The following is a 67,849-nucleotide window of genomic DNA, read 5'->3' as shown; positions in this document are numbered from 1 at the left end:
CTGTGGCTGCTGCATCCAAGCCAGCAGTGGAGATCAAACAGGAGGGAGACACTTTCTACATCAAAACCTCTACCACTGTGCGCACCACAGAGATTAACTTCAAGATCGGAGAAGAGTTCGAGGAGCAGACTGTGGACGGGAGACCCTGTAAGGTGAGTGCTGGGAAGGAGGCCCTCAGAGTCACAGCTCCTATTCCCCCGCCTCTCACATGCCGTTTCCTGGTCTCCTGGACTCCTTTCCCCTCTTCTAATGGGGAAGGTCCCTAGGTAGTGGCGGCGGGTAGAAAGGTGTGTGTGCCCTATTCCTCTCACTGCATGGTCCCTGCTGTGGGCCCAGCTCACTTGGCCACCTCTGTCTTGCAGAGCCTGGTGAAATGGGAAAGTGAGAATAAAATGGTTTGTGAGCAGAGGCTTTTGAAGGGAGAGGGCCCTAAGACCTCCTGGGCCAGAGAACTGACCAACGATGGGGAGCTGATTCTGGTAAGTCCTGCCTCCTCCCAGCCAAGAACAAGCCCACTGCTACCTTGGGGGATTTTCTGGAACACTCCAAAGTGCAGGGGGTTTAAGGACAATCTTGGTTGGTCTCCCTGCCTCCTGATGCAGCTGCTGGGGTGTGACTAGCCTGTCCCTGTCCCATACAGTGTCCTTCTGTGTGGAGCAACAGACATGCACCGAGAGGTCCCACAGTTCTCCGGGGATCTCCCTGGCCTGGGGATGAGAACATAGCATGGACCCCTTGGGTTCTGTTGTCCTCCTTCCTCCCAGGATGCCCAGGCATTTTGGGCATCCTGACTGTTGGTCCTGAGCCAAGAAGTAGGTCTGGGCCTAGAAGCAGAGTTCCTTCGTTCAATCCCCCTTCTCCTCCAGAGCCACAGGGCCCAGGGGCCTCCCAGGCTAACGACGACTTCTATCCTCCTTCCAGACCATGACAGCCGATGACGTTGTGTGCACCAGGGTCTACGTCCGAGAGTGAGTGGCTGTGGGTCTGAGACGCTCAAGCCCATCCCCAGCCCAGCCCATGCTCCCGCTTCACTGCCTGTGGACCGTTCCTCCCCCATTCCTGCCTGGCTAGCTCTCCTCTCCACTCGTGTCATTTCCCCAGGGTGCTGGGATGCTGCCTGCAGGGGTTCTGCTTTTTTTGGCCCCTCCTCCCCATACCAACAAAGAGGGACGGATTGCAAAAGCCCAGATTACCCATTCTAGAGTCAGTCCTCCCACCCCCAAATTGTCAGTCCCAGCCCCAAACCAGCCCAGAACAGTCTCTCTTTCTGTGAGGGGACCCGAGGGCCTGAGAGGGAAAGACTGGCCCTCTGACTCCTGCTTTGTCCCTGTAGCCTATACAATGTCGAGTATTTATTGGTTAATGTTATTAAAATGTTTTCAAAAATATAACCTGTCCCTGGCTTATTCGAAAAGAGATAGATTAGTGTAAGTGTGGGAGCTGAGATTTCAGCAGCAGGGATGTAAGTTGCAAAACTTCCCTTCACTCTTATCACCACCACCCCTTCATTTGCTGCTGAATCCATGAGTATCACCTCCACTGCCCCTCCTCCAGCCTCCTTGGTTCCCCCTTCTGGCTTCCAAGGTCACCAGAGCCTCATCCTCCTGACCTCGGAGCTGCACCTGACACTGACAAGCTGATACCTATCTTCTCCCACATTCTCCACAAAGGTGACAACTTCCTCCTCCTCCTTCAATTGTTCCTTCTCTCTCCTCCAGCCTCATTCTGTGGGCAACCCAGGCCTGGCACTGGCCTCCCACATGTTCCTGATGAGCTCACTGATGTTCCCAGGCTGGCTGGCCTTGCACCTGCCCAGGTCCCTGAGTCTGAGACAAGCCCATCTCTGCCTTGAGATCTCTCACATACCCCTTCTTTCCTGGCTCCTAGATCTTCCAGGCCCCTTGGATCCTCCTCCCCTGCATCTTCCTGAACCTCCATGCTCAGGTCTATACTGCATTTTTCCTAATTCCATCCTGATCTCTCTCTCAAATGCTTGCCCTCCTTCCCCAGGCCGCTGCCCTATGCCACACTTTGTCATCACTGACCAGGTTTTTCTTTTGCATTCATTGGTTGATTCTTGTATGTGCCCTGACCGAGGATTGAACCCCCAACCTTGGCATATAGGGATGGCACTCTAACCAATGAGATACCCAGGCAGGGTCTCTCACCAAGTTTTACATAGCAGCAGCTTCTAACTAGTTTTCCCCTCCTTCTCTTTCCTTTATCATAGCAAGGTAGAGTGAAATGAGCACGAGTGCTGGAATAAGAATTTGGAATCCTGATTCTGCCACTTGCTATTTGTGTGACCTCAGACAAGTTACTTAGTTTTTCTGAGCCTTAGCTTCTAACACAGCCTGAAGGGACCTCTCCCTGCATCAGTGCTGAGTCAGTGGGCATGCTTCACAGCCTCTGTGTTGGCGGGTGAGCTTCCTCTTCCTGCAAGACCAGGCTGCCTGGGGCCAAGGCCTCCTGTTTCTGCCCCATGAGAAGCCACATGCTGCAGCTGAGGGTAGAGGGTTAGAGCCAGAGCCCAGAGTCTCCTCTGAGTGTGGGATGGGGGACGTGAGGGGTCCTTTCACTTATTCATCCAACTCTCATTTCCTAAGCACCTCCTAGGAGCTGGGTGCCCTGCGAGGTGCTGGGAATGCAGAAATGAAAAAAATGAACAAGGATCTCTGCCCTCCTGGGGCCTGTAGGGGGAAACAGAGAATTAAAGAATAAAAGCACCAATAAACAATTGCATACTGTGTAGGCGCTATGAAGGAGAAGGAGCAGAGGGAGAGCACGTGATGGGGGAGACTTCCCCTAGACTGGGGTGGGCAGAGGTGACCAGAGAGCAGGTGATCTGGAGGACAAAGCACTTGGGAGGTCCTGAAGCACCTAGTGGGGATGAGCAGAGGGAAAGATGCTTGGAGCAGAGGGAACCACAGGGTAAAGGCCCCGAGGACCATTTGCGGATGTCCAAGAAGTGTAAGGATGTGAGGAGTACAGGGTGGACAGGGGCTGTCAGAGGCCAGGTTGACCAGAGGGCTGTAGTGTTTCATGTCTTATTCTAAGGGCAATGAGAAGCCTTCAAAAGGCATTTTTTTAGAGGGGGATGGCATCCCATTCGAGTTTTTAGGAGGTCCCTCAGGCTGCCAGTGGAGATGGGTAGGAGAGAAAGGGGAGTGAGGGGAACCTAGCAGGAGGCTAATGAGATGCTCAGCAGAGGGTAGGATGTAGAGGTGGGGGGTGCAGCCTCACTGGTACCTGAGATGGGACTTGAGGGCAGTGAGGGAAAAGGAGATGTCAAGTGGCTCTCAGGCTTCTGGCTTAGGTCACTGGGGGGCTGGGACTGTTCTCAGAAATGGGAAATATGGATGGGGCTGGGCTTTCTGGATGCCGGCTTTCCTGTGGTTTTAGTCCAGAAGAGCCCTAACCACTTGGCCTGAGCCCCTGCCTCCTCTCCGTCCAGCCCCACCTCTCTTCCCGCCCACCTTGGGTTCCCGCTCTGTCTGACCTCCCTCCAGGCTGCCAGGCTCCCAGGCCTGCCCTTTCCAACCTTAACACGACTCTGCTCTTCCATCCTGGACAGACCTTTTTTTTCAGGTCCCCTGGCCCCCTTCCCAGGTCCTGGTGGCTAGAACTGTCTGCCATTTTGCTCCAAGCACCTGCTCTTGCTTCTCTGCCTAGTTTGTATCTTTCTGAAACAAAGGCATTGGGAAAAGTAGAGAGAAGAGGCAGGCTTCTCTTTCTCGGGAGATCCCAGGGGGCAGGGGCTGGGTCTCCCCAACGAGACTGGGCGTTCTCTGAAGGGAGTGGCTCCTTATGGGCAGGGCCTTTCCCCTGGCTCTGCTTCTCCAGTACTTCCTGGCGCACCAGCCTGAGATGACAAGGAAGCCACTGTCTTAAACCAGGAGATTGGATCAGGGAGAGGCCCCTTACCTGGTCCAGCCCTTGAAAAAATCCTTCAGGTTCCCTTCCCACCACCAAGGCCCCTGGGCCTTCATTACTCAACAGTGCATTTGGGAGAAAATGCATGGGAAACCCCATGCTCTGCCTACATTCCAAAAATTCTGTGAGATCTCCATGGGCAATGTTCTCTAAAGTCCAAGCTTCTCAGAACCCAACCCCAACCACAGGAGGTTTCGTGAAAGGGCTCAGGCAGCAGAGAAGCCTGGCCACTCAGCTCCAGGACAGGAAGACAACAAGGGAGCGGGCACATGGGATTCTCCCCCAGGGTTGGGGACTGACATATGCGTCAGGGGCACCAGGCACTGGGAAAGTCTGCTCCAGCATCTCAGAGAAACTGAGATGCGTGCAAGCGCACACACCTAGGACACAGGAGCATGATCAGACAAAGGCCTAGTAATGTCAAAACCAAGAGATTCAGGGCATAGCTGAGGCCAGAGAAGATAAAGCCCTGAGTCCAGAGTAGTTGTGAGGCCCCCAGAACCCAAGGGCAATTCCATGTCCATATGTGGCAGGAATAAGCCAAGTTACAAGAATCCACAGGGAGGGATTGGCAGATGTCTGGCCAGAGACAGAGAGAGAGGGAAAGAGAGAGAGAGATTGATTTGGAGGGAGAGAATGGGGCTGGGAAGAGGCTGGGGGAGGAGGACCCTGGAGAAAGTAGCAGCGGGAGAGAGAAGGGGAGGAGGGGAAGAGGAGAGGGGACCTGCTGGCCAGGCTCTCTGACCCCAGGTTCCCACAGAAGGCTGCTTCGGGACCACCACAGGCACTAGATGGATGGGACTGGGATGGTCAGGCCCTTTGTGGTGAGGGAGGGGGAATTGAAGGGGATGAAAGGGAGCTGTTTCTGAGGAGAGTCCTCCAGGGTCCTCCACCTCTTCTTGGCTCCTTTGTCCCTCCCCAAGTGACCTCAGAAGCCTTCCAGAGTTAGTGGGGGATGGGGAAGGGACTGAAGGGGGGAGGGGAGGAGCAGAGTCCAACCAAGTATTTCTCCTGGCTGGGCCAGTCATACCTGAGAAAGATAAGAAAAAGACTATAGGAACAAGGGGGAACCTGGGGATGGGGAGTCCCTCAGTCTGTAAGAAGGTGAATCAGCCCTGGCCGCAGAGCTCAGTTGGTTAGAGCATCGCCTGGATCCACCAAGGTTGCTGTTCGATCCCAGTCAGGACCCTTACAAGAAGCCAACCAATAGATGCATAAATAAGTGGGACAACAAATCAGTATTTCTCTCTCCCTCCCTCACTCTTTCAAATCAATTAAAAATTTTTTTAAAGAAAGAAAGTGAACCGGTCACATGCAAATAAGACAGGAACGCAGTGCCTACAGAGGCCCTAGCGGTGATGGTGAGACTGCTGTCCAAGCATCAGGGCCCCTTCAGACCCTCCCGTCTCCGCTGCGGGCCTGCCGCTGCCCTCCTGACCTCTTGGCTTCTTCCTGCCTCTGGCCCCTTGGCACTGCCAGCTGCCAGTCGAGAAACCAGTTCTGTTCCTGCCCTGGATAAGGATCTCTGGGCTGGGCTTTTCCCAGGCAGCAGCGAAAACCTGGCAGGCCGACAGCACCCCACCCCCACCCGGGGCTGCCAAGATTCCCCATTCCAGCCCCACTGAGGGGCCTTGCTCCTTTCTCACCATCTCTCCCAGGCGCCAGCGCCACCTTCCTCCGCCCCGGGGCACACACCCCTTCCGTCTCCCCTGCTTCAGGGAGAGCTCTGTAGCTCTTACCAAGGAGGAACTCCACAGGAGCCCCTCCTCTGGCTCTACCCCAGGCGCCCAGGAAATGTCTAAGCCCCTTCTCTTCCAATGACACTGGGACCCCCAGAGTTCCTTGTCCAGCCCTATTCCTACTCGAAGACAAGTACTCCTTAGAAGAGCCTTATAGGAGGCAGGGTCTGTTTCTTAGCTTTCCCTCCGCCCCATCCCCCCTTGTTCCTACCCACTCCCATTCTTGTCCCATTGGTCTGGGTCGCCTGAACCGCTTCTGCCCTCTTCCTACCCTTCCCCCTGGGTCCCCACAGTGCTCTGACAGTTGCTCCCACAGCAGGGTCAGCCCCCTGCCCAGTCACTGGCACTGAAGCGGATGGAGCGAGACAGGGGTGACCCCACTTAACCCCAGCCTATGGACTGCCCTGGAGCCATCATTCATTTCCCAGAACATTCCAGTCCTTTCCTCATCCCTTGGAGCTGCAGCATTCTTCCAACTAGAAGGGAGTTTAAAAGGTCATCTCCACCATTCTTCTGCTACCTTGTGTCTGCCTGACCTCTGCCCCTGCCCAGCGCCCCAGAAACCTCAGACGATCCTTGTTCCTGTCCCAGCCCGAGGTAGGGTTGGCCAGCCTCTCCCAACTTCCCCCAGGGATCCAGTCACTTGCAGGGGGCAGGGAAGGTCCAAAAGCAGAGAGGAGGGCACTTCTGGCAGCCGTGCAGGAAGATCTAGGGGCTTCCGGAGGAGACTGGACGCAGGCCTCAGCTCCCACCTCCGCCACTTGAGCAGGTGTGACAGGCCAGGCTGGGATTTTAGCTGGTGACTCAAGCTGGAGCAGCCTGACAGCTTCCCAATCCTAGGCAACGAGCCCTCCCTTCTGGCCACCTCCCCCCACTCCCTTGTGGAATTTTAGAAGCTGGGAATTCTAGAACCAGAGAACAGAATCCCAGAAGGAAGGGCCCTGGGGGATCATGCCTCCCCTTTGTTCCAGAGGAAACTGAGGCCCAGAAAAGGGTGTGGCTCACCTGGGGGGGTCACTCAGGCTGCAGAGGCAGGGAACTCACTGGTAGCAGGAGGGGGCTGCTTGGGTTCAGTACAACCGGTGTCAGCTGGACCCCTCCCCATCCTTTCTCTCAAGCAAGGGAAGCAGGTCCTTCAGCCCAGAGTAAAACGTTTGTCCTCCCAGTCTATCTTCCATCTCTCAGTCTGGAGTGGGCCAAGCCTGTGCCACTCACTGGGCCTCTCTCCTCTTTCTGGACTGCAGATTATGAGGCTAGAACAGGTGGAGGCACCTGATTCAGGCTCAAATGGGGATTAGGGGCTAAGGTTTCAGCAGGAGCCCTAAGGCAGGGGGATCCTGCACCCAGGCCAGGAGAGGGACACTGGAGGAGATTCTTCAGTGGCTTAACCCAGCCCCCCACCCACCTCAGCCTGCACAGGTATGTGCCTGAGTATGAGGAGAGTCAAGGCCAGCCCATTACCCACTTGACCACACTGAGCACGGGTGACATTACTGTTTAAGGGGTGCCCATAAGGGTAGGATCTGGACCTGGGGCTGCTCATGGCCAGCATTTACTCTCTTGAGCAGCATTTACAAAGCATCGATTATGTGCCAACATGGCAGTGGGTGGGGCCAGTGTAGTCAGGGACACAAGAGTTTCTGTCTGTCCTTCCATTGAGTGAGAAAATGTCACCAGTCACTGAGTTCCTACTCTGTGCCAACCATGTCCTTCCCATACCTCTCCTCAGATCCAGAGCCATGATGGCACCTCTCCAGCGAGCTCTGTGGGACAAGGTGTCTAGGAGGGCCCTCTCTTGCCATCACCAGTTTCTGCCATCCTCAGGCTGCTCAGCCTGAGCTCCAGCCCCTTTCCTCACAGCTGGTATAGAGGCTTAATCTTTCAGTGAAACTTTCCTGTAATTGTCCTGTTACCACAGCTGGACTCAGGAGTCAGCCAAGGAGCTGTAGAAACACAGAGGCAGAAAGGTGAGGTCATCCCGTCTGGCAGCCTGTCTGGGGCAAGAACATATGCTGCAACCCAGTGAGTCCCAGGACTCAGCAGAGGAGAGAATCCACCCTCCCACAACCTCCCCACCGTCCCCATTCCTCCAGGGAAGTCCTTCCTGAAGGCTGACTTAAGTGCCTCCTGCTATAGCTTCAGCTCTTCAAGAGGATGGAGCCCAGAAGACAGGCTCCTTTTCTCAAGGGGCTTCAGAGACTAGAGGGGGAGGAAGAGTGTGGGCGCACCCAGGTAGGGCACTTCCTCCACCTCTCTCACCTTTTCTTATTCTCTTCTCCACCACACATTCTCTCCTCTTCCCTCCTCTCTCCGCTGGGAGCCAGCAGTGTTCCTGCCTGGCTCCTGCTCCCTCCTCCATCCCTCCTTGCCCCTACACCAGGAGGCCCTGGCCCAGGCACGGGAGCCCCAGGCTGGGGAAAGGCATTCATAGTCCTAGCCTCTGCTTCCTCACCACTCTGCTCTTCTAGTCCCCACTGATGGCCTCCACCCTGACACAGGAGGCTGCAGAGCTTAGGTTACCCAGGGCCTCCAGTTATTTTTAATGCCGTCAGTTCAGAAGATAAATATACTTCCCCTTCCCCCCAGCTGTCCTGGACAAACCACCCCCCACACCCACACACAGATTCCCTCCTTCTCCCACCATTCACCCAATTATCGTCTCAGACCTGACTTGCCGCTAATCCTTCTTCTCACATTCCCTCCTAGAGGGACCCCTCACACTGGACTCCCAGCAGCAAGACAGCTTGACCCCCAAATCTCACAGATGAGGCGGGAGGTGCCCTGGTGTCCTGGCTCCACCTAGTGCCTTCTTGAGACATCACATTCAGCAAAGGACTGGCAGGAGTTTCCCCTCTGGTGGCACTGGCTGGAGCAGGACTCAGGAAGCCCTGGGAAGCAGGTGCGGACCAGAGCTGCTCCTGCAGGTCGGTCTGCCTTCTTGGCCCCAGCTTTGGCCCTGGGGTCTCACTCTTACTTGGCCAAGGGTGGGGCTGGTGGTCGAGAGCCCACTATCTCTTCTCTCCCTGATCCCACTCCACTTCTCTTTGACCCAATAAGGCAGGCAAGTTCTCCCTGAAATTAATTTCCAGGCCTCTTGCTTTGACCCAAAGAACCCTCTGGCAATTGCCCAGGGCAGGAAGTGCAGCTCTCCAGGGAGGTCAGAAGAGGGACCCTGGGGTCAGATGGTTTGTTGTCCACTTCCAAATTGTTGGAGTCCCCGGGACCGAATAAGCCACCAGGACCCACTCGGACAGCTCCTGAAACAGATCACCCTAAAGTGGTTAGCTTGTCTGTGCTCCAGTGACGGCATCCGCCCCTTCTGGTGGCAGCCTGCTCAGTACAGAAGCAAGTCTTGCAACCATCTCCTTTGGGCTGGCATCTGGGTGGGCCTCATCCCTTCCGACCATCAGGACTGTTTCTGTTTCCTGATCCATGTAACAAAAGCCTGGGCCCTTTTACCCAAGAACCCTTGAGACACTTAAGGTGACTACCCTCTGTGTTTATTTTCTAATATTACGTGTCCTTCTCTCAAGAAAGAGCGTGTTACACACTGCGGTGTATCTCTCCGAGCCATTTGCATCCCCTTCCTCCTCCCCAGACAGAGCCAGTGCACTCACCTTTATTTTTATCATCCTTTTGCCTTTCAAAAATATTTTTACTGCATATGTACGTATCTCCAAATAACATGTTGTTTTGCACGGTGTTGAGTGTTTGAGAATCAGTGCCTGCTGTGCATATTTGTGGCAGCTGCTTTCCTTTCAAATGCTACATCTTTGAGCCTCATTTGATGCAGTTATACTGAATGAGTGCACCTCAAATTGTGAAAAATTAAAAAAAACTGATAGTACCATGGTGATGCGGAGCTCTTTATTCACTCTGTGCACATGCACCTTAACAACCACATGGTGTTGTGTCCAGAGGAGTGAAGGTCTCATTCTCTCCCAGGTGGTGCAGGGAAGGGCCTGCGCATGTGCCCCTGGAGCCCAGCAAGGGTGGCCCTGGCGTGGGGAGTAACACTAAAGCGCCCCCCTCCCCACATTCACTCATTTCACAAGCATACACTGTGTTCCTGTTGAGGGCCAGGTGCCAGAAATTTGGACAGAAGAGACCCAGTCCTGCCTTGCTCTTACAGAGGTAAGTGCTTTGTGCTCTGGTAGGGAGGGTACTACTTTTTGTAAAGATTCTATTTATTTATTTTTAGAGAGAGTGTAAGGCAGGGAGAAAGAGAGGGAAAGAAACATCAATGTGTGGTTGCCTCTCATGTGCTCCCCATTGGGGGGCCCGAAACCCAGGCGTGTGCCCTGACTGGGAATCAAACCAGCTACCCTCGGTTTGCAGGCTGGTGCTCAATCCACTGGGCCACCCCAGTTGGGGTGGGTACTGTTGTCCCCATTTTACACCTAAGGAAGCTGAGACTCAGAGAGGTGAAGCGCTCTCTGGGACTCAAACACAGGTCTGCTCCCAGTGCCAGTGCTCTTCACTTGGCCACACTGCTTCCAGGGGCCTGGGCCATCAACAGGCACATGCGGTGCACCAGAGTCCTCCCTTGGTGGGGTGCTCAGAGCCAAGCCCAGCATGCAACAGGACAGTCAGCAAACACCTGCCTGGTGGGAGCTCAGTGTGGTCAGGGCAGCAAGGTCCTGTGGGAAACAGGCTTCACCGTCAGCTTCCCCCCTGGGGGCCCAGCCCAGCCTCTGCCAGCCTGCAGTTCTTCTCCACCTACTTCTCCCAAAAACTGGGTTGGGGTGGGGGTAGGATAGAAAGATTTGATTTTAACCAGCAAGAACTGGCGCATCCTGGAACTGATCCAACCTAAATATTCTCACATCTCTTCCCTCCTCTCAACCCCTAGGTTCAGGTCTCATCACCGTGAGTCTTGATGGTGGCAACTGCCTGGCTGTCCTGCCTGGCTCCCCCACCTCACCCCAGTCCTCCACAGTGATCTTCCTAGGCTCGGCCCAGGTCCAAAGACAGGCAGTGGGGGGAAGTGCTCTGCTCTTCACCCCTCCCCACCTCTCTGGCCCCTTGTGAGTCTCTCCCGCTGCAGGAGGGAGAAAGAAGCATGGGTGGGTGTCATTTACCCAGTACTATGGTCAGACTCCCTCAGAGGCAGCCTCCCTTGTGGGCAGTGATGCTTAAAGCTTGCTGCCATGCGGATGCTCTTTTCGTGGAGTTGTCTTGGCCCGCAGAACCTCACCTCTCTCCACGTGGCCCTCTCTATTCCTGGCCATCTCTCTTCAGGGTCTGTTTCCTCTACTCTGTGAGGCCCAGAGGGCAGATGAGCAGGTCCGCTGCCTTAAAAGATGGCTGCCTAGGAGCAGGGCACCAGTGAGTCTTTCAGGCAGACCCCCAACCTTGAGGAGTGAGTTCCTATGGAAGTCCTCACCCACTCGCTGTGGTGGGCCTCAGCCTTTCCCTCTGAGCAGAGGAGGGGGAAGCACAGCCTCTGTCGGGGCTGGCCACTCCGCACCCCGAGATGCACTGCACAGCCTCTTCTCGCCGAACCTGCCTTCTCTCCTGCAGCCTGGGTAGGCTGGGGCAGGGGGGAGGCCTTCAGGGTGGTTCTGGCAACTTTCTTTAGGCTGTATGGTATCACAGGCTATCATTTTTAGCTTCAGAGCTTAGCTGCAATCCTGAGACAAGTAGATTCAGAAAGTCTTCATCACACATCATTCTAAATTCCCTTACCATCTGGTTATGTTCCTCTGGGATCAATTCCAACCCATAAAGGTCCCTTTTAAAATACAGTATCCAGAACAATCCTCCAGGTGCAAAGGGCAAAGAGACTGTCACCACCTCTGATGGGACATCTTCCACCTGTGAGTCACATATTCTTTTTACTTTTTTAGGCAGCCACTTCAGTGTCAGTTCATAAAATGCTTGTGGTCTGTTAAACACACTAGGTTTTCTTAACTAAAAATGCTCTGTTCTTTATTTTTCTTTTTATGTTGTTATTATATATTTTTAGGTGTTATTTATTTATTTTATTTTTTAAAAGATTTTATTTATTTTATTTTTAGAGAGGGAAGGGAGGGAGAAAGAGACAGGGAGAGAAACATCAATGTGCGGTTGCTGGGGGCCATGGCCTACAACCCAGGCACGTGCCCTGGACTGGGAATCGAACCTGCGATGCTTGGGTTCACAGCCCGCACTCAATCCACTGAGCTATGCCAGCCAGTGCTTATTTATTTATTTTTAGAGAGAGGGGAAGAGAAGGAGAAAGAGAGAGAGAGAGAAACATCAATGTGCAAGAGATATATTGATTGGTTGCCTCTTGCACAGTCCCAACTGGGTACCTGGCCCACAACCCAGGCATGTGTCCTGACTGGGGATTGAACCAGCAACCTTTCAGTTCACAGGCTGGCACTCAATTCACTGAGCCACACTATCCTGGGCTATATTGTTATTTTTTAATATTATTTTTTAATTTATTGATTTTTACTTAAAAAGATTTTATTTATTTATATTTAGAGAGAGGGAAGGGAGGGAGCTTGGGAGGGGGAGAAATATCAATGTGTGAGAGATACACCAACTGGTTGCCTCTTGCATGCCCCCAACTGGGGACCTGGACCACAACCCAGACATGCGCCCTGACTGGGAATCAAACTAGTAACTTTTCGGTTTGTAGGCCAATGTTCAGTCCACCAAGTCACACCAGCCAGGACTTCTTTATTGATTTTTAGAGAGAGGGAGGGAGAGAGAGACAGAGTAGAGGAGGAGTGGGAAACATCAATTTGTTGCTCCACTTATATATGCATTCATTGGTTGATTCTTGCATGTACCCTGACCTGGGATTGAACCTGCAGCCTTGGCATATGGGACAACACTCGAACCAACAGAGCTCCCCAGCCAGGCCCTGTCCTATGCTGTTAACTTTTTAAAAACCTAAAGCAGAATTTTACATTGGTCCCTATTAAATGTCATCTCGTTTAATTTTTTCTATTCTGACAAAATCTAACTCTTAGTTGTTGCATAGCCTGTCAATTTGGTAAATACAGCCTCTGTATTTTCATTCAAGTCTTTAATAAAAACTCGAAAGAGTCAGGACCAAGGACAGAACCTGGTGAGGCAGCCCAGAGCCCTCCTGAGCTGGTTCATGGACAATCTCTAGGGACAGCTACTGAGCTTTGTATCCACCGCTGTAGTATCACATGGCCCATGTGTCCTGGGCCCAGAAACACCAGAACTGCAGCCAAAGACCTCACAAAAATCCCACTAATCCAATGCAAGCCCTGGGGGAGGAGAGGTGGACACTTGGCCCACTGTGTGCCTGGTGAGTGCCTGCCAGCCCCCAAGGAGGGCCTCTTGTTTGTCTGTTTCTCATTGCTGCAAATACTGGTATCTGCTTAGAATCTGCTGAGCACTGATGTAGCTCTACCAGGCTGTGTTTGCTAAGACCCACCTTCTCCTGCCTTAGGGAAATCAACACCATACTCTTCTCCAGAGTTCTACATCATCTCTGCTCCCCGGGATCCCCGACACTCAGTGAGAGTGGTCCATGGGAGGAGAGTTTGCTCCAGCTTAATGGCATTGTCCAAAGACTTCCCCAAACCTGGCCTTGACTGATACTCAAATCAAACATATGGGAGTGGATAAGTGTTAACCTCCTTTACCAAATGTCTCCCCTCTGTGTAAGAGCGAGGGGCCCAGGAGAGGAATTCACCTTCCAATGCCACCCCACCTCTCCAGGGGACTTCCTCAAGAATTCCAGGGGATCCCAAGTATTCAGCTTCTCTCTCCCCATAGGGAGGAAGTGAAAGAGGAGGGAGAGGACTCAGTCAGCTCTCCCAGACACAATTCTCAATTCTCGAGGAGCCCCCAGCCCACACTGAACAGCAGGGTTTCTGTGGTAAAATGAGGATGAGAAGCCTCAGCCTCCCAGTCTACACTAACCCTCAGTCACTCCCTCCGATTCATACCCATGGGCCCTCCGGCCTCCATTCCACATATTGGCAGTGAATTCCCAATCCTGGCTGGCCTGGGGATGAGGGCATATGGGTGCGAATGGCCTCCCAGCATTGACTTTGCTGTAGCCCCCACCCAGAAAACGCTCTCCTTTCTCTGAGCACCGCCGGCTCTCTGCAAGCACCTTGGGAGCTAAGTGGGGCAATAATCTTATTATGTCTACTTCCATCACCAAACTGTGAGCTCCTCCAGGGCTGGGAATTCATACTGACACATAGTAATTGTTCATTAACACACGTAGAGCTGAATTGGATTTATGTGAGCAGAAATTCATTCCCTAGACCCCCTTGGTTGCACCATCCCTGACTCTCCCCCTCTGACCCTGCTTCTCCTTTGCTCTTCACGGCCCGAATCCGGCTCTCGCACTGCCCAGCTCACAGACCCACTCTCCATCCTGGAAGGCCTTCCCAACCACTCCCACCCTCAGTGGGCTCTCTGCTTCCTGAAATGTAGGACCATCGAAGGGATGCTTTGAGGATTCAGTCAGATAATGTAAGTAAAATCATGTTAGAACACGATTTGGCACATCACAGAGGCTCGATAAATTCGGGCTAGTTGTGATAAAGGAAATAGCTGCTTCTTTCTGCTTCCTCCTCTTGGCACAGTTTGTAAGCCACCAGGGGGCAGCTGCCGGCCAACAATCCCTGACACCTAGGCCGGGATGTGGTGCCCTGGTCTGAGAACTGGGAGAGGTCTTAGACTAAGAAAGGTGGGAGTGTGACCCTCAGGAAACATGGAAGAGCGGTAGGAAAGACGGAGGTGAGAAATAGGCGGAGCCCTATTTTTCACCCTTTCTCCTGATTTTTCCATTTCCTGACGGGCCCTGAAGCAACAGGGTGTGTGTGAGTGTGCAGTCCCCCAATAGGGCACATCTGTTCTTTTTTCCCAGGCAGTGTCTTTCTCTTACCTCTCTCTGCAATGCTTCCTTCTTCCAGTATTTCAGGCAGTATTTTCTATTTACAAAAAAACGTGGCCACATCTATCTACCCTTTCAGCAGTCCCCTGAGATTTCCATCATTGCTCTCATTTTATGAAGAAATTGAGTCTTAGGGGAATTCTGTAAGTAATACCTTTCTCGGGTGAGCTGAGTAACAGACTCGAATCCTCTTCAGGCCTGAATCAATTGGCACGTCCTCCACAGGCTCAGCTCTGTGAATAATCTGCTTTTATCGGGGGTCATGACCCTTCCTCGCCGCTTTCTCCCTCAGAAAGTCACCACAGCCGGATCAGATTCTCCAGGCATAGCTTTTCCTTTAGTTCCACACTCTATCCAGTTCACTGGGTCGCAGGGAGAGAGGATGCAGCTGTTCCTCTAAACTCTAAGGGGTTAAGGCCTAGGTCCCGCCTCCCCGCCCGCTCCCCCCTCCCGACCCCCGCCCCCCCATACTGGCGGGAGTATGAATAGGCTCGCTCCCACTCTCGACTCAGTCGCTCTGGCTGCTCTCCCTTCCGTCCAGTCGTTCTCCCCGTCGGCCTCTGGTTTCCTTTTCCCTTTCATCCTAAAAGCTTTGAGAGCCGCTGGCTTCTCCTGGTTCTCCGCGTCTCACCATCTTCGGTGGGTCAGACAAGCAGGATGGAGGGCTGCCTGGGGGAGGAATCTTTTCAGATGTGGGAGCTCAACCGACGCCTGGAGGCCTATCTGGCCCGGGTCAAAGCGCTAGAGGAGCGTTATGAGCTGCTCAGCACGGAGCTTGATGGTCTCCGGGCACAGTCCCGCGATACCTCCTGGAGGGCCCGTGCAGACGACGAGCTGGCAGCTCTGAGGGCTCTCGTCGACCAGCGCTGGCGGGAGAAGCACGCAGCGGAGGTGGCGCGCGATAGCCTGCAGGAAGAGGTGGAAAGCGTGGCGGGCCGGTGCCAGCAGCAGCGGCTGGCCCGTGATCGGATGGCGGAGGAGGTGGCCCACAGTCGGCGTGCGGTCGAGGCGGAGAAGTGCGCCCAGGCTTGGCTGAGCAGCCGGGTGGCGGAGTTGGAGCGAGAGCTAGAAGCACTGCGCGCGGCGCACGAGGAGGAGCGTGCAAGCCTGATCCTGCCGGCAGCTGGGCCCCCGTGCCGCCCCAGCCCAACCCTCGGTCCCCCGGAGCCGGGCCCCGAGGTTGGGGAGCTTGCACGACGGCTGGGCGAGGCGTGGCGCGGGGCAGTGAGCGGCTACCAGGAGCGCGTGGCGCACATGGAAACCGCGCTGGGCCAGGCCCGCCAGCGGTTGGGTAGTGTGGTGCAGGCCGCCCGCAAGGGGCGCCTGGAATTGCAGCAGCTCCAGACTGAGCGCAGCGGCCTCCAAGATCGCAGGGCAGCCCTGGTGCAGAGGTTGGAGGGCTGCTGGCAGGAACGACTGCGGGCCACTGAGAAGTTCCAGGTGAGGAGGTGGAGGGCCTAGGCCAGACGAGGCTTTGAGGAGGCCCTACGGGGCTCAGAGACCTTCTGGGGAAGGAAGTGGAAGTGGGGGCAAGATGGCTGTTCATTCAGGGACCACTTCTTAGAAAACTCTGAGTTGGTGCCAGAGGCCCTAGACTTTCACAACTTGCTCGTTCAGAGCTCTCTTAAATCACGCTATCTGGAAGGGCAGACAAGCCCAAGACATGTATACACCTTCCCACTTTGATGGACACTGGGCCTCTCCCCAGGCTCCACTGTCACTGGCAAGATGCCCAGGACTTTCCTTCTCATCACTGCTGAACTCATGGTCCTGCTACCCAGAATCTCCAGAGCTCCCACCGCCCTCATCTCCCTGGCAGGTGGGGGTGAGGGGCCCTTCTCCCATGTCATGGCTTCTCAACTTGCTGAGCACATTCCACGAGCCTGGGACAGCTGCTCCCCTTCACACTGCACAGATGTGACCAGCAACTGAGAAAACAGCCCCCTGCCTGGGCCAGACAGAGCTCTCACTATGGCCAGCGCCCCCACCCTCCTCTCAGAAGAGACAGATTCCAGAACGTGTAGGAAGTGGAGGGGGTGGGAGCCTGGTGTGAGGAGCAAAAGACAGTGATTGAGACTAGGGCAGTTTGGCTTCCAGTCCTGCAGGCTTCAGGCATCTTGATTAATCGTTTTTCCTTCTGCTTCCACTTTTTTCCCTTTCCTCTGCTCTGTAACCCATCTCCTCCCCTCCCTCACGTCCCCCTTCCTGTGGAATCTGAATTCTGAGCAGCATGTGCAACCATTTAATCAGCATCCTCAGAGGAGGAGCCCCATGGGAGAGGGCTGAGAGGGGCCCCCGTTCTCCTGGAGGCTCTAGAGGGGGTTCTCTGGGCAGAGAGTGGGGCAAGGAGGCAGGAATCTGCTCCCCAGAGAAGTCAGGAGCAGAAGGTGCTGCTACAGCAGCCAGGGGACACAGGTTAGTTAGCAGGCAGGACCCTGCCCTTTACTGACGTCATGCCTCTGGCTTGCTCTGCAGCTGGCTGTGGAGGCCCTGGAGCAAGAGAAACAGGACCTACAGACTCAGATTGCCCAGGTTCTGGAAGGTCGGCAGCAGCTGTCGCGACTCAAGATGTCCCTCAGCCTGGAGGTAGCCACATACAGGTACAAGTTGACCCTGACCCATCCGGGCACATAGATGTACACATATAGGCTAGGGCAGAGGCTCCTCAGCTGGAGGGGTCCACAGCCATGGGTGTGGTGGCAGAGCTGCCTAGGTTCTGTGACTCTAGGCTGATTCCTTTCACACCAGGATGTTTCCCACCTGAGCCCACTTAATCTCCTGTGGATTCAGGACCAGAGAAGTGTCCTGTGCCCAGGAAATACCCCGAGGAGAGGCGATATTGCTGAGTGGGACAGCCTGAGGAGAGAGGCTGGCCGCGTGTGGGGCACCTGCATCCAGACCCTTATTCCAAGGGTTGAAAAGCCCTTTCTCTGTGTGTATGTGCTCACACCAAAGGAGTAACATCCTTGGGCAGCCTCAGAAAGGAGGAACTGCAGGTGTGGGTAGCTGACACTGGCTCGCAATGACAAGTCTCCTTGTCTGGAAGATGGAGACGTCCCAGGCCCCTTCCATCCTGAATGTCATGGGGCCTGACCACGCTCAAGCCCTAATCCCTTGGCCTTACCCATCCCTCCCGCAAACCACATTTCCTGTTAGCTCAGGAAAGGCTGAGACTGAGGAGGTGCTGCTTCTCTGGCTGTGTAGATTTGGGCAAACTCACAGCCTTTTCCGTGAAACTGGCCTGCTTAGTTGAGGGTCCAGTGATTTTGCCTGAGGGAGGGGCTTTGCTACCATGAAGAGCTTCGTATACCAAGCCCACTGTGTGGGCCAAGGCAAGACAAGCTATGAGGACAGTGCCCCCAAATCCACAGACAAACAAAGGCAGGGGCCCTAGGACAGGTTCTTGAGGGGAGGGAAAACAGGGCCCAGAAAGGAACATCAGCGAGGACCCAGGGATGAGGAAAGGAGCAGCTGCATGAGCTCAGAGGGCAGAACACTACGTGGGGAGGACAGAGATGAGACTGCAGACAGTACTGACCAGACTCAGAGATCATAAGGAAGAGTTGACAGCTGATGCTCAGCATAACCTATTGAATTGATTGGTCTCCCTTCCCCCTGCTGGTCCCCTCCTCCTCCATCCTCCTGGGGCATCAAGGCAGGGGCATAAACACAAAGACCTCTATTGCCCTTGAAAGGCTTGGGGTCCAGAGTACTTGGAGATCCCAAGATGAAGACCTTGACCATAATCAAACCACCAAGGGGAAGGATCTGAGTAGGCTTAACCTTTGGGTTTTTGATGCATGAAAAGGATTTGGAGAGAGGGAGCTGAATTCTTTTGATTTTTCTTTCTGTGACTAGCTCCTGGGGCCCTGGGGGAGGAGGAGGGAGCCTATCCCCTGGGAACAGCCTGAGAATTCCCACTTCCCCTGGGAAGCCCCCTCCTCAGACCCTCCGGATTGTGGTGTGGACAAAGGCAGAAATTAGCATGAGAATGAGCCCCACACACAGAGGATGAGGTCATTGGCCTGGGGTGGGAGGAGGAGACTAGTCTAAGCAATATGTGAGTGTGTGTACACTGTGTTCGCTGTGTGGGAATCTGCTTGTATGTCTATGAGCTCATCCGTGTGTCTCAAATATGTGTGTGATGCTGTGTGACCACATGTGTGATATCTGGGTATGTGATTATGTGATTTCATGTGCACAGCCTAGTATAACCCCACCTGTGGCATTTGTATGATAGTGGTAAAAATGAAGAAGATTCCAACAATGCCAGGGTTTTTTCTGGCTGGCTTGCCTACAGGCCTATGGACAGAGGGCTGACCCAGTTTTTCCTCCCTCATCCCCAGGACCCTCCTAGAGGCTGAGAACTCCCGGCTACAGGTACCTGGCTGTGGTTCTAAGTCTTCCTTCAGCATCCAGGGTAAGAGTTGGGACCATGTTTCCCCTCCCCAAAACTCCATCCTTCTTTGCTTTTCATACCCCAGAGTAACTCCTTTCCTGAGAGGCATTAGTCTATGTCTTGATTCCTTGGCCCCGAAGAGCCCGACAAGGTCCATGGACACTTTTGCCAGGAATGGTAACTGCTGTGGCCCCACCTCCCCTGCCAATACATACTGACACCGTTTCTTCTCTTCCACCTTTCCAGACCCCAAGCTGGAGCTGCATTTTCCTGGGACTCCAGAGGGCCGGTGTCTGGGACCTTTGCTCTCTGTCCTGAGCCCTACTCCCCTCTCCTCACCCTTACCTGATACCCTTGAAACACCTGTTCCAGCCATTCTGAAGAGCCAGGAATTCCTCCAAGCCCATACCCCCACCTTAGCCAGCACCCCCATTCTACCCACACCTCAGGCTCCCTGCCCTGCTACAGATGGAGAGATCAGAACCCAGGATGCCCCTCTCTCTGTGCTCCAGCAACAGGTTGGGAGGCAAGTTCTACAGGCTACAGAGCCTGAAGCTAATATAGCTATCACTGCCAGCATCCTCCCAGGACTAGAGGAATCTGTGGAAAAGCAGCAAGGGGCCAGTACAGGCCAGTCTCCCAAGGATGATGCCTCCTTGGCTCCACCCTTTACCCCCGACCACCCCAGGTTAGAGGCCATAGATGGAGAACCCAGTGAGACTAGAGTATCCAGCAGATCCCAGGAGGAAGGTGAAGGGCAAATGTGGGAGTTAGCAGAGAAAGAAATAGCCATAGAAGTGAAAGTGTTAAGCAGGTTGCAGCAGCAAACACAGCAAGAAGAAGGGGATCTGGACATGAGGGAAATCCAGGACTCCCAGGGTCCTTTGGAAAAAGAAACTCTAAAGTCTCTGGAAGAGGAGATTCAAGAGCCACTGATGTTTCTGGAAGAACACAGCCATGAGACACTGAGATCTCTAGAGAAGGAGAATCAAGAGCTATTGAAGTCTTTAGAAGAAAAGGACATGGAGGTAGTGAGAACTCTAGAAAAAGAGACTGTAGAACTACTTAAGCCTATAGGAAAAGAGGACCCACAGCCACTGCAGTCTTTAGAAAAGGAGAATCAAGAACTAATGAGATCTTCTGAAGGTAATCTAGAGACATTTTTATATTCAGGGGAGGAAAATCAAGAACTAGTGAGGTCTCTAGAAAGGGAGAACCTTGAGTCCTTGAGAGCTCTAGAAAAACAGATTCAAGAGCCATTGAGGTCTCTGGAAGAAGAGGACCCTAAAATACTGAGAACCCTTGAAAAAGAAAATCCTTCCCCTCTGAAGTCTCTAGAAGAAGAAAATCAAGAGACCTGGACGCCTCTGGAAAAAGAGAACCAGGAACCACTAGAGTCTCTAGAACAAGAGGACCAAGAGACAATGAGGCCTGTAGAAAAAGAGACTCAACAGCTACTGAAGTCTCCAGGAGAAGAAGACCAAATGACATTGAGACCTCTGGAAAAAGTGAAACTAGAGCCACTGAAGTCTCTTGGAAAAGACCAGGAGATATTTAGACCTTTTGAAAAAGAGAATCAAGAATTACTAATATCCCTACAAGGAGAGAGTGTAGAAGCAGTAAGATGTTTAGAAACAGAGAATCTAGAACCACTAAAGTCTGCAGGAGAAGACCTGGAAATATTAAAGTCTACAGAAACTCAAGAGCCATTGTGTTCTCTGGAAGAAAAGAATCAGGAGATAATAAAACCCCTAGAAAAGGAAATTCAAAAACCACTGGGGTCTGTGGAAGAGAATCAAGAGTCATCAAAGCCCCTAGAAAAGGAGAATCAAGAATCACTGAGATCTCTGGGAAATCTGAGAACTCCAGAAGAGGTAGACAAGGAAAGTCAAAGGTTCCTGCAAGAGGAAGAGAGCCTGGAGAAGGGAGAGAGTCAAGAGTCGCTGAGGTCTTTGGAAGAGGAGGGACAGGAGCTGCTACTGTCTGCAAATCAGCAGAGGTGGGAAGATACGGTGGTGGGAGACCAAAAACTAGACCAGGAAATGCCTTCTGGGAGGGGTAGAATGGGCAATGAGGATGAGGCAGAGCTGGCCCCAAGGGAACGGGATGGCTTCTCTGGAAAGGAGGAATTAGCAGAGGAGGGAGAACTGCAGCTCCCAAGCCCTGTGACAGCGGGGGGCTGGAGCACAGGGGAGGGGCACTCAGGGAGCCCTGAGCTCAAAGAGCAGAGGGTTTTAGCTGAGGGCACCAGTGGGGAAGGAGGTGCTGAGGGCCTTCTGGACCCTGAAGGGCAGCTAGAGCCCAGGGGGGCCCCGGGCCTCCAAGCTCCCTGCGGAATGTCAGAGGTGATAGAGCCAGTGTTGGAAAGTGATGATAAGGCCCCAGGGGGTGGCCGAGCCCCCCCAGAGGTCACCTTGAATTTGGAGACAGCTAGGGGTGAGTTCGCTTCAGGAGCTGAGCAAGGACTGGAACAGAAGGTAGTAGAGTTGGAGGACCCAGGCCACTTGGCCAGAGAGGAGGTGATGGAGCCGCTCCTGGGGGAAGAAGGCTTAGAGGCAAAGAGGGAGCAGGACTTGGAAGGGTCTGGAAACGACCTACAGGAGGCAGCTGCTCTGGAGCCAGAGCTTCCCATGCTGCTCAGGAAGAATAGAGACCCTTTGGAGTCTCATGGGGCCGGAAAGGAATTGGAGCCTGAGGCCCCCTGGGAAGCAAAGGAGGTGTTCCCTGCTGAGACCTTGCTCTGTGATGAAAGTGACACTCCTCAGTCCAGGCCCCTGGGGTCAGAGGAAGCTGAGAAAGATGTGGAACCAGTGCTGGGGCCCTCCAGTTCAAGGCCCACTGAGTCCTGCTTACTCACCCCAGTCCCTGAAGATGCCCCTGGGCCCCAGCCCCTAGCTGAGGGGAGCCCGGAGGCTAGCTGGAGGCTAGAGGGCAGCGCCCTGGAAAAAGTAGAGGGTGAGAAGGAGGAGTTGAGGCCTGGGGAGCTCCCTGAGGGCCTCCAGGATGATGGGGAGGAGAGCAGAGATGAGAGCGAGGATGATGAGCTGGGGGAGACTCTTCCTGACTCCACTCCCCTGGGCGTCTACCTCAGGTCCCCTGCCTCACCCAAGTGGGACCTAGCTGAAGAGCAGAGGCCCTCTTCTCAAGGGGAGACCAGAAAAGAAGGCTGGGATTCTGCTGTTCTGACCCCTGAGGGCCATGGTGCTCACCCAGAAGAGGGAGAGGAGGAGGAGGGGGGAGAAGAAGAGGAAGAATGTGTCCAGGACTCTGACCTGTCAGAAGAATTTGAGGACGTGGGAACTGAGGGTTCTATCCCTCCTGGGGTCTCCAGGGAATTGATGGAACCTCTGGGCCAGGTGTCCCAGCTGCTACCTGAGCCTGCAGCCTGGGGTCAGGATGGGGAGTCTGATGGGTTTGCAGATGAGGAAGAGAGTGGGGAAGAGGGAGAAGAGGAAGAGGAGGGGAAAGGGCCAGGGGTGGAACAGTGGGGGCCAGGGCCCTCTGTTGGTAGCCTCCCTGCCAGGAGTGGCCTTCAGAGTGGGAACCTCCTGGGGTCTGGGACTGTGAGTGTCAGCATCCCCTGGGATGATGGCTTGAGGGGTGCAGCGGCTGACCTCCCCATGACCGTCCTGGAGACGGAGTCCCAGGACAGCACCGAGCCCTCTGGCTCAGAGGAAGAGTCTGCTCCCTTGGAGAGGGAGGACCAAGTTTCTGGCCCTCTGGGGACCCTCAGTGGGACAGAGTACACCCCTGGTGTCAATGGCCAGGGCCCCAGCTTGAAGAAGGAGTTGGAGCATGTGAATGGGGGGTTGGTGAACCAGTTAGAGCAGTCTGACAGAGCAGGGCAGGGGAAACTGGAGGCCCCTGAGGGGGACGGAGGGAGTCCTTTGGAGGAGGAGGAGGAGAGGGGTGCCCTGAAGACCCCTTGGGCCGGGGCTCCTCTTCACCTGGGCCCTGGCCAGCTCCTGAAGTTCACTCAGAGGGAAGAAGATGGAGATTCTTGGTCCTCAGGGGAGGATTAGAGACAGTGTTCCTCCTGCACGTCAGACGTGGGGACATGTCCCCAAGTCCCCACCCTGCTCAGGACCAGCTCCTTAATGTAAGTGGTTTCTGTCTGAGGGGCCTGGCTGGGTGAGGTAAAACGGGGTGTGGAAAAGGGACCTATTCCTAAAACGGAGGCTCCAGGAATAAAAACCATCCCCTCAGACCCTGCAAAAGAGCCAGGACATCTGCACTATCCTGTGAGGTTTAAGCCACCCAAAGCCCTGTAGGACTAGGCGCCTTGTCCCTGCACCTCCCCCCCTTCTGCAGCTGGAAAAAGCCGGGTCTGCTGGCTCCTCCAAGGAAAGGGGTGGCTGTGGTGGTCTTTGTGCTGGGGTTCACCACCCTGCCCCTCCTCACTCCACCCTCATGGGCAGTCTGGCCAGTGAGAGGGTGTTTCTGTGTCCTGACTCCATATACTCCTGCCCTGTGGGGCTCTGACTCATTTTTGCCTAAATAAAATAAAGCAATGCCTCCACCTACAAAGTCTGGACTCTTTCCTAAGTCAGGGGGTCCTCAGGGGAGGACTGGGAGATGCTGGTGTCAGGGAGGGGCTGCCCCTGAGGAGCAGATGCCCTGGCAGGCCTCTTGGGAGAGCCGAAGCAGACAGACCTGGGCTGCAGGCAGCAGTTCTGGGGCCCCCGGCGGGGCTCGGGGTGCCAACCCAGGTGACCTCAGTGCCTGAGCACGCAAGCCATCATCATCTCTGCCACAGAGCTGATTAAAGGGAGTGGGACTTGTGCCACCCCCACCCTGGCCTGTCCTCCGCTGGGCCCTCTGTGCCGCCAGCATAATAAGTCCCTTTGCCCCCAAACCCAAACAGTTGTCTGGCCTGTGATGTCTGCAGGGACTGGCTGGGTCAGAGTGGGGCGAGGCTAGAGGGAGGCCTGCTCTGCCTTAGTCCGGTTGTGTGGCCTCAGGTCAGCATTTAACCTCTCTGAATCTCAGACTCAGCCAAACAATGGGGAGTACTGGGATACTGGGTGACTCGGGGGGCCTCCCAGGGTAGAGAAAGCAGGAGGGAGGGCTAGGAGAAGCTGGAGGACTACAGCTTTGACCTTCAGTAGTTCTTTCCTCGCAGCAAAGGGGAAGTGGGGAGGAAGAGAGACTGAAGTGGCGGGGTGAGACAAGAGCTAGGGGCTACATCAGTAATTGGGGTAGACGTAGGGTGGGGGACACACGGCCACGGCTTCTGTCCACCCAAACCCCTTTCCTGGAGTTCTCTGGGTCCCTGTGTAGGGCAGGGAGGGACCAGAGGTTCCTGGATTAGGTGGGAATCCCCACCTAATCAGGATACCCCAATAGAAGCCACTCCCCAGTTCAGCTCAGTAGGGAAGGGAGATCTGGCGACACCACTAAATATCCCTGTTGGGGGTGGGAGAGGGGCTGCCAAACAAATGTTCCGCATTTGGAGACAAGCTCAAGTCTGGGAGCAGGCTGAGGTCCCGGGAAAGATGAGAGGAAGTCTCAGCCGATCTGGCTACCACCCATGTCCCCTGGCCACAGGAGGGGTAGACAGGAGGTCCCTGACAGAATCTCAATGTCTGCCTCTTGCCCATGCCTTTCTCGTACTCCGCCCAGTAGTCTTTGTCTGGGGCACTCAGGCCTTCATCTTACACACACCCCTGCCCTCAGGGTCCAGGAGCTATCTCTCCCCACCCTGCTGGCGTCCAAGCCTCCACTGTGCTTCCTGTACCCACCACTAACAAGGCCCTGTGTGATCCTGCCAGGCTGCCCAGCTGGAGTCAGCACATCCAGGCAAGTAAGGCCCACTCCCTGACCCTCTAAATGGACACGGGAGCCCTGTGTGTGATCTCCCCAGGCGCTCAGGTTCCCCTTCCTGGGCAAGGGACAGAGGCCAAGCCAAGCTGTCCTTCCTTGTGCCTGGGTGACCATCCTGCCCCGCACACCAGGGTTCCTGGTCCCCCACAGAGCCAGTGGATTCTGCTAACAATCCCCAGTGGGGAGGGATGTAAGTTAACAAAAGTGAGGAGTTTCCCAAAGGGGGTGTGTTGTAGGAGGTTTGTTTTCTCTGGAAATGGTCATCTGTTTATACGGCAAGAGAAATAGAGGCTTGAAAATAACAGGGACATTCTTGGTGGTGAGAACAGGGGTGACTGTCATTTTTAAATATTTACTAAGCATCTACTATGTGCCATGCACTATGCACTCACTGGGAGTCCAGGGTTCCTTGCTCACGAAGCTTTATCTTTTATTTGAACAAGGGCTTTGAGTAGAGTCCTATTTGAAAACAGAGAAGTGCAGGAAGTAAGGGGAGCAAAGAGCAGAGGAGCTGGCCTGATGTGGGCAGGAGCAGGGTGGAAGGAGGTGGCCAGGGAAGGCTACCCTGAGACCCAGGAGGATGAGCAGGAGCCGGACAGCGGAGGAGGGAGACAGGGGGAGGACAAGGACTCTGGTGGAGGAAATGTCATGAGCACAATCCTGGGGCAAGAGGAGGAAATTTTGGGCATTTGAGGAAAGTAACATGGCTTGTGTGGCCAGGGGGTGGAGAGGAAGAGGAAGAAGGTTGACGGTGAGACTGGAGAAAGAGTCAAGGTCAATGGCCAAGGCCTTGCCAGGCAGCCAGAAAATCCGGACTTCTTTCTAAGGGATATGAGGAGCCTCTGAGGTGATATGACCAAGTTTGCATTTAAAATAAAACCTTCCAACTACTGTGAGCATGGCCCGGAGTGAGCAGGAGTGTTTCAGGGAGGCAACTGCAATGGTGCGGGCAGGGGCGGTGGTAGCAGGGGATGGAGAGGAGGCACGAAGGGCAGCAGGGTCTCAGGACTTGGGATCCACTGTGGGAGATGGAGGAATATGGCAGCAGAGGCTCCCACGGTTTCAGTTGGGAGACAGTGGTCCCATCCCTGAGCCTGAGAATCCAGCAGGAAATTGTGAGCTCCAAGAGGGGCTGCCCTGGAGGAGGGTGAGACTGTGAAGCTCAGGAGGGAGGACCAGGTTGGAGACGAGAATTGGAGGGCTACTGGCCTGGAGGTCACCCAGACAGAGCCCCCAGGGAACTCCTGGCAGAGAGGAGACACTTGGGCAGGGGCCAGAGGAGAGGCCAGAGAATAGAAGGACCAGGGGGCTGTGGCACCTGAGAAGACCCTGCCATTGTGGAAAGTTCCAGAAAGCAAGGCCTTTGTCCAGCCCAGTGCCTGGGGGCCAAGGGTACTCAGTGAACTTGGACTGGATAAATGAACGAATGAAGGAATGAATGACTATGATAAAGTCTGACAACAGGAAGCACTTTAGAGGGTGGAGTCCCCTCGGGAGGAGGGAGTGAGGAGGCAGCACTCTCCCCCCACCGGCAGGACAAGTGGGAGGTTATTCTGAGGTCTCTCTGGGTAAAATATAGCCTCTGAGTGGAGTGGGGGTAGGGTGCCCCCCCCCAGGTGGCTTCCTCCAGTGTTTGGGGCACTTCCTTATAAGGCTGTGCAGGCTGAGGGCCGTGGAGGGTGAGGTCAGGGCTGAGCTCTCCATTCAGCCCAGCCCGATGCTGTCCCTGTCGCCCCAAGGCTGCCGGAGTCTCAGAGGAAATCAAAGGCTGAGGCTTTGGGCTCCAGCCAAGGGAGTTCGGAGTAGGGCCTCTTAAAGGGCCCGTGGGCCTTCATGTCTGCTCTGGGAGCCCGGCTGGGGGTGGAGGGGAGAGGGTGTCCTTCCAGGGTCCTCTGGGAATGTAGTGCTGGAACCCTGGTTTTCCCCTCAGTATGACGGGCTCATCCTCTGAAGCCCCACACAGCTCTGTGGGCTCACCTTGACCCCTTCTGCTCCAGGGTCTGCCCCTCTTGCTCTGGCCTCTTGAGAGCATTTATTTATTGCTTCCAAGGGCCCTGGCCCCTCAGCTCCCCTCAGCTCCCCCTTCTCAGCCCCTCTTTGGGGAACCAGCTGCTGCCACTTGACCCTGCGGTGTCACAGCTGCTGTCAGCATTGCTGTCCTTGCCAGGCAGGGAAGGAGGAATGTGATTTAATTTCAACTGGAATGTGCCTCTGAGGCTGCCCGCAGAGAGGGGAGGGATGCAGACCAAGCCACCCAAGCTCAGGAAACCTAAGAGGGCTCCAGGCTGGGGGCAGGCTCCTGGGTCTTTACTGGGCCCTGCCCCCACCCCGCAGGGTAGGCTGCCTAGGAGAGCTCCTGCGGCAGCACATGTCTGCATGCAGGTAGGAAATGGAAAGTCTTGTGAGTGAAGAAAGGATCTGTTCCTGAGTCCACAGGCCCACCTTAAAAAGCGAGGAGGAGACTCTCACGTCCCCCAGTTGGGGAAGGGACAACTTGGCTCAGGGCAGGAAGAGAGGGCCCTCAGTCTGCAATGGGGAGTAGAGGAAAATAGGGTCCTCCGTGTCTTCTCAGCGTTCTGAGATCCCACATTCACCTCTCTGGTTCCGTCCACCCTCTTTCCAATCCAGTACCCCGACACCCAGCTCAGCCTTGCCTTTTTGCTAATATTTCATAAGCAGTAGACTGTCTCCTGCTCCCCACTCTTTCCCCAAGCCCATTATTCCAGGCTCTGCAATGTGGGTGTCCCTCCTGCCACCTAACACCCCACCTTCATGCAGTAGCACCAGCCCCTCTTGCCCCAAAGGGATGAACCCCAGGTCCCAGAGTCCCAGCTCCTAGAACCCTCTTTCCCCCTGTAGTCTTCTCCTCTCCCAGCTTCAAACTCCCTTCCTCTCAGACCCATTCATTCTCCCCACCCCCGACTCAGCTGTGACTCCAGAAATAAACAGAGGCAGAAGCCAGGGGCCACTGTCTAGGAACCACTTCCCAGCAGCTGTGGACTCAGCTGCTGATAAGCTGGAGCCTCAGGGTCCCAGGAAGGGTGGCTGGGAGACTGCAGTGGCAGTGGGGAGCTGCCCCGCTGGCTCTGGCCCCTCCTGCGTCCTCGGAGGCTCCATCCTACCCGTTAAGGAGAACACCCCTCCCGGTTGGCCTCACTCCTCACCCACACTCCTTCCCCATCTCCTCGTTTCACCTCTCCTCTGTCTTCTGCCTGCTTTTCTCCCTCCTGAATCACTTGGTGTCTCCTGGACTCCTTTCTTTTATATTCATTTTATGTCAGAGGGAACTTCAACTCACCTTGATGGGGAAACTGAGGCACAGAGAGACATCCCTTGTCAATGATACTCAAAGTCCCTAGATGCCACTTGGAGTCCACAGAACACGGGCCAGGTGGCTGTGGGCTGCTCCCCTCAAGTGGTCCAGCCCAAAGTGGTCAATACCCTTCCCTCCATGAACCAGATATCTAAAGACCAAGGAAAACCGCCGGGGAATAAATGCAGGGCCCACAGACCCACCCACCAGACGAGTGAGTAGAGCTGAGTCCCTCAGAGGGGCATTTTCTCACATCCTTCTTCTTTCTCCCTCTTTTCTTTTTCTCCTCTCCTTCCCAGCCCCTTCCTTGTGCTCTGCCCTGAATCTTTCAGTTCTTTCTTCCCAGGAGGAAGGAGGTCGCTTTGTAGCAGGCAAGGTGGGAGTCAGATCACAGGAAGGACATCTAGTCTGGGGAAAGGGGGACAGGGATCTGAATATAGCCCCCATGGAAAGCCCTCCCACACACAGGTGTCTGATAGGCTGAGCATTTTTGGAAGTCTTTGGGAACTGCTGTGTCACAGCAGGCAGGCAGGACAATGGGGTCCTTTTTCTCCCTGCACAGGAGCAGGCCCACAGACAGGGCCTCGGGGCTGGGACAAAAGGCCCCAGTGAAGTCAGGGCAGTGTACAGGATTGGGGGTGGGGAGGCAGGGTGTGGAGGAGGAATAAGGAAGTGGGGTGTGGGTCAGAGCAGCCTGGGGGGAAGCTGGGGACCCTGGCAGTTGAGGACCTTGGAAGGCCCACCTTACCAGGCTCTCAGGCCCTTCTGCAATGCCCAAGCCCCTGACCTTCACCCAGGCTGGACCTCCCTCTTCCATTTATACCCATACACTCTCTGACCTCCCTTTCGTCCCTCATTCCCAGAGAACAGGAGACCCTGGGGGGACTCCGTTTTAGGCATGTGAGAAAGTCTGGGGGTTTAACCACATATCCAGGGGCTAGGCAGGCCTGTGCTCTGTACCAGAGACAGAGGCAGATACAAGTGCTCCCCTACTCCAGCTTCCCAAAGACACAGACTAACACTCCAGGAGGGGCCAACTCCCCCTGCCCAGACCAAGACAGGCCTCATTCATTCTCTCTCTCTCCCCAGGCCAGGGTTGGACTCTGTGCAGGTTGTTGAGTCAACCCCTGGTCCCGCTCCCCCTTCCCCAGGAAGCCCAACAAAGCCAGAAGGCTTCCGTTTTAAGAAGCTGTGCCCAAGCAGCCCAGTAAGTATTGGGAGGGGGGAAAGGATTCCAGTTCCAGCTCTGTATCAACCTCTGGACTGCTCCTCATGCGCAGATCAGAGAAGACGGTGGAGCCCTGCCTAGTGCCGTGGGGGAGACTCAGTGAGAAAACACTGACTAAGGGGGCTGGGAAGCCAAAGCCCCTTCCAGCTCACCATCAGGGTCTCACTGGGAAATCCAATGTGCTACCTAAATTCCATTTCTGTGAGGATATATTCTCAGAGAACCTCCCTTAAGAAGCCAAGTACAGACACCGCCCCTCCTGAGCCTTCTCTTCTCCAGGTGCACATTGGAAGGCCCACCTCAGTTTGAATCCATTCACGAATCCAGCTAAATTCCCTGACATGCCTAAAAATGCAATGAGTGAGCAACTGAAAGGTAGTACAGGACAAAGTGGGGTCTCCTCTGGTCCCCAAATCATCTTATTCCCTGTAGCTCCTTAAGAAACAGCGCTACTCCCTAGTTGTGCTAGGCTGGTCTGTATGGAGAGGGCAGAAGGTGGAGCAGGTGAGCCCTGGGGTGAGAGGAATGCGGTGGTGGGCGGTCAGAACTGGTGTCTCAGAGACAGCTGGTCTGGGGTCTGTATCTGGGGTGGGGAATGTCCAGGAGCTGGGTGAAGATGGCCTGGGAGAGCCCTTGTCTCTCTTTGTCTTGCCTAGCTGTGTCTGGGTCTTTCCCCATCACTGGCAGCCTTTTGTTTCTCTGGAATAAGAATTGCCCATGTGAGTGAATGTGGTGCCACAGTGGCTACAAGCAGGAGTGTGTGCACATGACAGTTTGCACACGTGTAGTTAAGTGTGAGGATCTGCAGCGTGAAAAATCTGCAAGATTTACCCCCATCATGGAGACAGATGGCATTCTGACACACTTTACCATAAAGCATAATTGTGTGCACTGCAATGAGGCGTGCACACACACAGCTGGTCATTCGGTCTCCAGTTCTCAGAGTGACCTCAACCTCCGCTGACTCACTGTCCCCAGGACAGCTCTGCCTGGCCGGAAGCCTTACCCGACCCCTGCCCGCCCCACCCCAGCCAGCTGCCCCACTTCCAGGCCCTGGACAACTCAGAAAAAAAGATCTCAGCGCCCTCTGGTGGTATCCTAGGACTCCTCCCTCCCAGCTCCACTCACGCACGCGCATAGGGCGCGTTGGAGTCGACATGCTGGCCGCTGCAGCGCGTTCTGCCGGCTACAACCTTTGAGACCTACAAATCATTTCCCAGAGCCCGGCCCACAGAAGGGCTGAGGCTTCCTCCTTGGCCATTATCATGTGTCCTTATTCTTGCATTTCTTTCTTGTCTGCCGAAAGTAAGCCCTCCTGCAGTCTAACCTCCAGACCTGCATTCCCTTCATCTTCACCATCCCCCCCGCCCGGCACCCCACAGTGAACCCCCCTCAGGAACTGGGACACCTTTCTGCTTTCCTCTCTGGGCCCATAACCCCTTCCCAGACTGAACTCCTCTAGGTCTGTATGAGCACTCTGGACACTCCAGCTCCTTCCAAACACCCTGATGCTGCTCCCTAACCCCTGATCCCATCAACACTTGCTGGCAGCTGCTCTGTGCCAGGCACTATTCTATCCCCTGATATTTTGGGGATTTCTCTGACCTTCAGAAACCAATAAATCCAGAAGTTCTATTTATCCTGTGAGGCTCATCCCAACACCACTTTTCTCTCTCTCTCAAAAGCATCGAACTTGCTTGGGCTCAAATGCAGCTTTATTTCCTGCTGGTTTTACAGGTCTGCTATCCTGCAAACTCATTCCTTTGGAAAACTGAGAATGAGTGGACATAGAGCCCCCCAAAGGAATGGAGGGGACAGGATGGCTGGTAAGGAGAGGGCAGTTGAGGCACTTAGGGGCAATGCCCTGAGGGAGGAACCTGATGCTCAGTGTAGGGGTCAAAGGGCCTAGGCTGGGCTGGAGCTGCCCAGGTATTTCCCAGAAACCCCTTCAGGTGCTGTCACTTGGACTCCAGTTCCACTGGTCTTACGTTGTCACTTCCCATGGTGGGGCATGAGGGCCGTGCTGGGGGCAGCAATATTCAAGGCCTTTCCCTTTGGGGACCTGGAACAGGCCTAGAAGGAGGGGTCAACAGTGCCTTCCAGTGCCCCAGTAGCCTCTCCTGACGTCCTTCTGGGGCCTTCAGTGGGCGCAGAGCTCGAGACTGGAGAAGACACACACACTCACCCTCCACCCTGGGCTCCTCCTCCTCTCTCTTCTCAGAGCCTGCTCTGTGGTGTTCTTGCTCCTTGATGCCCGACCTCATCAAACACTTGCCCTGGCTCAGCTCTTGAGGGCCCAGAGCTTGGCTGAGTGTTCCGACATCAGCACTGAGTGGAACCCCAGAGCATCCAGCCCACCTCCTTCCCTTGGCCCCAGAGAGAGTCAGTGATTACTCCAAGGTCACACAGCCAGTGACTGACAGAACTAGGATTGGAGCCCAGTGCTACTGTTGGCCAGTTCCCCACACCCGCCTTTGCCTGGCACTCACAGGCCTGGGGGACACACAGGAGATTTGAGGGTGTTCCCAGCGACCATTCTCCTGGCAGCGGATCAGTGGCATGTTGCGCTGGGCCAGCCCTTCCCGACACCGGTAACGAAGCACTGTGTCCACCTCATAGCGCAGCCGTGGGCGGCCAAACACTTGAGCCAGGGGCAGCTCCGGTGGTGACCCACAGGACACTGTAGGGGAGATACAGTCAGAAACGGGGAGCCTGGCTTTATGAGTGATGGTTCCCAGAATAAGGATGAGGAGAAGAGCAGTGAGCCACAAGCTGATACAAAAAAGAGCAGTGATTCTGAGTGGACCCATCTACTTTTATCCCTCCCATGCTCTTGGCCTGGGACACCTTTCTAACTCTTCTCTGCAGCTCTGCACCCTCCTTCCATACACACATCAGTTGCTGGGTCCCGAGCCCCCACCCCTTTTCTCCCCTGTCCACCCTCACCTAGCCCCATCTTGCAGGTGTAGGAAAGATGGTAGTTGCAGGGCACATCGCTCCATTGTCCCTGATCATGCCACACCATGACCACGCAGTTCTCTCCTGACAGGAAGTAGCTGTCAGGCTGCCCAGGGTTCCAGTTCTCATAGAGCTAGGGAGTGTGGATGGAGGAAGTGGTGAGGAGCTCCGGCACAGGAGCCCTGTAAGGATGGACTTGGAGGGCCTAGGAGAAGGAGAGATGGGAGGGGCACAAGAGAGGGCAGGCTAGGGGGTTGTGGAACAGGGGACCCTGGGAAGGGGAAAAGAGAGGTCAGGGGCTTTGGGAGTAGGGATAATGGAACCAGAAGAGAAACCAGAGGGACACAAAGAAGGGAGGGGGGACCAGGGAGAGAGAAAGGGCATGGGGAAAGGAAGGAGCCAGACAAAGGAGAGGAAGGGTTGGGGTTCTGGGGGGTGGATGCGGAAATGCTTCGAAGAAGCGACCTAGACAGCTTGAGAGGCGGCGGGAGCCTCTCACCAAGGGGACGCCATCTGACCACAGGAAATCGCCTTCGATGGTCCTGTCATTGAGCCCAATCCACTGGTACTCCCGGTATCGATCTGGGAAAGAACCGCAGGGGAGACGGTGTGCAGTGAGCTCTGCTGCCAACAGAGGGCGGGCGTTCCCAGGGATCAAGCTGTCGGTGTGACAGCCGGAGTCCTTCCCGCCACCCAAGCTCCGCGCTTCCCTCACTCCACCCTATACACATGGGCCTGATGGGAGGCAGGGACATGGTGGATTAGGGAAAAAAAATATATCACCCGGGTTAGAAAAGGGAAACTCTAGAAAAAGAGTAAAGTTCAATGAGGTCAGAGTGGTGGGAAGCAGATGGAGATAGGAGAGCTGGGAGGTGGGAGCGACTGAAGGTGGCCCCTGAGCCACCGCCAGCGGATGCGGGTGTTATATTCCCCTCGAACCTCAGCCTCCCTGCTTGAAGTCCCACCGCCCACGTGTGGAGTGGAAAGAAGAGAGAGAAAGAAAAGTGAACTAATAGAATGAGGTAAACAAGTAATAAGTACCTGAATTAATGAATAAGGATGTTAATTAACACACTCACTCATTAATTAGGTGATTAATGAGTGAGTGTGAGAGAGCAGGTGACAGGGTCCCCTCCCGCCCATCCCCAGCCCACTGTTGATGAAGTTCTGTTCCTCTGGGGTGCTGATGCTGGCCAGGTGCGCGCCGTACATCCGGCACTGGGTCTCTGCCTCCTCCCAGCTTCTCCGTGTAGAAAAGTGCTTGTAGCAGGCGCCCTGGAAGGCGTCCCAGCCGGGGCTGCAGAGGCGGAGGCCTGGGGCGCAGAAGGTCGGACAACTTAGGCTGCAGGACCCGCGCACTCACAGGGGCCAGGTCACCAGAAAGGGCCTTGGCCCCTCCCACCACCGCAGCCTGAGGGGGCGTGGCCTAGACAGGAGGGCGGTGCCAAAGAGCTAGTGGGGAAGGAGAGAGAGGAGGAGCCTAAAGGAGTCTCAGTGCCGGGGACCTTGATGCCTTTCTTCTCCGGGCGACTGGGGACCAGGGTGAAGGCTGGGAGTCCCGGCCTGGGTCTCTGCCGGCCTGGATCCTAAAAGAGAGCTGCACCTTCCTCTCTTCCCAGGAGAATGGAAGCTGACATGTATTGACTCCAAAATGCCAGGAGTATGCTGAGCACTCCTCTCACACGGAGCCTCTGAGAGAGGCATTTTTAGTTCCACTTAACAGATGAGGAAATTGTGGGTAGGGCTCAGACAGGTTATATGATTTGCCTAAAATGGGATTCATCAATGACAAAGCCAAAACCAATGCCCTCCCTCCTTCCTCTGGAGCCAGCATGTTGTGGCAGGGTCCAGGCCTCAGATCTACCCCTACCCCACACCAACCCCTAAACACACTCACCAACATCGCATAGGTCCCCCCCATAGCCAGGCAAACATAGGCAGCGGACCCCCTCCTCCTCCTCCAAACAAGTCCCACCATTGAGGCAGGGGCTGGGGACACAGTCACCTGAGGGGGGAGAGAAGTGAGGTGGGGGGACGCAGGGGGCACAACTGTGCTGCTTGAGTCCTGGAAAGGATTCAGAGAGCCTCCACCCTAACACTCTTGTCCTGGGAGCTATCACAGCACCCTAAAGTTTCTCCCTGGAACCTTCCCATGGTTAGAACCCAGCCCTGAATTCTGGATTTCTCCCTACCCCTTGGGTCCCCTTGACACACGCCCCCCTTCAGCATTGGCTCAGCTCTGTGCTGGCCATTGTCCTGTCTACCAGCATGGGCCCAGTCTAACAGGGCTTGTGGGGGAGTGGCCAGGAATGCCCTCAGGATCTAGTCCCAGTAAGGAGAAAGATACTGGGCTGTCAGTCATGATGTCTGGATACTTGTCTGGTTCCTAGCTCTGCTGGGTGACATTGGGCAGGTCACTCTACCTCCCTGGAAGTTTAGTCCCCCACTCTGCTGTTTTTGTGCAAGTCTCAGAATAGTTCTTTCTGTACAGTCAAGGTGGGCTGCGTTGAAGTGGAGGACAGGAGAGTCCCCACAGCCATCAGTGAGTGTGGCCTGCCCTTTACTGCTCTTGGGACCCGATATTGAGTGGAGAGGAGGTATCCAGATGGGAGCTAACCATTCCTCCTGCTGTCTACTGGGCAGAGTCAGCCCCAGAAGCTGTGAGAAAAGATCCAGTACACTTCCCTCACCTTACACTCCATCCCTCTCCAGACTGAGCGACGAAGCCTCAGTGGCTCTCACTGTCCTGCAATGCTGGCCCCACACACTCTCTCAACACCATCCTTTGCCTCCCCTTCTTATCCCCACAGATTCTCCCTCCTTACCATACTTCCCTTCCACCCTCTAGTTCAGGCTTTCTTCAAGGTCATCAGTCTAGAAACTTCTCTGATGCATCTCATTCCCTCCTTCTGGCTTTCTCTTCTCCAGGCATTCTCCTTACACCAACACCCTGCCCTGAAGGCCTGTAATCTGCTGTCTGGATCCAGCTCCATCTGGCTAGGCCATCTGCCTTCTCCTCTGAACTCTCTCTCAAGAACCTGTGGTTGGAAGTGGCTGGCTGCCCTTAGGCTGAGCCTGAGCACTGGAGAGACTGTTGTATTCTACTTCTTTCTGGTCCTGATGACCCAGGGGAAGATAACCCCACAGACTGACAGGTCAGGGTTCTCAGCCCCGGGCAGTAAAATTGCCCCTGGGCAGGACCCTTCAGACCATAGCATCCACCCCTAGCTGCCAAAGTAATGGCCTGCAATGAGTCACTATGGCCCAAGATCCCAATGCTTGGTAGGGATCAAAGCAGAGGTGGGGGGTGGAGAAACTGGAGCTGATTCAAAAATTTTTGCTGGGCTGATCTAGCTGTTTTGGGTAAAATGAATCAGCTGTTCCAGCAACGCTCCCCCGTCATCTCCCTTCTTGCCAATAATTCTACCTACACACCAGGGCAAAGCAGGATAGGGGAGATGTTTTATTTAACCCTTTAAGCACTGGTGCCCACAGAAGGTAGAAGTCCTGTAGCCCTCCCCCATTCCTCACATTTTCCTGGTCCTTCTGTTGTCCTCTTTCCAACCCTCTAGCCCTGGAGGACAGAAATTCAAACTTGGTCCCTGGTGCCCCACCCAGGGCATAGGTCCTTCTTCCTGGCTGAACCTGAGCCAGGACAGGCAGAGTGGGGTGATGAAACTCCTCTTGAGATTTTCTGGCCTTGCTTTCTCCCCTTCTTTGGGCCAATTATTAATACACAACCAGAAAGTTTTTTCTTGCATTCTGCTGCAACAGCATCTAAGAAGACCTCTCCTCAGCCTCCAGGTAGGCAACTAAGATACTGCAGATACTGCCATCGTGCTCCTTACCCCCAAACCCCTCCCTAGCCCACCAGCACTGAACTCCGAGGCAAGCTGGGAAGGAGCAGACAGTTGACATGTGTGAGCTTGGATGTGATGCAAGGACACCTAGACCACCATAGGCCATCTAGGAGAGGGGGTCCTGGGACTGAGGGCATCTTAGCCTTCTGCAAAGCTCTCCATTGGGAAGCTCAACCTTCCCTAAGCAGGTAGGGCTTCTCTCAGACCTCAGAACCTAACTCTCCATTTCCTCGCCCTCTACACTTCCTTTCTCCCCTTGCCTTCTGACCTGTGTCTTCTCCAGCCTTAAGGACTTTGAGGTCCTTTAGGTTTATTGAGAGTAAAACCATTCTTTCTAAGGGGTGGAGGTGGCCATTAGTGCAGGGGTTAGTGGAGGAGGGGGAGGCTATAGGCCAAGGTTTGAAAGTTAGATACAATTCCCCTGGTGAGATGCCGGGGTAGGGAAGGTGAGTGCATGGGCCCTGGAGTACCTGGATACCAGGAAAATGCATCTATGGTAAGAAGGACTTTTTCATCATTGCTCTGTATATGTGGCTCTATGTGGGAGCCATTGAGATGGACCAGAAATGAATACAAATGCATACACACACACTCGAGGCTGTGAAGGTTTCTTCCCACCAGAGTGAGGGACCACACCTCCCAGCACTTGCACAGAGTGATGGACAAGGACTTCTCTGGGGCATGTGTACAGTCAGATGTGGGACCTCAGCAGTCAGGAAGAAAAGTGGAGACAGGCCTGAGAAGGGCAGGGTGACAGAACAGCAAGGGGCTGTTAGATTGCTAGGACAGGAAATGTTCAGGCTGAAGATGAAAAAGGAAGCAAGGCAAAAAGATACAGAAAGAGAGGGGGAGAGGCACAGTGTCAAAAAGAAGCATCAAAGAGCTATCCATGATATGAATCCAGGGAATTCAAGGGGCAGACAGCTGGGAGTGCAGACAGAGGGTGCCAGTGTTTTGGTTATAAAGCAGTTTAATAGAGATTTATTTCCAAGGCTTGTTTTCCATGAAACAATTGAAAAAATACTTCACAGAAGTAGTTGCTTAAGGCTCTGTGGGATTAAGGGCTCTCCTGGACCCCAGAAGTTGAGAGGTGGGGCTGGGGTCCCAGGCTTCCCTGATATCAGTGGGAGGCGACTGAAAGGGATGGCACACCGAATGGGGGAAGGGAGTCATGGGAGACTGGTCTGAGCCTTGAAGAGGGCAACATGTGACAAAGGCACCCTAGGGCATGTGGCATGAGGGTGCTCTGTGGGGTCACTGAGATGTGAGTCACAGGTGGACAGCCCAAGAGTAGGAGAGTCTGAGGTGGTCATTGGTGGGTCTGGGGTAATGGGGTGAGGATTTCAGAAACAGGGAGAGGGTAGGGGTCAGCGCACTGGGGGCCACAGGGTAAGGAGTCAGAGCTGGGATGGAAGTTACTTGGTGGGGTTTCCAAGACAAGAAACCCACAGGTAGAGGTGGGTAGTAGAATAAAGGCAAAGGACAGGAGATTTGGGGCAGTGTTGGGTTAAAGTACTACAGGTCAGGTGATCCAGAGTTGCAGGGGAAGAAAAAGGAAGAGGAGGAGGAGGGAAGCTGAGCCTTGGGCAAAGGTACCTGATGAGGGGGCCACGGCCACTCCACCATGGCTGGCGCTGTCAGTGGGCAGCACTGGCTGGGTCTGCACTGGGGTCCCTGCTGGGACAATTCTTCCAGAATTCTCTTCAGAGGGGGCCTCCAGCTCCCTGGTACGCTCGGGGCCCTGTGTGGCTGGAAGCAAAGCAGGGGCATCCTCGGAGCTCCCTGTCTCCTCACTCTCTCCTCGAGGGACCCCAGACAGCTCAGGACCCCCAGACTCTTCCCCCACCTCTCTTGCTCCAATTGGAGTGAAAGGTGGAAGGGATGCCAGGCTCCCTTCCCTGGGAGTGGGCAGAGTCTCAGTTGGTGGTCCCAGGACCCTTGGAGGTCCGGAAGCCTCTGGCTCTCCATTGGGAGGTGGTGATGCACCAGGCTGTAGGACTGCCGATGACTGGGATGCATGAGAGAGTGACTCCTCTAGGGCCAGCTCAGTGGGGAAAGGGTCCGGGCTGCTGAACTCGCTGGGCCAGGCCCACAGGGCCTCATCCTCCACCTCCTCCTCTTCTTCCTGCTCCTCTTTATGTTTCTCATCCTTGTATTTCTCTTCTTCCTCCAATGCTTTGCTTTCCTCTTCTGAGGACCCCATGGGAGGTACAATGGATTGGGTTTCGAATTCTAGGCAAAGCACAGATGATTCAGCACCAGGGACAGCACCCGCCAGGGGACAGGAAGGGGAAGGGGAGGAAGGCTGCTGAGGAGGGTGAGGCCCAGGGGAGAGGGAAGAGCCAGCACTGGAGAGAAGCTGTCTTTGCTCCACACCAGAAGAATTTCAACAGGAGCTGCAATGTTGAGGCAACACTTGAAAAGCCTCTATGAGCTGTCATTAGCCTAGGAAACATGGTCCTTGCATCTCCCTCTCCTAGTTTGTTAAAATTATCTAGTCTAGTTTGGGTCGATGAGGGAGAGATGAGACCACACAAAAAAGGCCCATTGTTCCCAGAGGGAAGCTCCTAAGTCCAACCTCCCCAGACCCAGAGAGTTAGGAGTGGAATTTGTTGGAAAGGCTGAGGTTGGAAGAGGAACAGGAGAGATGCCTTACACCACTGAGCTGCTGAGAAAGAACAAGGCAGTTGTGCCTCCATAACCCTAGAATCAAGCTGGGCTTCTGCCCCCACCTCTCAGATGCAGACCTTCCCGGGATGAGGGATTTGAGTTACCTTGAAGTGTCCTAGGGGCCTCTGCTGGGTCTTCTGGAGTGGAGCTTCCACCTCCCACATCCTCCATGATGGGAATGGAGTAGATGGCTCCTCGGGACTCACTCTCCACAACTTCCTGAGGCAGCTTCAGTTCCTCCAGGGTCTCTGTCACTGTCACAATGGCCTCCAGTCCATCAGAGGCCAGGTCAGAGGTTGGGTTGGAGTCCTCAGAAATGGCAGAGGGCTGGGAAGAATCTATTGTGGGAGTTAAGTGACAGTGGGGGGAGTTAAATAGGTGGCTCTGTCCTCCCAGATAATGACCTACATGTGAGGGTTCTGGGTTTAGACTCAGTGACCATGGAATTCTCACAGTTCTCTCTCATCTTCCCTGTGAAGCATCCATGGGGCCATGGAAGCATCCTAGGACTTCATCACTCATTCCTCAAGCATTAAGCAAGTGTCCACTATGTATTAAGCCAAGCATTCTCCAAGGCATTGAGAATACAGTGGAGAGCAAAACAGCGAGAAAAACAGCAAAACAACATTCCTTCCTTCATTTATATTCTAGATACAGATAATAAGCAAATAAACATATATCATAATATTATCATATAAAGAAAAAATAAGCAGAGTAAGGAGATGGGATGGGAAACACTGCTGTAGATGGAATGGTAGAGAAAAGCTCAGGGGAGAGACCTTCCCGTGAGTAAGGGATGGAGGCAGAAGGGTGGACAGAATGGCCTCAGTACCCTGGGCTTGGAGCAAGGGGCAAGGCATCTCAGTTACCCCAAGACTTTTGAAATGGAAGGGGACAGGCTGCCACCAGCACAGGAGAGCTGAAGGGCATAGGGAAGGAAGAATGTCCAACAGTCAGCATCTGAGGATCTCAGTGCTGAGGCAAGAAGGCAAAGGAAGGGGTCACCCCATCCTCCCAGGGTCTGCTCCCTTCAAATAATCAGATTTTTAGAATAGATTACCTTGTCTCTAGGGAAGTAAACCAAGAGCAGAAAACCAATGAAGTAAAGGTGGAACTGGGCTAAGAAAAGCCCCGAGGGCCATCTGTGCTCAGCCAGATGAAGCAGGACAGCACGTCCTGCCCTCGTCACCTGCTCCAGTGAGCCCTGCTGATGCCAACCAAGCAAACCTGTGCCCTTGTCTGCCTCTCTGTCCTCCACCTGCTTGCAGCCACCATCATCTCCTCCTTTCCTCCTCCTCCTCCTGATTCAGTTACTCCCTCAATTTCTTTTCCAGAACAGTGCTTGGCACATAATCATAATCATTGCAGAGAAGTGTTAGATATCATTATCATCACCATCACCATCACCAGCATCAACATCACCCCTGTTCCAGGAAGCCCTTTCAGATGGACCTGTCTTCCTATAGACTTCACTTCCCTATCTGTCCCCACACACATCCCAGATCTGGAAATCTGTCCAGTAAAAGTAATGCTTTTCTCTCTGTCTCTGCTCATTCTGGGAGCAAGATGTCTTGTCTTCCATCAGATTGGGGGCTCCTATGGCAGGAGCCTTGTCTTCCCCCTTCAGACAAGAAGATCCCTGAAGGTGAAGGCTGCATCTTTTCCCATTTCTGTTTCCAGCCCTTGTACAAGAACTGCAGGCTCAAAATTGGGGTAAGGACTTCAGGCACCTAACAGCAATTCCTCCCTGATTTTTAGTCACTCCTGGCCTGAGCCCTGTGCCCCTGGGGGTCCCAGGCACTACCCACCCCACATCTCCCAATAGAAGATGTGGGCAGGAAGCCATCTCTACACCAAGCTCTCCTCAACAACCTGTTGCCTATGGAGGAACCTGTGTCTGTCAATCAACATTTTGTGGTTAAAGATACAATACCTTCAAGCTGAAGGTTCTAGAAACTCTTCTGATGGCTCTTGAGGGCATTTGGTTAACTAGAACAAATCATTCATTGGATTCAAAGACTGTTGGTCATCTCTGCTCTGCTAATGAGCTGACCAGAAATGGAAACATACTTGGTAGTCCAATATGGGAGAGGCAGCTTTGAAACTGGAAGAGACAAGGCATGATGTGGAGGGAGGCAAGAAGATGCAGAGAAGTGAGTGCTCCTTGTGGCCACACAATGAAGCCAGAGGATGTGACCAGAATCAGAACCCTAGGTGACAAGCTGAGCATCACCCAAGTCTCTTTCAGGCAAATGGCAAAGACCTGAGAGGAGCTGCTTGCAACTGGGGTAGGACTTCAGGGCTGACTCTGTGTCTGTGAGGTTGGTCTCAGTCCCTTCAGGACAGCAGGCTCACCTCTGAAGCAGTAGACGTTGAAGCGGCTGTGCTTGTTAGGGAAGCCAGTCTGGTTGGGGAAGAGGAAGAGAGTCTTGACACCAGGCAGACCTCCACCACAGCGCTGGCTGGGCGTGATGATGGGGTAGCGCACACTGCCATCGGCCAGCCAGCCTGGGCTGCAGCGGTCCAAGCCACCATCCCATGCTGCATACAGCTGGCCTGTGGTGGCAATCTCTGCTCCCCGCTCCTGGCAGTATGCCCGTGCCTCCTCCAACGTCAGTTTGTCTGGGGGAGCACCAAGGAACAGCTCTCCTGGTAGAGAAAAGGAGGCTGGGTTACCAGGAAGCCGGTAGCTCCTTCTACCCTGGGTTCCCACAGAGATCCTGGGCAAGCTTCTCTTGGCCTCAGTCTCCTCATCTGTGAGAAGGAGTTAATTATCCCACTTCATATGATCAAAATCTAAATAGAAGCTCAGAATGGATATTATTGCTCAAAGGAACCTGGCTCAAGTTCCTCATGCTGAAGAAAGAAAAGAAAGAAAAGAAAGAAAGAAAGAAAGAAAGAGAAAGAAAGACCTAGAGATTCTAGAGATAGAGAGATGCACAGTGGATGACAGCAGAGTCAAAACACAAACTCAGTCTCCTACCACCTGCCTAAGGCTTCGACCATGAACTTGCCTCTTTGACAGTGTTTGGAAGGAAGGACATCTATTGTTTCCTTATCCCTGGGTACTCTCTTAAACACATGAAGGGCAATAGGTCCAGCAGAGGCCTCTGGATGACTCATGGGCAGCACTAGATAAAGGGCTTGTCCCCTGAGAACCCCTCAGCCCCAATCACCATTTAGGTCTTCAGCATAGCAGTAGACATCATAGAGGTCATCCGGATCCACGACTCCATAGTTCCGGACACCAGGGAAGCCATCCATGTCTCCATAACAGGCCTCTCGTGGAGTCTGGATGGGATACCTGGGGAGGGAGGACAGATGCCTTCACTAGGGAACCGTCCCATGGTGACTGTCCCAAATCACATTGCTTTTCAATGCAGCCAACTGTCCTCCCAACTCTGCAGGGATGCCCACCTCCAGGGCAGGTCCTCGCCCGTCCTCTGAAGACCAACTTCATTCTCAGGAGGCAGGGGCCCCCTTATGGCCAGCTTGAGGCAGCAGGCAGCCCCTGGCAGGACAGGAGGCCACAGCTACCTCAGAGACAACTAGAAGCTCCTGGTCCACAGCCGCAGCTCACCTCACAGTCTGGTCGGACAGCCAGCCAGCATCGCACTGCTCATAGCCCCCAAGGTAGGCTGCGTAGAGCTGCTCCGGGGTAGCAATGCGGGCTCCAATGCGGGCACAGGCCTCCTGGGCTCCAGTGAAGGAGAAAGCATAGCGGGCAGAGCCTTCCCGGTAGAGAAAGACGACCCCTAAGGGGCAGAGAGGAGCCCTGAGGCATGTTGACCCTGCACAGCAGCCTCCCCTCACCCCTCGTCTCACTCATCTGTCCACAAAAGGTAAAGTCCAAATTATGCTCACTCTACAGGATGAGGGGCTTAAGTTAGGCTACAGGTAGAATTTCCTTCACTCAAGAGAGAAAGGGGGCAACAAAAGTCTGTATCTCCTGAGTCCTGTTCCAACCCAGTCTGTGTCTTTCGGGTGTGTTCGTTTCCCCCTCAGACTGTAGGTTCCATGAGGGCTGGAGTTCTCCCCTCCCTCCAGAAAGTTCTTTCTGTCTCCGCCCTCTCACCTTTGACCTTGACCTCCACAGCATCGCTGCTGTCATCTATGCCGTGCTGGACCTCGCAGCGGTAGATGCCTGAGTCGTTGGGCCGCAGCTCGCTCAGCACCAGGGAGACGTTGGTGAGTGACGCCGGGTAGGCGGGCAGTGCCACGCGGAAGCGGTAGGCCTCGCTCACCTTGACCCGCACTCCCCGCGCCACCAGCACCTCGGCCTCCCGGCCCCCCGACAGGAAGGTCCACTTGACCCGCGGGGAGCCCAGCACCGCCTGGCGGCTCTCCGGCGGCAGCAGGTAGTGAACGTGGCACGGAATGGTGAGGGTGCCGCCCAGCACGCCCTGCAGCGGCGGGGCGCCGGCGATGCGCACGCTGAAGGCCCGGTCCTCTGTGGGCGGGCGGGACGGGCTGCAACTTCATCCCTGGATCCTCCAGGTCCCAGCCCGGGTTTCCAAGCCCCGCTCCAGGATCCCTGCCGCTCCACCCCAGGATTTCCCGGCCTCGTCTTTGGGTTTTCCTAAATGTCCCCAACAACCTAGGCCCGGCCCTCAGAGTCCTGCAAACCCACCTCTAGATCCCTAGACCGGTCTTCAAAGTCTTCCAGTCAATTCTGCCTCCAGAATACTGCTCCTGGTTTCCTGCGCCCCACCCACAATTTTCTAACACCGCCCCCTGGGTCCTACAGCCCTGTGCTCAAAATTTTTCAGTCTGTTCAGAATCTCTCCTACCTCCCCCTATGTTCTGCCTCCCAGCCCCTCACCCTGTCCCAAGGATCCCCCACCCTCCACCCTAGAGGCTGGCAGCCTTGCACCTTGTGCCCCTTCCCAGCCTGAGTTTCCATGCTCCAAGTTTCCACGCCCTACCAGGGACCCACAATTCATCCCTTATTTCCAAGGGTCCTAGCCCAGACCCTTCCCCGCAGTCCTCCAATTCTGTCTCCTCCTTCCTGAGACCCCCAAGCTGAAAGATGTTGGTTAGGGCAGAACAAGAGGCCTCTTCCTACCATAGGGAAGATGCAGGAGACAGAGAAAGTGACCTTAAGGGGGTTGCTTACCTGAGCTGTCCCTTTCCAGAACATCAGCTAAGACCTCAGGGACCCAGGCCAACGTCAGAGCTACCAGCAGGACCAGGAACAGTGGGGCCATACTGCCGGCTGATGTGGGGGACTTGAGGAAGAAAGACTGGGTTAGACCTCAGGATGGACTTACCCTGGCTCCCTACCACATCCACATGGATTCACACGCATCCTGGCCCCAGCAGCCCACTGCCTCCACCTCACCATTAACTGTCTCTGATCCCTGTCTCCCCATCAAGGGATTCTTCTTCAGAGCCAAGACCTCAGTTCTAGTCAACTCACTGTGTAACTTAAGGTAAGTTCCTTACCCTCTCTGGGCCTTTGTTTTCTTACTTGCAAAAGAACACCATTACTGCTACCTCACAGCTTGTGATAAGGCTGTGTGCTTTGATAATGCTTTATATCTTCTTAAAAAATCCTTACCCAAGGACTTGTTTATTGATTTTAGAGAGAGGAGCAGGGTGGGGGAGGGGAGAGAGAAGAGAGAAACATCAATTGGTTGCCTCCCTTACATGCCCCGACCAGGGATTGAATCCACAACATTTTGGTGTACAATATGACACTCCAACCAACAGCCACCTGGCCAGGGCAAGAATGCTTTGTATCCTAAAGAATCCTGTACAAATACACAGCATCCAGCACACAGTAGGAACTCAATAAATGCTTATAGCATATAGCATGAATGATGGGTGCTATCACACCTAGTGTTCCCTCTGCCCCTCCAGTGTCAGATTCCTTCTTTGAACCCAGAATCTTCTCCTAACACAGTATCTTTTGAAACTTTCCTTCTTGTCCCTTCCTCTGTGAGCACCATAGTGACCTGGCCTCCTAGACTGAACCCAGGCAATGCACAACTTCCCAGTCCAGCCCCTCTTTGACCACCCTCCAGCCCACTATTACTTATAAGGAAACTCTTCTCTTTACTCCCAGCAACCTCCACCCCCACCCTTGGCTGCCTTCTCTTTTCTTCCTCTTAGCCTTTCCTTTCTGCCTGGCACGGGCTTTCCCACCGGATCTCCTGGCTCGGAAACCAGCTGGGACAAAGCCCCTGTCTCTGCCAGTCTGGCCTCCATCCAGCCTCTCCTTTCCCCTACCCTAACCCTGGGCTGGAGGGTGGGCTAAGGCGGGTGGTGAGAATAAATGGGAGGGGCTATCTCCCTCCTGGCCTTGGCTATGAGAAGTGCTGTGAGAACCCAGAATATGCCTCTGAAGATTTCAAAGCATTTACACTGTCGTAATGGAGGGACAGGTCTGTGGTACTGAGAAATGGGGCGCAGACAGGAATAGGGCTGACCCTAGTCCGCAGTGAAGCCACGTCAGGCACCAAGCCAATGTGCCCACTGGAGGGAAGTCTGCAGAGCATGTGTCCAATGTCATCTTTAATGGTTGAGTTAGGCTTAGAAGACCATGAGGACCCAAGTCCGTCATGGAACAGGCCAATGTCGCAGCAGGAGGGATGATTAGACTTCAGGCAAGACTCACCAGAGATCAGGCTCATTCCCCCTAGCTGCACAATCCCACTTCAGGCCCCTTGTTCAACCCCCATCCTCCCTGCCTTCTCAGGATCAGCCTTCATACATTTTCCTGAGCCTGAGCTGATGAGAAACCCTTGTCTTCTCCCAGATTCTCCTGGGGATGTCTCTGCACCAGTGAGAACCCCTTCTCCCCCACTGTGACTGGACATCATCTCCTCAGACTCAGAGTAGGGGGAGGAGTGGCGGGGATCACTTGCCCAGGGCATCTCTCTGACCTTTGATAGGGCCAGATCAGAGGTGCCGAGACTGCCCTGGGCAAGGGGGGACCTTGGGAGGACTGTTTTCTAGGGTTGGGGAGGACCATTTGGCTTGAGCAGCCAATACCTGATGGTTCTGGGGAGACTGTTGGCCATACTCTTGAGCTGTGCCACGTCCTAGACCAGGCCCCTCCCTGGCACCCTCTCTCTCCTCTCTCTGGGCTGAGCTGGTGCTACTCAGACCTGACTCCTAGCTCTCTAATGGGTGGCCCTGAAACCCATATAGTTGGAGCCACTCCGGGACCAAGGCCCCTTTGTCTGCGTCTAGAAGGTGGGGGAATGAAAGGAGAAGATCTGAGGCTTGAGGACCTTGCTGCCCTGGAACACAGAAGGTTTTCCACCCCTGCCTCTAGGAATGGGAGTCACTGGTTGGAGAGGGTGGCCTTAGTTGCACGGTTCTCACAGAGAGCTCTGCCACTCCCACCCAACCTGCCACTAACACCACGCTTGGCCCTTAGCCCCTTCTTGATATAGTTAGGAGTCCTGAGAAAACTGAGGCATGCCTCGTCCAGTGCCAGACTCAGACCCTCGGGCCCAGGCCTTGCCTTCATCCCACACACCAGCCCACCTCCATTCCGTCTTCTCGCCCTCTGGAATAGGACACACCACTCCATCCCTAGCCTCAGGAACTCAGCAGTGTTCCCACCCTTCCCTTCGATGCCACTCCATCTCTCAGTCCAGCGCTGTCTTCCCTGCTCTAGGGTCTGGATTTCTGCCCTTGTCTTGAATTTCCCAGGCTGTTCAGGAAACTTTCCCCTTGTTACATTATCATTCCTGTCTGACCATAGCTGTCCCTCTCCCTCACAGGCTTCATAGACCCAATTCACAGAGAATCAAGACCGGGGTGTGTGTGTGTGTGTGTGTGTGTGTGCGTGCGTGCGTGTGAGAGAGAGAGAGAGAGACAGTGCCAACAAGAAACAGCCACCATCTCCAAGCTGAATGCCCCCCAGCTGGTGGCCAAGGTGTGCCCCATGGGACCCAAGCTCCAGGGCTCAGCAGGGTCAGCTGGGATGCAGGGGAAGCCAGAGCTCATTTCCCAACAGGGTGGACGCTCTCAGCTGCCCCCTTAGTGGCTATGTGAGCAGCAACAAAAACCTACAGGGCCTGCAGGAGTAATTGCAGTAATGGTATAAATAGTCCTATTTACTGGAAGCACAACTAATAATGCTGTTAGCAACATCACCAGAGGAGCTATTGTAGCTCCTCCTAATAGAAAGTCTGAAATGTGGATGATGCTTTCGTCAATGGCAAAATTAGCCACAACAACGCAGGCACTGGTAATACTGTGGGTAGGTCTTACTGGTATCACCTGGAATAGAAGCCAATGCAGATATTAATGGTGATAACAAAACTGGTGGCAGATCTCTTGGTCCTGTGAGAGCCACGCGGAAGAGCTATTCTGGAAACACCTGGGGGGAGGGAGTTTCCAGCTCCTGGCAGTTCTAGGAAGGAAGGCAGGAGTGGTACCTGACCCAGGCCTCTTGCTAAATGTCTCAAGAATATCCTCAACTTCGAGAGAAATGCTGTTTAGGCGTTACACTGATGAGGAATCCAATGTTCAGGGAGGTCAACTAACTTGACCAAGGTCACCCAGCCCGTAAGTGCCAGAGTGGGATGACAGCTCCAGTGGGCGTCGGGATCGCCTGCTACAGCGGCTCCTACGGGCTGTCCTGCGGTCTACGGGAGGTGCCCACAGAGGAGGGGTTGCTGGCCTCGGCTCCTCCCGAAGTGCTGCCCGCACGACGCTCGGAGTCGGGGGCTGACTCAGACCTCCGCCACTCTGCCCCTGGCAAGGACGGAGATGCAGCGTGCAGCAGGGAGGACGCGAGGACCAAGAGGGGCGTTCCCATTAGCCCGGAGACTCCGAGGGAGCTGCAGGTCCGACTGCAAGCAGCAGTGAGGGTGCCAGCGGCAGAGAACGAGACGGCACCAGGGGCCGTAGGTGCTCCGGGCTGGCCGACCACGGACCTCGCCGAGGCATCGGGGATCAGCGAGTTGGGTGCGCTGGAGCCTCAGAGGCGAGCGCTGTGGGGTGCGGGGCACGGACCACAGGGCGGCCGGCGGGCGCTCCCTTCTCTCTCCCTCCCAGGTCCGGGGCACCCGGGTTGCGATTGCGATCGCGCTCACCTACTAGCGGGCGGCCGAGGGCCGGGGTTGGGGTACGACACCGCGAAGTTTGTCGTCTTCTCTGGGGGTCTCAGCCAGGTCCACAGCTCGGTCTTGCAGCTGCGTCTGGGACTGCGGCGGGGACTGCGCGGGCGCGAGAGGCTGGGCCCGCAGTATGCTCAAAAGAGGGCGCCGGGCCGGCGGTGCACAAAACCCCCTTTCTTCCCCCCCCACCCCCGCCCCGCCCTGCCCTTCTCCGCGGCTGCCCCCGCCCCCTGGCCCCGAACATAGGGGGGCTCGGGAAGGTCAAGGGACCCGCTGCCTTCTCGGCGTTGGTTCCTGGCGGCAGTAGAGAGAGCAAGGACGACCGAAGTAGGACATCCTTCCGGGGCTGAGAAGCCGAGAACTTGGAATGGGGAGGGAGGGCAGGAGGGGCGGGGAGGGAGCGGATGATGTTGCAGCTGGAGGGATGGAAGTTAGACAGCCGGAGGGACTTCCCCGTTGGTCAAGAAGATAGAAGGAGGGACTCAGACTTTGATAGTGGGGAAAAGGAGGAAGAGGGAATGGGAAGATTTGCTCCTGGAGCGGCACCACACACACACACACACACACACAAATGGGAGAGGGAAGCTCTTTTCTGGAGACAGGTGAGGGCAGAAGGCCTTATCTACCTCCCTAGAGGAAGTTCTGATTAGGTTTTGTCTCCTGTGGTGTTCCCACTCTCTGAACGGAGGAGAAGCTGGCTTTGCAGCTGGAGGGATGAGGTTAGACAGCAGATTCATGGGTTAAGCAAAGCAAGTCAGGAACTGTCCAGACATTGGCAGAGGGAGGGGAGGGGAATGGCGCCGTGAATGGACGTTACTGCTCATGCAAACCAATGTGCAAGATGCAGGGGTTGCTGGGAGCCCAGGGCCCCCTGGCCAGGGCTGTGGAAGATGAATGTGCAGCCTGGTGCCAGGAGGTGGGCCTTGACTGCTGCCCAGCCACTGGGGACTTCGAAGTGCCTGGAATACCAATGAAACCCCCTCCCCAGATCCAGGGCCTCTGCTTCCCTCTTCTTTCCCAGGCTCTCTTTCCCTTCCCTCCTCCTCCCCCACCCCAGGACTCCAGGCAAAGCCCCTGGCACGGACAGTGGGCAGGATAGCCAAATGCCTGGGTTCTCTCCCTGGTATACCAGTGGTAGTAGCATCGAGGAGAGCTTGTAGGAGGCTTTTATCCCCATAATCTTCAGGAACATCCCCTAAATATCCCAAGGAAAGTGAGGTGCCTACAACGCAAATGCAGCCCCGGGGCAGGGTCCTATCCACCCGTCTAGACTTTACCCAAGTCCCTCCTGTATGGGAATTCTGGACTGCTGTCTACCAGATGCCCCAACTGCCCCATTCACCCCTGCCTGGGCTTCCAGTCCCAGTGCTGTGGACTTGGTTCCAAGGGCTTTGAGAAGCTCACCAAAAAAACTCCCCCAACCCTTGAGGATCTAAGGATGGAATTTTGGCCCCACCCCAAAAACTCATCTCCTGTAGAGACAGGCCAGGAAGACCTGGGGTGGGGGGTGGTACAGTCAGTCCCTCAGTAAGAGAAATGCCCCCAGGGGGGATGTGAGACTGAAGAGGACAGAGCAACATATCTGGAATGATCTGAGAGAAAGACACCTCCATTTACTGATTTCATCAACTATTAACTGAGTGTCCACTATGGACCAGCACTATTATGGGAATGCTGTCCCAAGTCCTCTAGTGGAGAGAAGGATCTGAGGCCTTTGGGGCAGATCAGCACCTGGTAGCCTGAGGACCTCTCTCTGCTCCACTCACTCCTCTCACCCCCAAGCTGAGGGAGAACCCCCCGCCCCCATGGCATGTGCATCCAGCCGGCCCCGCATGGCTCTTCTCCTTAAGGGCTCCATGGGGCCAGGCAACCGAGCAGCTGAAATTCAAACCCAGTGGTGGCTCACATGTAACCACAGTTCTTGCCTCCAGAAAACCTGGCTGTGACCTGGGAGGATGGAGGAAGTGACCTTCCTCACTACCTCCCCTCATGACCAGAACTGTAGGCACAGTCTGGTGCCCTGGGGCGTCCAACCTGGACTGAAGCCAGCAGCACCTGGGCCTGGACAAGGGCTAGTAGCAGACAGTCTGTTCCAAAAGGCAGACTCTTGGTGGGACACCAGACATAGTGAGAGAACGGACAGCTGCTACTGTGAAGATCTTGGTGAGAGCTAGGAGTTGAGTCATGGCCACTGAGGTCAAACTCCTGTTTTGCCATTTGCAGTGGCAAAACCTTAAAAAGGTCTGTTTCTCTAAACTATTTACTCTTCTGTAGCAGCATCTATTGCATGGAGCGACATCTGCACTGGGTGATGCCTACTGCACTGGGTGACATTCACTGCACTGGGTGACATTCACTGCACTGGGTGACATTCATCACACTGGGTGACAGCTACCACATTGGATGATAGCTGCTGCACTTGGGCTGCGTAAGGAAGGCACCTGGCCCGTTGCTCAGCAAAATCTAGTTCTTTTCCTTTGCTTCTCTCTCTCTCCCTCTGTCTCTGTCTCTGTCTCTGTCTCTGTCTCTCTCTCTCTCTCACACACACACACACACCCTAATCTCCACCAGATCTCCTGGCCAGGAGGTCAGTGGGCCACTTCTCTGTGAATGGGATGGAGGACTCACTATTTGAGCGAGGAGCCCTTTCTTGAGGATTTCCTGGGGAACACCTCCCCAAGACTTTTCCAACATTGCTAGCTGTGAAAATTCACACTGAAGTCTAATCATACTTTTCACTGGCAGCTGCTGGCCAGAGACTTTCTTTACTGTCTTCACTTGCACCTTGAGCCACAGCCATGTGACCACCCTCCCATTTCCACTCACTTTCAGAGTGGAGGCAAAAACTAAGACCTTCCCTGTTAGGTCTCAGAAAGGGACCCTCAGGGACTGGCTGAAAGTGAACAGAATCATTGGAAGCAGGAAGAATGAAAGTCAGATTTCAAGTAGAACCCCTGGCCCAGTAACACGAGGAGAATGTCTCAGGTAACCTTAGCTATCTTATGAATAAAGAAACTGAGACCAAAAGAGGTGTCTGCGGTCCCGTAGTAGGTAACTGACTGACCATGGCAAAAACTAAATCCCCTGCCTCCTAGGTCAGGGTCCTGCCAGGGCCCCCATGGTCTCTCTCAGGGCACAGAAAGAAGACAGAGAGGAGGGAGAGTGGGGGAGCTCTCCTCCCTCTTCCACATGCAGCCCAGCTGGCTGGCTTCCCAGCCTCCTGAGCCCTGGGGAGTTTTCCAGTCTCTCTGGATGAAGACAATCAATCTCCTTCCTCTCCCCCTTTGGCTGAGGTCACGACCCAAGTTGAAGAAAGAGCATCTCCCCTCCAAATTCTCATATCCCAAGAGCACTCCGTCTCCAGCTTGGACCTTCCTCACTGGATTCCCAACCACAGTGGTCACTGGAAGAGCCTGTCCTTTCCAGCCCCTCGAACACCTGCCCCCACTTTCTCAGACTTGGGGGTGGGGGCCCAGACAGCTTAGTTCCTCTCTGAGGCCCTGCGAGTCACACAGGCACCTGGGTCCCATGCCACGAGGATGTGGGGGGGGGTTTGGGGGGATGGAGGCAGTGCTAAATGCTGGCACAGCTGTGCTCGTGTTCAGAGAATGGGGGCTTTGATAGCTTGTGAAAGGGGCCAGAAGCAGGGGCTCCTAGCCCAGGCGAGGGAGTGGCCAGGAATGGCTGGGTATAGATAGCTCTGAGGACTCTTGCAGCTGAACAAGTGTGGGAGGGTGGGAGGGGAAATGGGGTAGTGGGGAGACAGTGGTGGTGCCTACAGGCTGGACAACTTTCTGAAAGAACCCACGCTGTGTGAGCAGGAGCCAACTGTCCCCTGAGCTGACAGACCCTTGCTTTGAGGAATGCAAACTCTGTGCTCAGAGGAGACCCCCAGCCTGTTCCACAAAGAACAGCTGAAGGTACTGGAAGGCTCCATCCCAAGTAGAACCAAATCTACTTGACAAAAAGCCTGTTTCCTCAGGCTCCCTGCAGTCCTGTCCTTGGGCTCTGATGGGAAGACCACTCACTTTTCTAGGATTCTGGGTCAGCTAATTAACCTCTCTGAGCCTCAGTTTCTTCACCTGACAAGTGGTCCTAACACCTTGTTTTATGGTTTTGGTGTTGGGACCATGTAAATGTTTTATATAATTAAAATACAAAATTAAATTTAAAGAATTAAGTTAACTTTAAATTAAATTTAAAAGAATAAAAGTGCTTCTATCCCTTAAAATCTAAAACTTAAATGCACCTCAATGCATATGAAGTTGGAGGCAAAGCCACAAGAGAACTTTCAAGTGATTATGAGGATGAAACTCAGTATTTTTACTATGCAATTATAAAAACAAAAGAGCCATGGAGATATCTTAACGTTGGCATTACTATTGTTTTTTAATTTTTTAAAAACCCTCACCAGAGGGTATGTTTATTGGTTTTAGAGAGAGAGGAAGGGGGGAGGGAGAAAGAAACATCGACTGGTTGCCTCCAATATGCGCCCTGCCCAGGGATTGAACCTGCAGCCTTTCGGTGTGTGCGACGGGGTTTCCACCCCAGGCAGGGGCCAGGGGAGCATTACTGTTTTGAAAAGTGCTACTTATTGTGACAAAACAAGTAACTATAGTAATAGTGCTAAGAGCTAAGATTTGCAGTTTAAAGAAATGAAAGTTAAGCAACAATTGCTAACCTTTAATCTGAAATGGACATAACAGAATGAACTCATATATATTTTTATATACACACTATATATAAAATATATATATACTTTCTGCTTTACATATGTAAATATATATAATATATTTTTCCAGTTTATATATGTCAATATATAAATATAGATTCTCCAGTTTCTATATATATAAACATATATGTAACAGTTTATAAATACTATTTGCATGTACAGTTTACTCAGAAGCAGTGATGACCCGACAACAATGAGTCCACCCTGTATCCAGATCTCAGTCTCGAACTTTCCACTACAAGGAACCAGGACTCTGGAGAAATGCCAGACCTAAGGCAGGATAGTTTTTCATACTTGAGAATAGGAAGTTATGGGACTCAGGTCAAATTCATGTCAAAAGGACCCGATAGCCAACTTGAGAATACTCCCACTGGCCAAACATCTTCGGCATTAAAATAGATAATAACTATAAGAGATGAAAATACATCAAACATATAAAAAGTCAATGGATTCATAATGCCACTAAAAAATAAAATCTCTGGTCACCTTTGGACATTGACAATACACCAACACATGATTTAGAAAATCATTGGGGTACAGCAAGTCCTGATGACACACCTGCCCGCATCTTCTCAGCTGTTAGCTCAACAAGCCAAAGGCTGCTGACCTCTGAGGATTTTACTTTCTGATTGGGGAGGTATGCTTGGCCTCAGTGCAGGGCAAGTCAGAAGTCCCCAAGGACTAATGCCCCTGGAGACTGCCCTCAACCAGCGACAGAAGGTGAGTGGGTAGACCGCAACCGCGCCCTCCACCTGCCAGGCAGGAGCACTGCAAGGCAAGTTCTCCAACCTCCAGCTGCCCACAGTCATAACCTGTTCAATTTTTCAGATTACTTACTCAATTATTTATTGTACTCCTTTCCTTCCCAGTCTCACTTTCCAGATTTATTAAGATCTGGGAATTTTCAGACCCACGAAGTCATGAGCACATGAGAGTGGGCACAGAGCAAATACAAAATGGCACACTCGTGATTGGGTATGAGTGTGTTCAGAGGGCACAAGTAAGCTCTGCCAGCAGGAAGCCCACCCCACAGTTCTGTGCGGCGTCTCTGTGGTCAGGCTCCAGAGAAGGAAAAAGCTGAGGCCTAGTTCATGAATAGGTCACTCCAATATGGTGACGTGAGCTAAACGTGGCCACACAGCAGCCCCACTCAGGGTACTCTTGAAAGACACTGGTGAGGGAGGACCCTCCCAGGGGTTTCAGGCAGTACACTGACCACCTACTTTGCAGTGACAAAGGGCACTTACAGGAAGTATATGTGAACTTTTGAACAGTGGCAAATGACTTTGTTGGTTAATCAGGGGCCAGGAAGGGGTAAGACTGGAAGGCTGGAGGTAAGGAAGTCTGGGGCAGAGCTACATGGATGACGTACAGCAGTGGATCCTGTGTCTTGTAGCAGTGCCATTAAAGAACATTCACTACAGAGGACTATTGAACAGCCGAGGGAACAGAAGGACCCCAGTGGATGACAGCCAGCCTTTATCCTCTGCTCTGCCAGGGCTCGTACAATGGGCCCATGAATGGAGTAGCTGTGGCAATAGACACAGAGACTAGGCAAGGGCTCACCAGCAAGGGGTCCTCTCACCAAGGCTGATCTAGCTACTGCTACTGCAAGACGTTTGGCCTGTCAGCAGCACAGACACTGAACCCACAATGGTGCTATCTATCCTTCCAGGAGCCCAACCAGCCACTGGGCAGCATGTTGACTGTAACATACCTCATTCAGTCCGGAAGAGAGAGTAATATCTCCTCACTGGGGTTAATATTCTGGATGTGGATTTGCTTTCCCTGCCCTTGGGCAGCACCAATATCCAGGGACATACAGAAAATGATTTCTCTTTATTAGATACCATATAGCATCATCGGTAGCCTAGGGGATCCACTTTACAGTGAAGGAAATGTGACAATGGACATAGGACCACAGTCTCCACTGGCCCTATGATACATCGCATCACCTTGAAATTGCCAGCCTGACAGTCCCTTACTATGGTTTCTTTATAGTACATCTAAATACCAGATTTGGAAGCATCCCCTGGGGCTGGGCTACTGGTCTTTGGAATACAGTATATGTTTTGAACCAATGGTCATTGTATGGTGCTATATCCCAGACAGCCAGAAATCATGGGTCAGGGACGAGGGTATGGAAGTAGAATACCCGTCTTACAATCAGTCCCCGTGATCCACTTGAGGAATTTGTGCTTCCTGTTCCTACACATTGAGTCTCTAAAGGATCAGAAGCCCTAGTTCCTGGGTTGGGGGCTGTGTCTACCAGGAGTCACAGTAAGGGGGCCAGTAAGCCTAAGGCAACAGCAGCCTCTGGGCCATTTGGGGTGCCTTATGCCAATCAACCAGCAGACAAAGAAAAGAATTATATCAATACTGGCAAAGACATTTGATCATGATTACCCCATGTCTAATGGTAATCATGAACAGGCAGTTGCAGCGATGTTGGCTTACCACAGGCATGGTAATGGAAGGCTGAAGCCTTCAAGGATGAAGGACTGGGTTTTGCACTGTGAAAACCCCAGAGACCAACAAAATGAATTGTAGAGGAGGGAGCTGTTGAATATTGATTACAGCTTTCGAACCAACTACATCAACGGTTACTGTAGTTTGCCCCACTAGCCCTCCTATTGTAAGACTTTTTTTTTTAAGAATTAGAAATTGCAATCAGCCACCATGTTGAAGAATCAGTGACAGGACAAGGTGAGTTTAACATGGGGCCACAAATGGATGTGAGCCCCGCAAAGGGTGGACTGTAGCTGTGGCCTATATCCTTCAGCATTCACCTCCACAGGAACCCTTCGTGGACATCTGTGACTCTGCCTGAGGGCTTTTTTTTCCTGGCTGTGGGAGCACGTTTGAGCTCAGGGCTAGCAAGGAACACCAGAAGGTTAATGCTTCCAGAAGCAGCCTTCAACCTTCCACGAGCAAGGTGACCAATAATACCCAAGATTCTTTGCGCCTCAGGTGGGATTCTCAGAGACAGGTTCTACACTGTTTTCCAGAATACCCCAGAGAAAATGAGCCCCAGGTGCTCCAGCTGCTCTGTTCCAAAGCCTTCATTGACTTCCTGCCCTTTCCTGTATCACGTCTCCACTCCTCTCCCAGTGCCTCTCAGCCTGACCTTATACTCAACGTTTTATACTCAAACTACTTGTACTCCAAGTCTTGATTCAACATGTGCTTTTGGGGAGCCCTGTTGTCTTAGTCAGTTCGGGCTGCTACATTAAATGACCACAGATGGGGTGGCTTAAACAACAGGCATTTATTTCTCACAGTTCTGGAGGCCAGCAGATCTGGTGTCTGGCGAGGGCGCGCTTCCTGGCCGGCAGAGGGCGCGCTTCTCACCTGATGGAGAACAGAGGGAAGAAGCAAGCTCTTCCTAGTCGGTTACCAGGTCACTCAGTCCCATCACGAGGGTTCCACCTTCAGGACCTGGTTACCACCCAAAGGCGCCATCTCCGCACACCACAGCTTTGGGGATTAGGGTTTTAACATATGAATTTGGGGCAGGGGGAACACAACATATAGTCCATAGCACCAATCTAAGAAAAATGGAAGAGAATCGAGCATTAAGTCTACATTTCCTGAATGGGTTATATGTCAGAGTAACAGAATAGTTGGTGGGGAAATTTTTTCCTTACAGATTATAGACTACAGCTAATAAATGAGGGAAGAAGACAAAGAAATCTCCATTTTGCACTCCTAATGAAATAATAGCTCTAAGCAATAATCAGCAATAACCCTTACATAAACAGTTAATGTGTGTAGTGAGTTGAATAGGGGCCACAAAGATATGTCCACATCTAAATCCCTGAAACCTGTAAATGTTAGTTTGTTTAGAAAAAGGGTCTTTGTGGATGCAATTCACTACATGAACTCATTCCCTAAACTCAGTTAATGGTTTTGAAATGAGATTACGCTGGTTTAGCCAGGTGGAGCAACTCCAACAACAGGGCTTCTTACGAGAGACAGAAGAGGAGACACAGGCAAATAGAGGAGGAGACAGCGTGGCCACCGAGGAAGAGACTGGAGTGATTTCCTGCCGGCCACCTTGAGATAGAATAAGTAGAAATTCCCCTCAGAGTCTCCAGAGGGAAGACTACACTGTCAACTCCTTGAGTTTGGACTTCCGAGCTCTAGAACTGTAAAAAGAATAAATTTCTGTTGTCTTAAAGCCACCAAGTTTGTGCTAATTTGTTACAAGTCATAGGAAACTAATACAATAAGAAACTTTATAATGAATGAATCAGACTGGTATTACCTGAATTTACTAATCCAACTTAGTATCACTACTTGAGTACAGCAATGAGACACCCTGTGCATCCTGATATGATGAAAGAGGAAGAATATTGTATCACTTATGAAATATTCCTGAGGAAAAAAAGTGGCTTTTCAGCTCCAGGCCCATACACAGCAGTTGTTGCAATGTTGATGCCCAAGAACTATATTGCCATTTATGAACTCCTTTTTAAGGAGGGAGTGATGGTGGCCAAGAAGGATGTGCACGTGCCTACACACCCTGAGCTGGCAGACAAGAACATGCCTAATCTTCACGTCATGAAGGCCATGCAGTCTCTCAGATCACGAGGCTGCGTAAAGGAACAGTGTGCCTGGAGACATTTCTACTGGTACCTTACCAACGAGGGCATCTAGTATCTCCGCGATTACCCCTACCTGCCCCCTGAGATCGTGCCTGCCACTTTGTGCTGCAGCCAGCCTGAGACTGGCAGGTCAAGGCCCAAAGGTCTGGAGGGTGAGCGACCTGCAAGGCTTCCAGGAGGGGAAGCTGACAGAGACACTTACAGATGGGGTGCTGTGCCCCCTGGTGCTGACGAGAAAGCTGAGGCCAAGGCTGGGTCAGCAGCTGAATTCCAGTTTAGAGGCGGATTGGGTCATGGATATGTTCAACCACCTCAGTAAAGCTGGAGGGGTTATTTTGTGTTGAATGAACTTGTGGTCAGAAAATAGAAAAAAGGTGAATGCAAATTAAATCAAGCTTCTAAATATAATTACAGGAGACAGAGGAACATGTTAAATAACATTATAAGGATATACTAAGCCAAAGCCAGAGTGTGGGAAACTTGACAGGAAAACGATCCAGTTTCTTAAACAAACAAACAAAATGGCATAGACAAAATGGAATAATAAATATTATAGCTTCAAAGATACTTTAAAAAATTTAACCAAAAATTTAATCAAGTACAATATGTAGATCTTAGTTGTATCCTGGTTTGAGCAAATCAACTATAAAATGATATGTTTTAGGTATTCAGGGGAAATTTACCATTAACTAAATAATAGATAATACAGTTTAATTTTGTTGGGAGACTGTGATTGATAATGGAATTATGGTTATTTTAAAAAGTCTCTGCATGTTAGAAATACATACTGAGTATTACAGGTACAATGATAGACTGTTTGGGATTTGCTTTAAAATACTCCAGCCAAAACAAACATGAGCTTAGGGATAGATGAAATAAAGAAGGGCAGAAATTTGAAATGGTCAAGCTAAACGATGAAGTGGTTCGTGACACAATTCCGTTTTTCTGTGTGTCTGAAATTGACCAGAGATCGAATGCACAACCTAGGCGTGTACCCTGACCGGGAATCAAACCCCCAGTCTTTTGGTGTATGGGGCAATGCTCCAACCAACTGAGCCATACTGGTAAGGGATGGTCATGTGTCTTTATGGGTAAAGAGACAAAGCTTTGCAGCAAGCAAATGGGAAGCTCCTCCCATGACAATTTCTCATTAGTCTCTCGACAAAGTCTGAAGGCATCAAACTGAAGAAAACCCATGTCTGCCTGCAGGCTAAACTGCTGGGCCAAGGATTTTAGCTTTCTAGGCTCTTGATTCCATAATAGGCCAGAACTTAGAAAACCCAGAAGAGCTATGGCAACCAATCCTACAAGCTATCTAATAAAAACCTGAACAATAATAATTATTGTTATAACAATCACTGATTATTATAGGTACCACTTACTGCATGCTTCTTATGTAGCAGGCATGTACTACCCAGTACATGCATTGTCTCAATACTGCTCATCACAAACTTGGAGGCAGATATTATCCAATGCCCAATTCCATAAAACCAAAGCTTAGGAACTGGCACAAATACTTCATTTGCTATCTGAGGGTTATTGAAAATGCTATTCATTTGATCATTCTCTGTCTCTTACATTGTACAGTCCTATGAGATGAATTCTCTTTAACAGTAATAGTGAGAACACTTTTGGAAAGCAATTTTACGTGCATCAAGCCTTATTAGAAGGGTCATACCCTTTGCTCCAGTCATTACTAGTCTCTAGACCAGGCTTTTGTGCCGCGGTTAGACTGCTTGAACAGTTAAAAAATAATATATATGAAAAACGAATTGACATTCGAGTTCGTATGTTGAGTTACTGGTATGTTTCCTTTCGCCAGATGTTAAGACAGCTCCTGATCCAGTTGCCTCTTTTCTTTGGTGGCCATGGTGATGGTGAACGCTGATCCAAATGTGCAATCACCCCCAGTATCAACCCTGCCGAACCATGCTGGTGTTTGCTGCCTCCTCCTTCCATAGGGTGACTTTCCCGTTAATTGTAACAACGGTATAACTTTCCTTTCTTTAATAGTACTTCTGCAAACCATTCTAGGAGACTGGCAGGATACAAACACATTTTGAAATATTTTTAGGTCCCTCTTTTATTTTTTCTGTGGTGCCCAGGGGGTAGGCCTAGGTGTTGCAGCTCTTCTGGCAGATTTTAATCTGAGGTGCATTTGTGCGCCCTCTAGTGGTGCCTGGCTCAACACCCTGCGATCTCCCCGTTTTATACCCGGCCAGGAGCTCATTGTGTCTCCAACTGTCCTTAGGCCTTTTGGTGCTATCTCCTCGCCATCCCCTCTCCTGCAGGCTCACCCCTAAGCCGCAGTAGCCCCTCCGGACACAGTCAGCACTCTGGGCCCGAATTAATTCCCCTTATCCCGGAAGCCTCGCCGCGCAAAGCTTCGCCCAACACAAAAACTTCCCGTTATTTTATTGCTGCATACAGAGGTCAGTTAATGTGCCCTGGGCGTCCCTCCCGCCCTCTAGCAGTCGCTGAGTCGTCTGCCGGGGGCACGCAAAACGCCACGGGGCCTTGATCCGCAGGTCCGAGGGTCGTAGCTGCACAACACCACCGAGGACTCCACTACCTCCCCTCCCGACACCCGACCAGCCCGGATCTACCGCCTGTAGCCCTCCGCCAGGAAGGCGGGTTAGGAGCGGCTGCTCCTCATCTGGCGGGAGAGGAGGTTCTCGGGAGAGGCGGCAAGAGGACTTCTGCCACGACTCCCAGGCTTCGTCGCGCGCGCCGGAGGCTGTGCTGTGGGCCCTACTCGGAGTAGCAGTACGTCCCGTAGTTGGCTTGCTGGGGCTGGGGGAAGCCGAAGCTGCGCACTCCGGGATCAGGCAGGCCCCCGCAGCGCGGCCGCGGCACGGTGATGGGGAAGCGCACGCTGCCATCCGCCAGCCAGCCGCCATCGCATTGGTCCAGACCCGAGAACTTCCAGGCGGCATAGAGGTGCCCGACCTTGGCCACCATGGCCCCGCGCCGCCGGCACGCCGCGTGGGCTTCAGACAGCGTCAGCCTCCCGGGCACGAAGAACACTTGGCCTGGGGATCGGAGAGGGTCACTGTCCGAGAGGGGGACGGGGAGGGGTGCAGCGGGGATTCCGGCTCCCAGGGAACAGAGAGTACAGTTAGGCTGCGGAGGAACCGGGCCAGGCTGGGTGGCAGGCTGGAGTGGGTGGGTGGAGTGGCGCGCGCGCCAGGCCTTGAAAATGTGTGCAAGCCTACGGAGATCTCTAGCCTCGCGCGTCCAACTCCCCACCCGCCTGCCGCGGTTCTCCAGACCCCGCCCCGGCTCACAGTCTTTTCCCAGCAGTATCCTCCGCGGCCCCTCAGGCCCGCCCCCGCGCCGCAGCGTGCGCCCCGCCCCTCACCTGCCAGCGCGGAGGTGAAACAGAAGGCGTCGTAGCGGTCGCGCTTCCGGTCGCGCGGCCCGTAGCTGCGGATCCCCGGCCGACCGTGGCCGCCGCACGGGGCGCGCGCTGTCAGCACAGGGTAACGCACGGAGCCCTCGAGCAGCCATCCCGCGTTACACCAGTCTAGCCCCTCGGTCCACGCTGGCGGGAGATGGGGGGATTAGAGGCGTCATGGGCAGGAGCCAGACCCAGAGGTCGCCTCCGCTGAGATCCCTGGTGACAGCCTGGAGGGGCTTAGGCGGTGCCCGGGGGCAGCTCACCCTGGTACAGCTGGGCGTAGGTAGCCAGGCGTCCGTCCTGCTCCTCGCACGCCTGCTTCGCCTCGTAGTAATTGAACTGGTACCGGCCTCGGCGGGGCTGGTACGGAAACACCACACCTGGGGAGGGGGCGGACGCGAGAGGGGAAAAGAAAAGGCGGCGCAGCCTAGCAGAGAGGGCTGGGCGGCGGGGGAGGGGTGGACCGCAGGAACAACCGGGGAGATGCTGAGGAAGGACCCTTGGGAGACCCGAACAACCCCACCACCACCACCACCACAAGAGAGGAGGGGGCTGGAACCGAAGGGCCTCACCTTCTAAGCGCAGGGTCAGCGTCACGCTCTCGTCCTCGATGCCGTTGATGAGCTCACAGCGATACCGGCCCTCGTCCTCCAGGCGCACACCCGCGATGACCAGGGAGGCGTCTAGCTGATGACCCCTCCTCATCCTGGCTCGACCCCCCAGGGCCCCGTAGCCCCGCGCGTGCAGTCCGTTGGTGATAAGGATCAGCGTTTCCCGGAGCTCCCCTGGTTCCACTTTGCTCCAGCGTACCTTGTAGCTGGGAGGCGGGGTGCCCAGGATGCAGGGCAGCGTGGTTGTGGCGCCACGACGAGAGTGAATGACCTCGTGGATGGGGGCCAGGAGGTAGTGGGGGCCCCCGTGGGATGCTGAGCAGAGGGGGCCACAGTGGCAGGACCCCCCGGACCCCTACTGCCCCAAGTGTCCATCTAGACTCTGTTCCCCAGGCTGCCCCATCCTCTACTCCATTGCCCACTCAGCAATGACTCTCACTCCCTGGGTCCCTCCAACAGCTGCCTTTCACCTTTCCCACGCCTGGAGACTTTCCCCCACTGTTCCTCAGATTCTGCACTGGACTGAGGTCTTACCTGGGTCCCCCAGAGCTTTGTGGAAGATGGTGAAGGCCCAAGGGAGAAGGAAGTGACAGAGTGTGGGGAGATTGAGCCAGCCTTGCATGATGGGGAGTCAGCTGGGCTGGATCTAAGGGCAAAAAGGGTGGGCCATTCTTTAGGACTGAGGGAATGGGGGCAGGGCAGGGAAAGCAGAGTTGGAGAGGAACTTCCATCAGGGATTCCTCAGAGAGGACTGTCCAGCTGGAAGCCATTGGGGCTGAAAAGGGGGCTTATGTTGGCAAAAGGAAGGTGAGGGGGGCAAGGAGGGTCAGTAACAACCACACCCTGGCAGCAGCCCATCCCTCTTTCTCTCCCCCATCCCTTCAGTCAGCAAGTTCTCTACCTATCACCTTCTCAAGTGCCAGTTCCCAAGTCTTGCCATCTGGATTGCCAACTCCAGTCTCTATCCTCTCCCAACACCCACTGCCATCTGAAGCCAGAGTAAATACGATCTGGTCACTCTCCTTCAAACAGTGGCTCCCTGTTGCCCTGAGAATGAAGCCGAGTCACCTAACTGCAGCCTGGAGACCTCTGCCATCCAGTCTGTCTGCACCACCCATGCCCTCTTCACTCCACACATGTTGGCCTTCTGGCTCCAGAACAGTCCAAGTTCACTCTCCCTCCTTGCAGGCATCAGTTTGGGCCTCACCTCCTCTGGGAAGCTTTCCTCTTCCCCCCAGTTTACCCCACTGCAGTGTACTATGATCCACTTGTGTGGTTCCCCTGCGCACTGGACTGGGGACTTTTTTTTTTCTTAGAAATACTTTTATTAGCAGCTAAACAATGTGAATTTGAAAGTAATACATAAGCATATGTAGTTAAGGTTTCCAGTCATTACAAAGTATAATAATATAGTTATAAAAAAAGGTTTCAGTCCTGGGTAGTGTGGCTTAGTGGGTTGAGTGCCCGCCTCCAAACCAAAAGATCACCGGTTCTATTCCCAGTCAGGGCACCTGCCTGGGTTGTGGGCCAGGTCCCCACTAGGGGGCATGTGAGAGGCAACCACACATTCATGTTTCTCTCCCTCTATTTCTCCCCCCTTTCTCTAAAAATAACCAAAAAGATTTCAAACATAATTTCTATTTCAGTAGCTATTTTCCCCCTTCTTTATTATATCCTTCATTACTTTGGCCATTTTTTAAAATTGAAGATCCCTTAACCTAGTTTTATTGACTTTAAAAATCTCCTCCCCTTTCTAACTACATGACTTTGAACAAGCTATGTAACCTTTCTCTGCTTCGATGTCCTCATCAGTAAAATATGGACAGTAATACACACTTCCCTTACTGAGTAGTTGTGGGGATTTGATGAAAATAATATATGTAAATGGCTTAAAATAGTGCCTGATGTGCAGTAAGTGTTATGTATACGTGAGCTCATTTGTGCAGCTCCCAGCATAGTTTCTGGCAGACAGTAGGCACTAAATTAATGTGTGTGTGTGTGTGTGTGTGTGTGTGAATGAGCTTGTGTTGAGGACTTCTGGGAAGGAGAGCTGGGACATGGGGAGAGGGGAAAAACACTGAGGAGGGGTCAGAAAGTTGAGGAGCTGAGCTCCACCTTCCTGCAAATGAAGGCTAAAGACAACATTGCGGAATGAGAAATGGAGGTTAGGCACACAAAGGACTTCCCAATGGCTAAAAGGAAAGTACCTGGGACAGGGACATGAGGGAGGGAGAACCTGGTCATCAGAGTGACAGTGGGAACCGAGATGTACTGAGGGACCACTAGTAATAGCTAGCATTAGCCAGTTCAATGTGCCTGAAACAGCTCTAAGCACTTCACATGCATATTTTCATATTTACTCCTGTCAGCAAGTCTACAGACAATTATGGAACAATTGTAGGGACAATTACAAATCCCATTTTCTATGCTCAAAGGTCCATACATTTTTGTAAACTTGAATGAGATCAAACAGCTTGTAAGAGGAGGAGTTCTCTGGGATTTGAATCCAGATCTGACTGAGGCTTAAGCTCCTAATCACTGATCTGTATTTTTGTATTTTAGAGCAAGTGCACGCACAGCTTCCTCACACCCCTACAGAGGATGAGAGAGGCCAACACCTCCAGTGCCTACCTGTTAGAAGATGGTCTCTTCGCAGAGATGGAGGGAGCAGTGACTGGCAGCTTTTTGTCCTGCTGGAAGAAGAGGTTCCCAGTAAAGGAGTTGCCTGGGCCACTGGGAGTTCCAGACACCTTACAGCCCTGGACTTAGGCACCTGGTCAGTGCAATCACTCCTTGTACATCTTCAAGGAAAGGCTTCTGCCATGAGCTTACAGAAGAAGCCAGGGTGCCAAGAACTCCACTACCCATTATTCCACTAAAGCTGGGCTAAGTGACCCATATCTAGTCTTGTGACCAGACACTCTATCTGCACTGCTCACTGTCCTGGGCCCAGGGGAAGATGCTGGGCTTGGGATATTGGCTGGGGACCCACTAAGGGGTATGGAGTAAAGGAAGCAACCAGGGATGATCACCTGGAAGAGTGCAGACAGCGAAGTGCCTCATTTCATCTTTGACCAGAGAAGAGTTGATTGATAGATATGAGGATGTTGGACCAATGGGCATAGAGATGAGCCTCAAAGAGCCATAGCTGTCAAGCTCCAGATGCCTCCATTTTTCTATATGGGCCTCATCTGTAGGCTGAGCTGCTGGGCCAATGATCTTGCTTTTAGGGCTCTGACTCCTTAATGGGCCAGAACTTAGAAAACCCAGAAGAGCAGTGTGGGAACAGAGCACCCCTCCCCTCCTTCTTTCCCAACAAAGTCCTCACCTCTGTCCTCCGGTGCCTGGGTGCGCATCGCCTCCGGGAAGAGGCTGTCAAGGTGGGAACCAGACTCTCAGGTCCTCTAGCTGCTTCAAGAAACCTGACCCCTTCTGTCCAGCCCCCCATCTGTCCATCTGTCTGTCCTTTCCGTCTCTGTCCCCACCCCATCAGAAGCACAATTTCCCATTGTCCTAATCTTTCCCCCATTGTTGAACAACAGGGCCCCTTTCTTTATCCCGTGGGTAATGGCAACAAAATGTCAACAGCTGGGGATGTGGGGTACAGGACTGGCTGGCACACATCACCGGAAAAAGGGCCTGGGTGGGGGTGGGTTTAGAACAGGAACTGACATCCCCAGCAAGAACAGAATGGGATGAGGGGGAGAGAATGGCCCTCAAGAAGGCTGAAATGGGGTCCCCCTCAATACTGTGAGCTTCACAGCTTTAAAGAGGTTCTGTGTGAGGCTAGCTCCATGGAGGGCAGAGCGAGTGGTTAGAATGGCAACAGGAGAGATAGAAATTAGGCAGCAAGGAGGATTGTCCCTAGGAGGGAATATGGAATTTCTGAGAATGGTAGGATTATGGGAAGCTGTCCAAGAGAGGTTATGTTATTTTTTCCTAGTTCTCCACCTTCTCCTTCAGCACAGGTAGATAATAAAAGTTCTCAAAAGAAGGGAGATTCTTAACTTCCTGGGTAGAAATTCACTTCTCTAAAGTCCCTCCTGTCAGGAAGTTCTTTCTGAAATCTAAACTCCTTTTGGAGCTCAAGTTCATTTTAAAAAACTTTCTACTGAGGTATAAATTACAGGCAATAAAATAAACATCAATAAATTTTGACATGTGCACATACTATATAACCTCTCCCTTCAAGATGTAGAACCGTTCTACCCTGGGTGGTGTGGCTCAGTGGATTGAGTGCCAGATTGCAAACCAAAGGGTCACTGGTTCCATTCCCAGTCAGGGCACACGCCTGGGTTGTGAGCCAGGTCCCCAGAAGGGGGTGTGTGAGAGGCATCTGGCAACCACACATTGATGTTTCTCTCCCTCTCTCCATCCCTCCTCTCTCTAAAAATAAATAAATAAAATATTTTTAAAAAAGAAAATACATGACATTAAAAAAAACATATAGAACCTTTCCAACTCCCAGAATAAGCAAGCACATTTCTTCTTTGTTTGCTATCAATGCAGGGAGAGGTCTCCCTCCATAAATATTCATTTAGAAACATTCTGAGTTTTATATTGCCTCTTAGCCTTCCTTTATCTCCCCTGAGCAACCACACACCAGTAGTTTTGTGTTTTTGGAATCATACACTTCCAGGACTGGAGGGGACTTCAGGATGTTTAGCCTCGTCTGTTACCAGACGAAGAGGAGATGCAAGAGAAAGGGACTTGCCCAAGACCAGCCAGAAGGCAGCTGTTGCATCAAACCTAGAACTTGCTGCTTTTTTTGGTGATTCATCTCCCACCCTTCTCCCCCACTCTCAAGTTGGACAAGCTACAGGGTTTTCACTGGTACCAGATCTAGTAACGGGAGCTCACGCCATCGTACTCTTTAGGAACTTGACTGTCTTCTCTCTGCCTGCTCCATTCCCTGTTTCTAAGCCCTTCCCTCCTTCCAGAGAAAAGGACAAACAGAAAAGACAAATAACCCCCTGTCTCCTGGGCCAGGACACCCTGATCCAGTGCATCTGATTGGCTTCCACCCAACTCAGACAAACAGCCTCTCGTGGAGAGAGGAGAATATAAAGGCTCCACAGCCAGTCAGTGCTGCCGCTGGTCACTGCCACAGAACCCCAGCTCGTGCCTCACCCACCGCTCCTTTCTTCCCAGGTCACTTCTGAACTGTGGTGTAGAAGTCTCTGGTGTGTAAATCCAAAAACGGTTGAGTTTGGCATGGAGGAAAACCTAGAACTATTCAATAGATGGAAAAAAAACAAACCAGCAACAAAAGCCTTTGAGAATAGAATGAGAAAGGCACAGACCAGGAACAGACACAATGAATAGACAAGCTGACTGTAGTTTGCTCAAGGTCACTCTCATTCTCAGTTTTCCCCAAGACACTGCAAAATAGGAATCGAATAAGACTGCTCAGACTTGAGTTGGCACCTTTTCACCGAAATGGCATCTTTTAAAGAGACGTTTGCCACTCCTGCTACCTACCAACCAGGGTGAGGTGGAATCATCTTGAACAGGCATGGAATCCTGATACCTCTTTCCCTAATATCTCGGGCTCAACTTACGCCCTCCAGGTATGTTTGGCTGACTAATTTTCTTGACCCCCCAGTGACGGTAGGATCCAAGTTTATTCCTGGGATCGTCACATAATAGACTGGAAGAGTTGGCAAAGTGGTGCTTCAGGGGAAGAGCAGAGAGGGACTGGGTGTGACTTTACATATGCATTGTTGCCTCCACCGCCTCCCCGCATCCTTGCAGCAGAGTTCTCTGGGGGTGCTTCAGGGCAGCTTCCTGCTCCTGCTCTGCTGGCTCTTGCCTTTCTCCTCCTCCCTGGGATCCCCCCAGTGCTCTCTTCCTTCAGGCCCAGGCTCAGGCATCTGTGGAGCTGGGCCCTGGCTGCGCTTCAGGACAATGTAGGGGGTAGACCTGGGGAATCAACCTTCAGGAAAGACACGCTTTTGACTCGGGAGGCCTCCCTGCACCCTAAACAGCCTTTGTCCTGTGGATAGATCCAAGGGTGGAAAAAGAAGTGGGAGGTGAGGTCTGTGTCCTTTGGGAGCCTGCCAACCTGAGGCAAGGGCCCTGAGGCCACACAGGCTATGGGAGGACCACTGGACCATGAATCAGGATCAGGCATCCTGTTCCAGCCAGATGCTAACCTCATATGAGGCTCAGTACCAAACTCCTGAGAGCTTCAGGCTCTCTAATAATCAAACAGGTACCACATCTGCCCAGCAGGACTGGCTGGTGTGAAGGTGATGGAACGCATTCTACCAGGTGAAAAGCACACACAGAATTATGTTCATTGTTCTATGGCTTGATATGCAGTGGTTGGTTCAAACCGAAACAAGGCTAGAGTGGGAGAGGATAAGGTAGGAAAGAGATGAGACCCATTGGACCCACTCATCCTTGTACTAGCCACACCCTCTAAGAACAGGGGACCCTTCTATACAGTGAGGGTAACCAGTGGAGTGTCCCTGAAAGTCTGGGGCAACAGTAGAGGAAAAGAGGGGATAAGGAAGTAAGGGCGAAGGAAGGAGGGGAGAAAGGAGAGGGAAAAAGTGGCAGAGGGCCAGAGACCCCTCCCTCTCCCTCTCTGTATTTCTGTCTCTGGGAAAA

General features: G+C 53.2%; 4 protein-coding genes and 1 pseudogene across 7 annotated transcripts in view; 3 read left to right on the top strand and 2 right to left on the bottom strand.

Annotated features, from left to right (window-relative positions):
- CRABP2 (cellular retinoic acid binding protein 2) overlaps positions 1-1,391 on the top strand; it is a 4,949-nt gene extending 3,558 nt beyond the window's left edge. The window contains exons 2-4 of the mRNA XM_028502804.2: positions 1-152; positions 363-479; positions 922-1,391. The exon at positions 1-152 is cut by the window's left edge and continues 27 nt beyond it. Coding sequence (XP_028358605.1) covers positions 1-152; positions 363-479; positions 922-972 — 320 coding nt within the window. The 3' untranslated portion in view covers positions 973-1,391. The remainder of the gene's footprint in view (positions 153-362; positions 480-921) is intronic.
- Positions 1,392-15,012: 13,621 nt separating this feature from the next.
- NES (nestin) lies at positions 15,013-23,479 on the top strand. Its single transcript, XM_028502758.2, has 4 exons — positions 15,013-15,993; positions 17,029-17,153; positions 18,900-18,973; positions 19,199-23,479. Exons 1-4 carry the CDS (start codon positions 15,211-15,213, stop codon positions 22,972-22,974), a joined length of 4,758 nt encoding a protein of 1,585 aa, XP_028358559.1. The 5' UTR covers positions 15,013-15,210; the 3' UTR covers positions 22,975-23,479.
- A 7,534-nt stretch (positions 23,480-31,013) lies between these two features.
- On the bottom strand, positions 31,014-48,405 carry BCAN (brevican). Its single transcript, XM_036015263.1, has 14 exons — positions 47,865-48,405; positions 43,921-44,032; positions 42,880-43,254; positions 42,385-42,559; positions 41,981-42,108; positions 41,160-41,453; positions 38,909-39,142; positions 37,731-38,366; positions 34,172-34,279; positions 33,429-33,587; positions 32,774-32,856; positions 32,263-32,407; positions 31,806-31,996; positions 31,014-31,478 (listed from the first exon to the last, which is right to left on the bottom strand). The coding sequence occupies exons 2-14, from the start codon at positions 44,009-44,011 to the stop codon at positions 31,356-31,358; spliced, it is 2,742 nt and encodes a 913-aa protein (XP_035871156.1). The 5' UTR covers positions 44,012-44,032; positions 47,865-48,405; the 3' UTR covers positions 31,014-31,355.
- An 8,584-nt stretch (positions 48,406-56,989) lies between these two features.
- On the top strand, positions 56,990-57,589 carry LOC114489209 (annotated as a pseudogene).
- On the bottom strand, positions 57,017-64,784 carry HAPLN2 (hyaluronan and proteoglycan link protein 2). 4 transcript variants are annotated; one of them, XM_036015207.1, is made up of 8 exons: positions 64,563-64,784; positions 64,267-64,437; positions 63,866-63,927; positions 61,769-61,880; positions 61,196-61,549; positions 60,887-61,003; positions 60,585-60,767; positions 57,017-60,255 (listed from the first exon to the last, which is right to left on the bottom strand). In XM_036015207.1, the coding sequence occupies exons 4-8, from the start codon at positions 61,854-61,856 to the stop codon at positions 59,975-59,977; spliced, it is 1,023 nt and encodes a 340-aa protein (XP_035871100.1). In that variant the 5' UTR covers positions 61,857-61,880; positions 63,866-63,927; positions 64,267-64,437; positions 64,563-64,784; the 3' UTR covers positions 57,017-59,974. The 4 variants fall into 4 exon arrangements, with proteins under 4 accessions (XP_035871100.1, XP_035871101.1, XP_035871099.1 ...); XM_036015208.1 differs by having other exon boundaries at positions 63,866-63,924; XM_036015206.1 differs by lacking the exon at positions 64,267-64,437.
- Between the last annotated feature and the right edge of the window lie 3,065 nt (positions 64,785-67,849).

The sequence above is a fragment of the Phyllostomus discolor genome, chromosome 14 (assembly GCF_004126475.2).
Source record: "Phyllostomus discolor isolate MPI-MPIP mPhyDis1 chromosome 14, mPhyDis1.pri.v3, whole genome shotgun sequence".
In the NCBI taxonomy this organism is placed as follows: Eukaryota; Metazoa; Chordata; class Mammalia; order Chiroptera; family Phyllostomidae; genus Phyllostomus; species Phyllostomus discolor.
This window is presented reverse-complemented; position numbering and strand designations above follow the sequence as displayed.

Excerpts from the sequence above, each read along its gene's own strand:
- NES (XM_028502758.2), top strand. The coding sequence starts at position 15,211 with ATGGAGGGCTGCCTGGGGGAGGAATCTTTTCAGATGTGGGAGCTCAAC. Across the intron at positions 17,154-18,899 it reads CTGGAGGTAGCCACATACAG|GACCCTCCTAGAGGCTGAGA; the intron begins GTACAAGTTGAC and ends CCTCATCCCCAG. Across the intron at positions 18,974-19,198 it reads GTCTTCCTTCAGCATCCAGG|ACCCCAAGCTGGAGCTGCAT; the intron begins GTAAGAGTTGGG and ends CCACCTTTCCAG.
- HAPLN2 (XM_036015207.1), bottom strand. The coding sequence starts at position 61,856 with ATGCAAGGCTGGCTCAATCTCCCCACACTCTGTCACTTCCTTCTCCCT. Across the intron at positions 61,550-61,768 it reads CAAAGCTCTGGGGGACCCAG|CATCCCACGGGGGCCCCCAC; the intron begins GTAAGACCTCAG and ends CCCTCTGCTCAG. Across the intron at positions 60,768-60,886 it reads CTACGCCCAGCTGTACCAGG|CGTGGACCGAGGGGCTAGAC; the intron begins GTGAGCTGCCCC and ends ATCTCCCGCCAG.
- BCAN (XM_036015263.1), bottom strand. The coding sequence starts at position 44,011 with ATGGCCCCACTGTTCCTGGTCCTGCTGGTAGCTCTGACGTTGGCCTGG. Across the intron at positions 43,255-43,920 it reads TCTGGAAAGGGACAGCTCAG|AGGACCGGGCCTTCAGCGTG; the intron begins GTAAGCAACCCC and ends GCCCGCCCACAG. Across the intron at positions 32,857-33,428 it reads GGAACAGAACTTCATCAACA|ATCGATACCGGGAGTACCAG; the intron begins GTGGGCTGGGGA and ends GTTCTTTCCCAG.